The sequence below is a fragment of the Vipera ursinii genome (assembly GCF_947247035.1).
Source record: "Vipera ursinii genome assembly, chromosome: 3".
In the NCBI taxonomy this organism is placed as follows: Eukaryota; Metazoa; Chordata; class Lepidosauria; order Squamata; family Viperidae; genus Vipera; species Vipera ursinii.
The window spans coordinates 58,551,286-58,612,233 of record NC_139516.1 but is presented as its reverse complement, the minus strand read 5'-3'; the positions used below and the strand labels follow the sequence as shown (position 1 = coordinate 58,612,233).

Below are 60,948 nucleotides of genomic sequence, written 5' to 3'. Positions count from 1 at the left end.
GCCCAGCCCGGCTTTCCCTGAACCGGTTTTAAACCTTTCCAACTACGAAAGCCCGGGCAAATTTGAGCATGCGCATACTTTTCCTGCTTTCCCTCCCCCCCCACCCATTCCTTGATTGAAAAGCTTCTAAGGGGCCGGGGCAATTGCTCATAGCTCCGCCTTTATTAAGAGCGTGTTGGCCTGTGGCTGTAGGAGCCGGTTGTGAGTAGGAAGGGATGCGCTTTGGCAACCGCAGAGGTGGAAGAAGCGGCTGAGAACCGGAGGAGCGGGCGTAAAACTATCGGAGGCAGGAGCGCTGCCAGGGCTGTTGGTGGTGGTGGTGGGAATCTTGTCTGGGACTGGAAGATGTCGAGGGGTTCGAGTACCGGGTGGGCTTTTGGAGTGGGAAATGGCCATGGTTCCTCCAGTAATACAGAGGGTTGGTTGAGCAAGTTTGGGGTGTGGTGGGGCAAGGAGGAAAGAGAAAATGGGGTGAGGCATTTATTTGCAAGCTTCCCTCGACTCCTGTGTTCTCAGGAGGTCAGGGTCTTGTGGGTCCATTGTGATTTGTGTGCATGTGTGTGAGATGAAAGAAAGGAGATGTGAGAACCTAGTTGCAATATTATCGCCCAGTCTACATTGGGGTTTGTAAGGGCACTATTTTTTATATTCAGGCACTGTTTTTTTTAATCTGGGATATGTGTTTTTAAAGACAGAATTTTTTCTCATGGTGCCTGAACTTGGATATATTTACAAATAATTTGGCCAAGGACCTTTTAGGAATCATTTTACAACAGTATATGGGAATTGGTTGTGTTAATGTATTGCAATAAAAACAACAAAAGCATGGCATCTTCAAAAACTAAACACATTTATTATACTGTAAATATCTGTATTTGGATAGTCTTCTCAATACAAATTTCACTCCTGGTGATGAAATGACTGCATATGTGAACATCACTTGGCCAAAATCTGGAAGTGGTTTGTTGTTGCCTCTTGCATTTGTTTTTTTTTTAACATTTCCCAATCTAGTCTATAAAGTAGATTTTCCCATCAGTTTACTAACCAGGTTTGATCATGCTTTCTTTTTTTTGTTGGAGCTGAAGTCAGTCCCAATCTGCTAGGTGGTTGACTGGACGCTTTAGATGGGGGAGTATTTAGATGGAAATTCTGGGGACCTCATACTTCACCTGTGTTACACTGATGCTGTATGAGCTGTTTTAGTTTCCAGTTACTTTCTGGGTGCAATTCAAGATACTGGTTATCACTAGTAAAGTTACTACCTGCTGAGGACCTGGTTAAAGAACAGGACTGCTTCTCACTGAGAGAACTTATCTTTTTAACAAGGTTAGATAGGTGGATGCTTCAGGTCCCTTCCCTTCAATGTGGTCATCTCATGGGACCTTGGAGGCATGCCTTCTATGTAGCTGGCTCTGACTCTTTGGAATGTGTTCCTACTGAGATCTGCACCTAGGATCCCCAATCTTGTTAGCCTTCCCGAAGGCTGTGGAGACTAGGATGTTCCCTGAAGCTCTGGGCTAGGATGGGGATGAGCCAATGACTATGGAATATGGGTTTTCATGGCGCCATGGAAGGAAGGATACAAAGCATTTTTATGTTTTAATGATTTTGTTGTGAGCCACCTATTTCATATGTCTCATAAATACATTTTAATTGTATATTATACTACAACTCTCAAGGGGCCATCCTTGGGCAAAATATTATTTCAGTGGAATAATATTCCAATGGAAGTAAGCTGAATTAAATTTATTATGAAAGTAATTCCTATTTTTAGCTGATTAACCTGTAGGGTGATAAGAAACGTGCTTCTCTAATATTTTTACCATGTTACAGATACCAGTTAAATCCAATTTATCATATTTTACATTTTCATAGAGTACTTTTCTACAAACATGAAGTATTCTTGGGGAGTTTATTTACTTTGATGGTTATGGCAAAGTGAATAGTAACAGGAAAGATCAGAGAAAAATAAAATGAAAAAGATGCTCACAACGCATATATATATATATATATATATATATATATATATGTATGTATGTATGTATGTATATATATAATGTGTGTGTGTATATATATATATATATATATATATAAAACACACACACACACACACATACATACAACAAATGACAGTTTGGTGAATGGCCACTTTTATTGGCAATTATTATTTGCATCTTTTTCATTTTATTTCCTTCTCTTTAACTATTCACTTTCCCACATGAAGTACTCTTCAAAGAGTACTTCATGTTTGTAGAAGAGTAAGCTTACTCTATGAAAATATAAAATATGATAAATTGGATTTAACAGGTATCTATAACATGGTAAAAATATTGGAGAAGCAGTTTGGTAATAAATTAGCTTCTTGCAACACACATTTGCACATATCCATGTATTTTGTGCTATAAGCCTATTAGTTATCTAAACAGAATAAAATGAATTGTTTTTGTTTCTTTTAATTTTAAAGGCACCGTGCTGGAGCATTCATTTTTGAGAAGGCCTTATTTTGGGGAAGGCATTTTTATTAGCTATTAAAGATGGTATCTAAATAATATTAAAAGGATAATAAAGAATGAAGAAACTGTAGATGAATGAACAAAGGATTTAAAAATTTCATGGAGGTTTGTTGTTGTTAGTTGCGAAGTCGTGTCCGACCCATCGCGACCCTATGGACAACGTTCTTCCAGGCCTTCCTGTCCTCTACCATCTTCTGGAGTCCATTTAAGCTCACGCCTACTGCTTCAGTGACTCCATCCAGCCACCTCATTCTCTGTCGTCCCCTTCTTCTATTGCCCTCAGTCTTTCCCAGCATTAGGCTCTTCTCCAGTGAGTCCTTCCTTCTCATTAGGTGGCCAAAGTATTTGAGTTTTAGCTTCAGTATCTGGCCTTCTAAAGAGCAGTCAGGGTTGATCTCCTCTAGGACTGACCAGTTTGATCGCCTTGCAGTCCAAGAGACTCGCAGGAGTCTTCTCCAGCACCAGAGTTCAAAGGCCTCAATTCTTTGGCGCTCAGCCTTTTTTATGGTCCAACTTTCACTGCCATACATTGTAACTGGGAAGACCATAGCCTTGACTATGCGCACTTTTGTTGACAGGGTGATGTCTCTGCTTTTTAGTGTGTTGTCTAGATTTGCCATGGCTTTCCTCACCAGGAGCAAGCGTCTTTGAATTTCTTGGCTACAGTCCCCATCTGCAGTGATTTTGGAGACCAGGAAAATAAAATCTGTCACTACCTCCATTTCTTCCCCATCTATTTGCCAGGAATTGAGAGGGCCGGATGCCATGATCTTGGTTTTCTTGATATTTAACCCAACTTTTGCACTCTCCTTCTTCACTCGCAACAAGAGACTCTTCAGTTCCTCTTCACTTTCTGCCATTAGAGTGGTATCATCTGCATATCTTAGGTTGTTGATATTTCTTCTGGCAATCTTAATTCCAACTTTTGATTCATCTAGCCCTGCCTTTCTCATGATGTGCTCTGCATATAAGTTAAATAGGCAAGGTGACAGTATACAGCCTTGCTGGACTCCTTTCCCAATTTTGAACCAATCAGTGGTTCCATGTCCAGTTCTCACTGTTGCTTCTTGGCCCGCATATAGGTTTCTCAAGAGACAAATAAGATGGTCTGGTACACCCCATCTCTTTAAGAACTTGCTACAGTTTGTTATGATCCTCACAATCAAAGGCTTTAGCATAGTCAATGAAGCAGAAGTAGATGTTTTTCTGGAACTTCCTAGCTTTCTCCATGATCCAACGTATGTTGGCAATTTGATCTCTAGTTCCTCTGCCTCTTCGAAATCCTGCCTGTACTTCTGGTAGTTCTCGATGCACATACTGCTGGAGTCTAGCTTGTAGGATTTTAAGCATAACTTTACTAGCATGAGAAATGAGTGCAATGGTGTGGTAGTTTGAACATTCTTTGACACCGCCTTTCTTTGGAATTGGAATGTAAACTGATCTTTTCCAATCCTGTGGCCACTGTTGAGTTTTCCAAATTTGCTGGCAAATTGAGTGTAGCACTTTTACTGCATCGTCTTTTAAGATTTTGAATAGCTCAGCTGGAATACTGTCACCTCCACTAGCTTTGTTGTTGCTCAGCTTTTCTAAGGCTCACTTCACTTCACATTCTAGGACAGGGATGTCAAACTCAATTTCATTGAGGGCCACATTAGCATTGCGGTTGCCCTCAGGGGGCCGGGCGGGCGTGGCCAGGGTGGGTGTGGCCTACTGGGTTGGCGTGGCTCCTGTGCGTATGGCCTACTGGGTGGGCGTGGCCAGCTCTACATCGTTCGCATCAAGAGTGCCTATGGGGGCCTGGGCAGGAGTGGGACAGATCTGAGGGTCTCTGGCAGAAGGAGGGTCTCTGGGCCAGGGTCAAGGCAGCGGGGGCCGTTCCCTCACTTTCCAGGATGGCTTCGCGGGCCACATGAAACCACTTCGCGGGCCTGATTTGGCCCCCGGGCCTTGTGTTTGACATGTCTGTTCTAGGATGTCTGGCTCGAGGTCAGTGACTACCTCATCGTGGTTATCAGGGATGTTAAGCTCATTCTTGTATAGTTCTTCTGTGTAATTTTGCCACCTCTTCTTAATCTCTTCTGCCTCTGTAAGGTCCCTGCCATTTTGGTCCTTTATCATGCTCATTTTTGCATGAAACGTTCCCTTCATCTCTCCAATTTTCTTGAAAAGATCTCTGGTCCTCCCTATTCTATTGTTTTCTTCTACTTCTTTGCACTGCTCATTTAAGAAGGCATTCTTATCTCTTCTAGCTATTCTCTGGAATTCTGCATTCAATTGGGCGTATCTTTCTTTTTCTCCCTTGCCTTTCGCTTTCCTCCTTTCCTCAGCTATTTGCAAAGCTTCCTCAGACAGCTATTTTGCTTTCTTGCATTTCTTTTTCTTTGGGATGGTTTTGGTTGCTACCTGTTGTACAATGTTACGAACCTCTGTCCATAGTTCTTCAGGCACTCTGTCTATCAGATCTAATTCCTTAAATCTATTTGTCACCTCTACCGTATATTCAACAGGGATATGATTTAATTCATACCTGAGTGGCCTAGTGCTTTTCCCTACTTTCTTCAGTTTAAGCCTAAACTTTGCAATGAGAAGCTCATGGTCTGAGCCACAGTCAGCTCCTGGTCTTGTTTTTACTGACTATATAGAGCTTCTCCATCTTTGGCTGCAGAGCACATAGTCAATCTGATTTCTGTGTTGACCGTCTGGTGATGTCCATGTGTAGAGCCTTCTTTTGGGTTGTTGGAAAAGAGTGTTTGCTATGACCATCGTATTCTCTTGACAAAATTCTATCAGCCTGTGCCCTGCTTCATTTTGTACTCCAAGGCCAAACTTGCCTGTTATTCCGCTTATCTTTTGGCTTCCTACTTTAGCATTCCAATCCCCCATGATGATAAGGACATCATTTTTTGGTGTTAGTTCTATAAGGTGCTGTAGGGCTTCATAGAACCGGTCAATTTCATCCTCTTCAGCACTGGTGGTTGGGGCATAGACTTGGACTACTGTGATATTGAATGGTTTGCCTTGGATTCAAACTGAGATCATTCTGTCATTTTGAGGATTGTATCCCAGTATTGCTTTCCCTACTCTTTTATTGACTATGAAGGCTACTCCATTTCTTCTGAGGGATTCTTGCCCGCAGTAGTATACCTGATGGTCATCTGAATTAAATTCACCCATTCCTGTCCATTTTATTTTGCTGATACCTAAGATGTCGATGTTCATTCTTGTCATGTCTTGTTTGGCCACATCCAGCTTTCCTTGATTCATGGAGCTTACATTCCAGGTTCCTATGGAGAAAAAATCTTTACAGCATCGGACTTTCCTTTCACCACCAGACACATCCACAGCTGAGCTTCCTTTCGGCTTTGGCCCAGTCGCTTCATTCTTTCTGGCGCTACTAGTACTAGCCCTCTGCTCTTCCCCAGTAGCATATTGGACACCTTCCGACCTGAGGGGCTCATCTTCCAGTGTCATATCGTTTTGCCTTTTGGTACTGTCCATAGGGTTTTCATGGCAAAGATACTGGAGTGGTTTGCCATTTCCTTCTCCAGTGGATCACGTTTTGTCAGAACACTCTGCTATGACCTTTCCGTCTTGGGTGGCCCTGTACGGCATAGCTCATAGCTTCATTGAATTACGCAAGCCCCTTCGCCATGACAAGGCAGTAATCCATGAAGGGGTCATGGAGGTTAGGACATCATTAATTAAACATAAATAATTGCATATATTGCTTTAAAAGGCTAAAAATCACTATTAAGCTCTAAGTTAATGAATATCAAGAACTGATATAAATCATGTAAAATTTTGTATTGGCTATGTCTTCCAGTAATGGAATAAAATTATCTTCAATTTTCTTTATGGTATCTTGCAAATCTTGTGGTTTCCATCTAAGGAGATATAGCATTCTGAGAATTTCAGCTATATTAAGAGTTCTCTAAAGGTTGGGGCTAATTCTGACGTTTTCATTGTTTCCAGATGTCTACTTTGATGAGGCCCAATAATAGTTCGGACCTGAAGAGCTTCCCTAGTCCCATTACGGTAAAATGCAAATAACATCCAGTTGTTTGTGTTAGAACGATTTAGGTTTGCTTGGATGTTTTGATGTTTCCCTGTTCCATGTTATTTTTTAAAAAAAGTTATAGTGAAGCTTTGGGGAAAAAAGTCTGGTAAATATTCTTTCTTTCTATTCTTAGAGATGAGTTCTCCAGAGACTACTACAGTTGGAACGAAGGTTCATGATACATAGAAATAGAAATCCTAATCAAAACTGTTTCACTCTCTTCAGAGAGTGAGGGAGACAGACAGACACACACAGATTACACATACAGGGAGAGAAGTCTATTAAGTTACATACAGTATCTAGAAAGAGATCCCCTCCCTCCTGAGGGCATTTTTTTGTATTCCTGAACTACCACTACAGTGAATATTCCTTAAGTCTTGCCAACAAAATGTTGCACTTAATTTAAACATCAAAGGAGGAGGAAGACTTGTCATATTATCATATTATATTTTGTATACTTTGTAAGTAAAAGGCAGTCAATAAATACTGTAAATCAGCATGCTTATATTCTTAAATTGTTCTTAATAGTCTATCTAGATTTGGGATTGCTTTAGCTAGTAAAAATATAATCTTCAAGGTTAACCATGCTTTGGAAAACTGTTTTCAAATCTTTATTTCATTGTTTTTCTTTGAGCGGTGTACCCTCAGTCAAGCTTTGTATGTCTCATTTATCAGACTATTTGTTATCCTTCCAGCTGCTTCATGTCTGGTTTTTAAGTGTGACCAGAACTGAACGTACTATTCCAGCAGAGATTTTTCCACTGCAAAATAAAGTGAGAGAAGCAATTCCTATGTCATGCTTGCCTAATGCCTAAGTATTATAATGTACCTTGGCTTTAAATGTGTTTGGACATCATGAAGTCTATAAACCTCTGGAAACTCAGTAATATATAACTGAAGTTTTTATCAACTTCTGCCATCTTTTAGATGACACTGCACCTTATCCCTTCAATAAATTTCATAACTGCTAAAATTCTCAAGCAGGTTTAATGAACTTCATCTCATGATACAAATATTAAGATAGAGTAACATAGATAATGCCTTGGCGATAGATAGCAGAGGCCTAACTTTTTCTGTTCAACAGTTGTTTCTGGAATCAATGTTGTGTGCTTTTTGGAGTAGGTACAGGTATCCCATATATCAGGGGTCTTCAAACTTGGCCCTTTTATGACTTGTGGACTTCACCTCCCAGAATTCCTCAGCCAGTGTGCCTGGCTGAGGAATTCTGGGAGTTGAAGTCCACAAGTCATAAAAGGGCCAAGTTTGAAGACCCCTGCCATATATGATGGGAATTCTCAGAGTTGTAGGGGGGACTTACAAAGCAGGCAGATTTAGCCTGAATAAATGGTTTTCCCATGTCGGAATTATTTTGATAAAACTTAATAAACACAAGATTTGATTATTTTAAATAGAATGACATGGCCAGGTTCTAAAAAAGACTGGGTGGAAAATGGGCAAATATAAAATCTGGCAATGGGCTTACAACTGAAACATTAAAAAAAGAAACCGAAGGCTTGATTTTGGCTGTTCAAGAGCAAGCTATTCAAACTAATACAATCAGGGCCAGAATTGGAAAAAAATCACTGTATGATCATTTGAATCTGGCCATTTGTGCCAGGGCTAGCTAAAATTGGCTACTGAGATTTCACATTTTTGTATATATAAAAATGTAAAAAATACACGCAGTTGAATCTGGTGGCTTACAATTGTTAAGCCACATTCAGGAATAGAAATGAATGCTGCTATTACTTTGAACAAAGTTAAAGAAAAATGTACATGATAGTACCTGGAGGGGAACCAAAAAGAAGAAATGGCATCAGTCAACCTCATCAAAAGCCTGGGTGAGGAGCCAGGTATTTAAAATTCTTTGGAATAGCAGTGGATAGGGAGCCATTTGAGTTTTGTGGGGATCCCCATTCCAGAGGGCAGGTGCTGCTACAGAGAAGACACACTTCCAGAGTCCTGACACACAGCATTGTTTATTTGATGGAACTCAGAGCATTCCAGATCTGTTAGATCAGACATGTCAAACACAAGGCCCGGGGGCCAGATCCGGCCCACGAAGTGGTTTCATGTGGCCCGCAAAGCCATCCTGGCAACAGTGAGGGAACGGCCCCCACTGCCTTGGCCCTGGCCCAGAGACCCTCAGATCTGTCCCACTCCTGCCCAGGCCCGCATAGGCACCCTTGATGCGAACGATGTAGAGCTGGCCATGCCTACTCAGTAGACCATACACACTCTAGCCACGCCCACCCAGTAGGCCACGCCCACCCAGCCCTTTGAGGGCAACCGCAATGCTGATGCGGCCCTCAATGAAATTGAGTGTGACACCCCTGTGTTAGATCAAACTGACTGGGCAGATACTATGGGACACAGGTAGTGCCTCAGGTGACCATGCCCTATGCCATGTCAGGTTTTATAGGTGATGGACCAGCATCTTGAATCATGCTCAGAAGTTGAAGTCTTTGTGTTTATAGAATAGGAACGTATAGGTCAGGGGTAGGCAACCTTGGCTCTTTTATGACTTGTGGACTTCAACTCCCAGAATTCCTGAGTCAGCCATGCTGGCTCAGGAATTCTGGGAGTTGAAGTCCACAAGTCATAAAAGAGCCAAGGTTGCCTACCCCTGGTATAGGTTATGCTACCTCAGTAATGTATAATATATATTTTGACAATGTGTATTTGATAGATACTGAGTGTATGTTTGATCGATATTGAGCAATTCAAAGATCAAGTAATGTAAGGTAGAAGTTTAATTTAAAATATTTTGGCTCTCTTCTGGAATTTGTGAACTCTTGAAGTATGACTATTATAGTTTCAAATTGTTGCCACCAACATAGATTCATGGGATAACTAATATAAATTGTGTTGTTACTGAGTATGGCTAACAACATTAGGGAGATATCTACCCTTTAGGAATATATAACATGAAATAGAGAAGAACTGAACAGGGAGGGAATAGAAACTTTGTTGTGGGTCGACTACATGTGCATATACAGTAATTCTGCAACAACAAACAAGTCATAATGTTTTGTATAGATTAATAAAGAATAGATTGCCATCTGTTGTATACCATCTTATGGGCCACAGTGAGCACAGAGAGAATTAATTGGGAGAATTAAATAGAGACTTTTTTGTTTACTTTCAGTCACAAAGTAATCCTTCATCCAGTTCATTTATGAATGAAACGTGTTGCCAGGCTCCACCAGCCTTCTATTCAGTGAAACCCATCCAGCATAAATCAGGTATCTGCTTTGAATATTAAACCACTGAGCTGAGATCTATTTCTGGGTGCATCTTGCCCTTGAAGTGTTCAATAGAGCGCTATTGATGTGTAGTCCTTGTTTCTGTCTGAGCTTGGTTGTTTGCTTTTGGATGTTTCATTATCCAATTGGGTACAAATTTGCACACTCAGTGCAAACGAGTGTGGGGTTTGCTCCCTGTTTATATAGTAGCTTGCTCTATCAGTGTTGGTAGATGTTGGAAAACGTGGAAACTTATTATATAAAAGTCTTTTTGTTTCTGATGGAATGCATTGATATAATTATGCTTAAAAGTAGTTTACTCAGAGGCATAAACATAGTGAAGACACAGGAAGCAGCGGTTCTCTGCCACCTGCACCTTGCCTAATATTTTCAAGAATACCAATTTCGCAAAGTGTACAGTGCTGCAGAAGTCTAGATAACTATTATGTGGCAGTAAAGGGAACCAAATGTTTTCTCTCCTTTGCTACAAACTAGCGGTCAGGGTCTGTAAAAATGCAAGTAGAAAAATAGGGACCACTACGGTGGGAAGGTAACAGCGTTCCGTGCGCCTTTGGCATCTAGTCATGCTGGCCACATGACCACGGAGACGTCCTCGGACAAGCGCTGGCTCTTCGGCTTTGAAACGGAGATGAGCACCGGCCCCTAGAGTCGGAAATGACTAGCACGCATGTGCGGGGGAACCTTTACCTTTACCTTTAAGAGGAAGGGAAGACAATGGGCAAGAAAAATAAATGTGTTCATCGCCAGTGCAATATTGGAAGCATTATGGTTTGCTGCTGGGAACAGGTCAGAGTTGTGGACAGTTGTCCATACAATTTCTTAAGAGTCAGCCCCAATGCAATCCAGATGAGGCTCCACTAATGCCCTTGAGTTTCCTTAGAAATTTTGTGAAGATGAATGCCGATTGCTCCTAGTCTCATTTAATATAATTTTAAAGCAAACCTACTACAAGATAACTTAGACGGGAATAATTACATTGCAGTAAAACAATTGATTGCCATCTTACACATTAAAAAAAATTGGCAAGGTCATTCTGGTACATTCCAGCAGAAACTATCTTAGGAAATTACAGGTCACACAAGGATATGTCTTGCATGTCTGATTGAAACCACAGGCAGAATAAATAGCAAAAGTAACACTTGTTTTATGGCTGAGCACAACTTGGACATAGCAGTGAGTTAAGCTTTTTTTCTGGTGTGAAAGAAAAGTGTTTAACCTTTGATGTGTCAGATGGGAAAAACTGATTGAAATAGTCTCTACACTTGCTGGCCCAGTATAGATATTGTAGAGAAGAAATATATTTCTTGGACGACGATTGGCCAGAACTTAATAAAACAGTAACTTCCTGAGTGGGACAAACTATTAACTTGGTATGGGAAGTTATTGCTCTTTTTAATTCATTTAATAAATAAATAATTATTTAACAATACATTTGCTAAAAAACTTCTTTCTTTTCTGCAAATAAACCTCAATACACTAGTACACCTTTCCCTTTCATTCAGGTTGAATCCAGTAACTTTAAAATGGAGACAGGCCTTCAGAATACAAAAAAATCCATTCAAATGAACATTCAGCAAAAATTACATTTCACCTTGAGGGATGAAAGTCTCACACTACTGTACCATTAACTTAAAAAGTTCAGAATCAAGTGGCGACAAAAATCCCCAGACACTTTTCCTGCTATCCTTTTGGACTTTCATAAGATTTTTATTCCCTATATAAAGTACTATTTCTGCTGAATGGATTTTTGCATTCCAAATATCTTTTGGGCTCCTGCTGATTTTTCATATTATAATTCATGCAATCTCTTTTATATAGCTCCATTGCCTGGAGTTGATAAAACCTGGTACAAAGCCAATTCTCTCCCTCCTCCCTCCACCCCCGGCATTATCTCTTTATTATTTTACATTGTCTGAAAAAAATGGTCCTGTTCTTGGCTTTAACAATTGAAATGGTGAAAAATAATGGTAAAGAACTATTCCAAATGGGCCTACGATGTGCTGTGTGGGTACCCCATGTTTTGTAATTGATGCACTGAACACTTTGGGGGATGGTTTTGTTTCCATAGTTTAATGCTGCTAAGCAGCACAAGTACATTTGTTTCCTATTGTTATTTTGCTGTGCTGCTCTGCTTGAAAATAGTGTTACCTTCTTGTTAGCTGTGTTTACATTGGGAGAGGCAATAAATTCTAGATTAAAAAAAGAATGTTCGAAATGTAAGTGGATGAAATCGTATTATTCTCACATATTTGCTGTAAAAAAAAACACAAGTGGTCTGCTCTACTTTTTCTGCTATATAGAGATAATCAACAGCCAGCCTCTTCCCATACCAGACAATGGCAAAAGGAGAAAAAAAAAGAAAACAAGAGCCACAGATCATTTCCCTGCAAGGTTTGAAGGTTGGATTTATAACTGCTTGGATTTTGTTTGGGTGTAGTTTTGATCTTGTGTAGATTTGTTTCCTTGTCATCAATCCTCTGTGTCAGGGGTCTTCAAACTTGGCCCTTTTATGACTTGTGGACTTCAACTCTCAGAATTCCTTAGCCAGCCACATAAAAGGGCCAAGTTTGAAGACCCCTGCTCTATGGGTAGTCTTAGTTTAGGAATACGGTAAGAGTGTTGCATTTTGATTTGGAGTGGAGACGGTGTTCCTCAATCGCAGCAACTTTTAAGATGCATGGATTTCACTTCCCCGAATTGAAAGCCAGTCAGCATGGCTTGCTAGGGAATTCAAGGCTACACATCTTAAAGTTGGAAACACTGGGTTAAAAGAACAACTTTTTACATTTTTCTACTTGTTGTGTATTGTCCTTGTTTTGCTTTGCTGTAGAAACAGGGGTGTCGGAACTTGCAATGTCATGTGACATGTCGTGAGGTTTTTTTTTCCATTGCCGGCAATGGGGTGGGCGTGGTTTTGCCATGACGCATCCGGCCTGCGGCCCGGCAGTTTGACACCCCTGCTGTAGAAGAACAAAATACAGGTGCTCCCTGTTTAACAACAGCTCTATGTAGCAAGCATCTGAAACTAGTGAGGGTTGAAAAATTAAGTTTATGACCGGTTCTTGAACTTACCACAATTGCAGGTTATATTATCACCATTCAGGTGCTTTGCAACCAGCACACATTTATGACCATTGCAATATCCAGTGGTCACATGATTTTCATTTGTGAACTTCACATCCAGCTTTCAACAAGCAGAGTGAATGGAGAAGCTGGCAGTAAAAATGCAAGTCATGCGTTCTCTCAGTGACCACAGGTGATTCCTTTCATGATCCTGGCTGAACTGATGTTGTAAGTCCTTTGTGGTCACGTGATGTTTCACTTAACAACCAGGTCACTTAGTGACAAGAGTTGCTGGTCCCACTGGTGATCATTAAGTGAGGATTACCTATAGTTGAAATTCACATTGTATGATTTCATATTTCATTGCTATTATTCCAAGATAATTGAAAAGAAAGAACCATTAGCAATTAAAATCTACAAGATAAAACAGAGAGGATCCCAACCTTTCAGAAGTGATGTTTTCCACGTGAAAAACTTTTCTCCCATGTTGTCATTTTTAATTTCTTGATGAATTTTTTCTTGTTTATTAGCAAATGTGTTTTTATTTTATAATCGGCACTAAATTTACTGAATTATCCACTGTTAATTCCTTCTATATTTGGGAGTATTATTACTATTACTATTTGGCAGATTTGTACAAGCTCACTGCAGAGATGCTGGGTGAGGGCTCCTATGCCAAGGTTCAGGGAGCACTTAGCTTGCAGACTGGAAAGGAATATGCAGTTAAGGTGAGGAAAGCACCACAATTTTCCTTTTGATTAAAATCATTGTTGTTTAAAAATGTGATTTCCTCTATGAAAGCTTCCTACAAGAAGCCAGTTATTAACTACACTAACAACTAGCACAGAGGTGGGACTATGGCCTCTTTATGACTTGTGGACTTCAACTCCCAGAATTCCTGACCTAGGAATAGGAATTCTGGGAGTTGAAGTCCACAAGTTATTAAAGGGCCATAGTTCCCCACCTGGTACTAGCTCTGTTTGTTTGTTTTTCTTCAATGTATTAAAATTAAAAGACCATGCTCCTGCATTTTCTGCTCCTGCAACAGGAATTTCCCTCACTTTACTTCCCAATGCTTCATGAAGGCTCCTGAAAGATCATCTGGAGGGCGTAGGGTTGATTGGATCTGTACAATGGTGCAAGAAGTGACTGTGATGTGTCAGTAAAGCCCAGTCTTGGCAGGCAGACAGAATTGGATATAATGCAGTAATTATTCTGCAAGAATGTTTTTCATTAAAAAAAAACACTTTTCATTTTTGCAACAGATAATTGAAAAAAATGCTGGACATAGTCGGAGTCGGGTATTTCGAGAGGTAGAAACCTTGTATCAGTGTCAGGGCAATAAGTAAGTATTACAGTATTAATAAAACCTCTTATGTTAAAAATTTCACAAAATAAGATTTGCAGCAGTTGTTTGTTCTTGGTATATGCAAAGAAAGCAGAGCTCAAATAACATCGCTGGGCAAATTATATGGATAAAGCACAAAGGATAGACTTGAAATAGCTGCTTCCACCAAAACTGTTCAACTCCTTTTGGCTCCTACTTAGTTATTTAATAATGCATGCCTGGGAATGAGAGAGAGTACAAAACAAGTGAATTATTTTTCATGCTTATTAAAGATATTGATTAATTTTAGAAACATATTCATACTGCTGATTTTAGCATTAGACCAATGTGATTATTTTTTTGTTTATCGGAAACATCAGAATATTTCAAATAACACTTTTGGGCATACTTGTGCCTTTTGATGTATTAAGAAAATAAGACTTAGCATGATCATTTGTGCCTTGTTTTTAAGGAACATTTTGGAATTAATAGAGTTTTTTGAAGATAATGTAAGGTACTACCTTGTGTTTGAAAAACTGCGAGGAGGTAAGTGTGTATTCCCCTTCCTTTGTCTCTGCCCCCCCCAACTTTGTGATAACATTGATCCTGCATTATTTATTTATTTATTTATTTATTTTAATTCCATTTATATCCCGCCCTTCTCCGAAGACTCAAGGCGACTTACAAGCTTAGCAGTAGCCTTCATTCTATGTATATGCCTGCTTATTAGGGCTTTCACACACATACACCCAAGCGGCATTATTAATAATTCGAACTTTTCACGGAAATATGTAGTTTTATCTTACATAATGCTTGGATTTTCATTCATAGCCTCTTTTAAAGATTATTATTGTACTCATGTGTGAAGCTGAAATATTATCCAGATAATATTGGGGTGGTTCTTAAAAAAACAAATTGAAGTCGCTCAGAAGAATTACCTTATAGTAAAGGGTAGAAGACTTGTGGTTTTTTTAGTTTGGAGAACTGGTCACAGACTTAGAAAATATGAAGTTAGGAAACAGATTATGTGTTCTTGCAGTGACAAAGTATCATATATAATATCACAGTAAAAAATATGTACCGTATTTATCGGCGTATAACACGCACCGGCGTATAACACGCACCTCATTTTAAAAAGGAAATTTCAGGAAAAAACCTTAAATTATATCGGCGTATAACACACACACATCATTTGCCCCCTATTTTCAGGAAGAAAAAGTGCGTGTTATACGCCGATAAATACGGTATATCTACATGGTATTCAAAATTAGTCTTTGATGGGGGGGAGTTCAGAAAATGTGAACACTCTTGATTAAACTTTTCATTCCCGATTAAAATAGTTAATCTTGTATAAACAACTTTGGGGCAAGTGTCACACTTGTTTCTGAAGAAAACAAACCAGTCTGCATGGTCTCTAACCTGTTGAGCTGTGATGTGGGGGCTGTAAAATCAATTTCTCTTCAGTAATTACCTTTGCTGCTATTTTTTTGTTGAGACAGGAACCTGGGCGATTTAGTTGTCCCTTATATGTCTATACTTATTATCAGTGCTTTTTTTGTAAAAGAAAAAGGTGCCGGAACTCACACGTCATACAACCCACCTTGCCTATCCTACAAGGTTCCATCCAAAAAAGGTGCCGGAACTCCGTTCCAGGCGTTCTATGAGAAAAAAAGCCCTGCTTATTATAGAGTTTGGTGTCTAAATGTATTACTGCCTTTAAAAAAAAAAGCATCTGCCTGCCTTCTTTCCTCTGTAGGCTCTATCCTGACTCATATACAGAAGCAAAAACACTTTAATGAGAGGGAGGCCAGCCAGGTGGTGAGAGACATTGCCTGCGCTTTGGATTTCTTGCACACAAAAGGTAAAAACATAGACGTTCCCATTGCCGATCTTGTCAGCCATCAGCTAGGCAAGGTTTGCTTGTATACATAAAAGATCAACATGAAATTAAGTATATCTCTGTGTTTAACCATTTTGGATGCCTTTTTCTAGCATAAATAGCATAAGGGTTTTGACACTGTGGTTGCTGTCTTTTGAGGTACAGTGGATGAACATAGTCCCTATTGAGCTATTGCACAGGAACGATGATTCAATATAAATGACACTTATAGGGGATTTGGAGAAGATGAATAATGCTCATATTACTTTGTGCTTAAAGGTGGCTCACATGCCTTGTAAGCAGATACAGGGAGTGCAGAATTATTAGGCAAGTTGTATTTTTGAGGATTAATTTTATTATTGAACAACAACCATGTTCTCAATGAACCCAAAAAACTCATTAATATCAAAGCTGAATATTTTTGGAAGTAGTTTTTAGTTTGTTTTTAGTTATAGCTATTTTAGGGGGATATCTGTGTGTGCAGGTGACTATTACTGTGCATAATTATTAGGCAACTTAACAAAAAACAAATATATACCCATTTCAATTATTTATTTTTACCAGTGAAACCAATATAACACCTCAACATTCACAAATATACATTTCTGACATTCAAAAACATAACAAAAACAAAACAGTGACCAATATAGCCACCTTTCTTTGCAAGGACACTCAAAAGCCTGCCATCCATGGATTCTGTCAGTGTTTTGATCTGTTCACCATCAACATTGCGTGCAGCAGCAACCACAGCCTCCCAGACACTGTTCAGAGAGGTGTACTGTTTTCCCTCCTTGTAAATCTCACATTTGATGATGGACCACAGGTTCTCAATGGGGTTCAGATCAGGTGAACAAGGAGGCCATGTCATTAGATTTCCTTCTTTTATACCCTTTCTTGCCAGCCACGCTGTGGAGTACTTGGACGCGTGTGATGGAGCATTGTCCTGCATGAAAATCATGTTTTTCTTGAAGGATGCAGACTTCTTCCTGTACCACTGCTTGAAGAAGGTGTCTTCCAGAAACTGGCAGTAGGACTGGGAGTTGAGCTTGACTCCATCCTCAACCCAAAAAGGCCCCACAAGCTCATCTTTGATGATACCAGCCCAAACCAGTACTCCACCTCCACCTTGCTGGCGTCTGAGTCGGACTGGAGCTCTCTGCCCTTTACCAATCCAGCCACGGGCCCATCCATCTGGCCCATCAAGACTCACTCTCATTTCATCAGTCCATAAAACCTTAGAAAAATCAGTCTTGAGATATTTCTTGGCCCAGTCTTGACGTTTCAGCTTGTGTGTCTTGTTCAGTGGTGGTCGTCTTTCAGCCTTTCTTACCTTGGCCATGTCTCTGAGTATTGCACACCTTGTGCTTTTGGGCACTCCAGTGATGTTGCAGCTCTGAAATATGGCCAAACTGGTGGCAAGTGGCATCTTGGCAGCTGCACGCTTGACTTTTCTCAGTTCATGGGCAGTTATTTTGCGCCTTGGTTTCTCCACACGCTTCTTGCGACCCTGTTGACTATTTTGAATGAAACGCTTGATTGTTCGATGATCACGCTTCAGAAGCTTTGCAATTTTAAGAGTGCTGCATCCCTCTGCAAGATATCTCACTATTTTTTACTTTTCTGAGCCTGTCAAGTCCTTCTTTTGACCCATTTTGCCAAAGGAAAGGAAGTTGCCTAATAATTATGCACACCTGATACACGGTGTTGATGTCATTAGACCACACCCCTTCTCATTACAGAGATGCACATCACCTAATATGCTTAATTGGTAGTAGGCTTTCGAGCCTATACAGCTTGGAGTAAGACAACATGCATAAAGAGGATGATGTGGTCAAAATACTCATTTGCCTAATAATTCTGCACTCCCTGTATGTTGGAGGAAGCTGGGCAACAGATCTGGGTTATGAAGCAGCATGGATTATTATTATTATTTTTAAAAAATACAGAATTACGTATGCAACCCAACCTGGTTACCATAAGGTTGTAAAGATTTTAAAGTTTCCAGTTTCCAATCCATTATTGAGAATGGTACAGTAGTGCCATGCTGTTCATTAATAATAACAATTTAAAGTCAATATAACGAGGATAAGTAAAAGCAATGAGAATAAAGAAAGACAGAATGAAATGAGAATTGCGAAGAAAAGATTATGGTAGAGTTTTTCAAATAGCTAAGACTGTCACTCAGAAAGTCAACACCTTCACCAGGATATGGAACAATGGATTCAAGGTTTTGGAAGGTAGAAATACAGCTGAATATTAGAAGCAAACTTCATAAGTATAGGAGCGATTTGAAACTTGATCCAGTTATGAAGGGAAGTCGTGATTCTCCTCCGCTAGCTGTATTTACATGCAAGCTAGACAGCCATCGGTTGGGGAGTCATTAATTGTATAAATGGACATTTCTAATGACACAATCTAAGTAATGTAAGCTTTGCATTAACATTAATGCAGAGAAACTTAATGGTACAGGTGATAAATTCAAAATTTAAAAAGAAGTTTTTAAATCCACAGATTCTTTCATGTAATTTGTGGCCAGTAAAAAACAACCCCTGTATAATTAAATTTGAAGTGAGTAAAAGGTTCTGCCTCCCCACACATCTATAATATCGGCATGAAGATGACAGTGCAGTTGCGGGAGCACTGAAAATACAATGTAATTACAAAATATTTTGAAGCCAGCCTGCCTTTCCATTATCACAGCTTTTTCTTCCCAACACCAAAAGTAAACACCAGTGGCCTAAGCCTATGTAGTTCATCCACAGTAATCTTATATGAGATTCTTTGTCTCTAAATGAATCAGTGTGCCCGAGTTCGCTTTACTAACATAGGCTGCTATTTCTGTGCAGAAATGTTAACAGTTGCACAGTGTAATGCAATCACCCCATTGCCTTCTGGTTAGAAGCAGGGCACTGTTTTGTTTCCCAGTTGAACAAATAGTTTGGTCAACATTCTGAAAAAAGAACACTGTCCTTCTGAAGATCTACCCATCCTTATACATTTCCAGTTCCCTTGGAAACTTAGATTCATAGGTTTTCTTCTCACAGATGTGAATACTGAATGTGTGGGTGGAAATGCAAGGCAAGCACTGACTTTAGAAGTTATGCCATTGCTCCTCAGGACTATTTAAAATTCTGGTTTAGCTGTGAAGGAGCCAGCGATTGCAGGTATCCATGTATTGACGAACACGAAGTGTTTATAAAGGAAACATATTTTGTTGTTTGTTCTTTAAAAAGGGTACCAGTATTACAAGTCTACACACATCTCTTATCAAGAGCTATAAAAAAAATAGTCCATTAGCCAGTACCTTTCATTTTGTATGTTAGAAATGCTTCTTAAATGCCTGGATTGTACTATATAATTTGTGGGAGTTCCAGATTCATGTGAAGAGCTAAAGCTTTTTTATTATTATTATTATTATTATTATTATTATTATTATTATTATTATTATTATTATTATTATTATTATTAATAATAATAATAATAATAATAATAATAATAATAATAATAATAATATAAAGTTGGAAGGGACCTTGGAGGTCATCTAGTCCAACCCCCTGCTCAGGCAGGAAACCCTATACCATTTCAGGCAAATGGCTGTCCAGTCTCTTCTTAAAAACCTCCAGTGTTGGAGCATTCACCACCTCTGGAGGCAGGTTGTTCCACTGGTTAATTGTTCTAACTGTCAGGAAGTTTCTCCTTAGTTCTAGGTTGCTTCTCTCCTTGACTAGTTTCCATCTGTTGCTTCTTGTCCTGCTTTCAGGTGCTTTGGAGAATAGCTTGACTCCCTCTTCTTTGTGGTAGCCCTTGAGATATTGGAACAGTGCTATCATGTCACCCCTCACCCTTCTCTTCATTAAACTACACATGCCCAATTCCAGCAACCGTTCCCTATATGTTTTAGCCTCCATCCCCCTAATCATCTTGGTTGCTCTTCTCTGTACCCTTTCTAGAGTCTCGACATCTTTTTTACATCGTAATGCCATTATTCTAATGCATATTATTTCTCCTGTACAATTATTTGGAAAATGTCCAGGAATATTTCACAAAGTTTGAATGTAACTTTAAGATATGATTTAAGTGCAATGGAATTAGTAGCTGCTGCAAACACCAAAAAACAAATATTTTCTCTATTTTTGGCATTGTTGCTTTGGACATGACTCATTGTCTTTCTGCATTACTTCTTAGGTATTGCACATCGAGATCTAAAGCCTGAAAATATACTCTGTGAATCTCCCAATAAGGTGCACCAATGCTTTGTAATTCTATCTGTTTACTTTTCATTAGGCTTGATTTATTTCCTTAATGATTTGACTTATATGTGTTTTTCCTTCTTCCTCCATTTCAGGTATCACCTGTAAAAATTTGTGACTTTGATCTTGGAAGTGGGGTGAAACTCAATAGTGCATGCACTCCAATCTCCACTCCTGAACTGACTACTCCGGTACGTAGGCTCCTGTATTTTGATGTGAGAACATAGGGCAACAATTCTATATGTTGTGCTGCAGAGTTTAGTTGTAACTAAAATCTAACCTAGCTGGATTTTAGTTGAATTGCAAAGAGTGAAATATCAAGCATGTCAATATTGCAATTTTTTGTTTGGGATTATAGATAATTTTCAGAGTAAAATGCAAGTTTGCAAATAACTCTAATAAAAAAGTATAAGCTACATTTCTCAAGGTTGAAAATTATAAGAAAATAGCTCCCAATAAGATCATGGAAATCTTGACATTAGTCTTCATGTGGGTATTGTTCGGCTTCATACATAAAATTTTTGGAAATAGTTTTTTTATGCTTTCTTGCTATAGCAGTATCCTCAAGCAGGTAGATTTAAATAGTCTTAGTATAATAAGTTCTCAAAATTTTGCTGTGCTTTTAGAAAATATTGATTTAAAAAAGCAGACTGTGTTTGTTCTGAAAGACATGATGGGCCCATCAAAGTGTCTTTATTTGTGCTAAATATTATATATATTCATTTGATAAGCAGATACTTGAGAGTAAAATATGGAATACTTGTAGATCTGATACAGGAGGCCCCGTTTGGATGATGGACAGATTGAAGCTGAAATAAATGTGGCGGAAGCTGGATAAGCATTCAGTTTTATGTAGTTCAATGTCAAGAAAATGTTGTTCCAAAATATTCCTTGAATGGACGCAAAGTTTGACAGAAAACAGAATTGTTGTGGGCAATTCCATCCAGTAAGGGGCAGCATAAGAAAATGAGTGGAATCAACCAGGAAGCAGGAAATCTAAAGGTTGCTGAAAATGATAGTATGCAAAAGTAGAATTACATATATATCAAATCCCTGTGAATGTACACAAGAGAGTGCAAATAAACAAGAAAAATTATAAACGAACTGGTTTATTTTCCTACGTCATATTCATCCTCTTGTAGCCAACAAGAATTGCATCTAATTGCCATATAATAGGACTGATTGAACAGTCCTTTTGCATTGTATTTCAGATATTTTTAACATTGAAACTACAGTATTTGTGTCATTAATGACAGTAAACCTATTAACAGACTCATATTAACATGCCAAATTCCAAAGGTATGGCTTACACATGCTCAATAAAACCATTTTCCAGGGTAGGTAAGGAAATTACTAGAAAATTAAGAAGAAAGAACATGATCAGTTATTTTCAAAAACAAAATATAACATAATCAAGTATACTGGGTATCTCAATCTCTGAATAATAAGATGCAGATTGGAAGGATTCAGATTTTGCTTTTACTTGTTTTCCTTCTTGTTATTATTTAGATCAGTATTTTTCAATCTCAGCACCTTTAAGATGGATGAACTTGATCTTAAAGCCATTGAAGTTGAGAAACACTGATTTAGATGGTTGCAGGATAAGGAATCCTGGGCATAAGATCCCTGGAATGTATTTCACTGTACATGTTTCTCCAGAACTCCTAACTCATGACCAAACTTTAAAGGTTCAAGAAAGATTATACATTGGGAATGATGAGTGAATATGAAACAGTACTAGAATAGGTCACTTCACATTGGACAAGACATTTCAAAGAGAATTGCAAGAATTTTAAACTATGTATTTAAAAGAGTTTATATGCATTGCTTGACCAATCCCATCCCAGAACTTGACTTGCCGAGGTTTTGGGTGATAACGGGTATGTTTGCATTTAATTAAAATCTGCAGGGTTAAATTGTGTCACCCAGCCAACTGTTTGTTACTACGCAAAAAGCATTTTAAAATTGTGTATATATTCAAATGCTCTATACCAAGACACCTACAAATTAACATTCTCCATTTCATTTTTGCTTCCTCATAATTCTTGCTGTTGCCCAGCAACTGTACCATAGTTTATTGCCAGGATTGTGGGAGGCAGACCAGCAATCTTATGCTTATTTCCATAAAGTGTGAAATGCTACCCTCACTTAAAAAAAAGTCTTTGGCTTTAAAAATGTTCAGTTTGTATTGTATTACAAATATGAATTAGATTTACGCTACAGCATGCCTGGGTCTGGAAATCTGTTATTTGCCAGGGTTAGACTGAATGAGTTGCATAGACTAAATTTACAGAGATAACTGCTTTATATCTATGAGAAAATAGATGAATAATAACTTGTATATAACTGATTAGATCAGGGGTGTCCAGCCTTGGAATCTTGGCTGGGGAATTCTGGGGGTTGAAATCTACAGGTCCTAATGTTGCCAAGATTGGCCACCTCTGGCTTAGATCATCCTCTCCTTCCTCCAAGCTTCTGGGCTTTTTCAGCATCTGCCAGTATCCGGCTACTAAACTGACACTGATTTAAAAGCAGCAGGATTTCCTGCATTGGGTTTAATACTCTGCCAGCTTTGTGTAGAAAGAATAGTCACTCCAAATAGCTAGGAGATGTTGCTAATCATATAATTTGGAATACAGGTAGTCCTCAACTTATGATCCACAATTGAATCCAACATTTATGTTGCTAAGTGAGACATTTGTTAAGTGAGTCTTGCCCCATTTTACGACCTTTTTGCCACAGTTGTTAAGTGAATCACTGCAGTCCTTAAATTAGTAACACAGTTGTTAAGTGTGTCGACTGCTTCACCAGTCACCTTGCTTGTCAGAAGGTTGCAAAAGATGGTCATGTGACCCCGGACACTGCAACGGTCATAAATATGAAACAGTTGCCAAGCATCTGAATTTTGATCATGTGACCATGGGGATGCTGCAATGTTTGTAAAATGTGAAAAACGGTCAAGTCACTTTTTTCAATGCTGTGAATGGTCACTAAATGAACTGTTGTAAGTTGAGGACTCCCTACGGTGCATTGGCTTTAACAATGCGTACTGCATTGCAGGGTTTTGGGTGGATCTGCCTTTTCAAAAAGAGTTATATATTAACGGCACAGGTAGCCACCCTCTCCCTTAATGACCAAAATTGGGACCGGCAGCTCCACTGCAAAGCACTATTGTCACTAAGCAGAAAATCATATGATCACATCAGGCTTATGGAATCACTTCCTATCCAATCATTAAATGAGTCACTGTGGTCATTAAGTGAGATACCGTGTGACCACCACTTGTAGAATTACTTCCATTAACTCCTCTTGTTGGAAGCAGGCTGTGAAACGTGTGAAGGGCACTCGCATGACCATGGGATGCTGTGACAGTAGTCAATGCTGGTGATGACCTATAAAGCCCTAAATGGCATGGGTCTGGATTACCTTAGGGAGCACCTGCTGCCAGTGTCAACTTCCCATCGTCCTGTGCGCTCCCACAAGGAAGGCCTCCTCAGGGTCCCGCCGGTCAAGGAGTGCCGGCGGGTGATTCCCAGGGGGAGAGCATTCTCGGTGGGCGCGCCTGCCCTATGGAATCAGCTGCCGGTGGAACTCCGGATCGCCCCCGACCTTCGTTCGTTTCGCCAGGACCTAAAAACCTGGCTATTTGAGCTGGCCGGCCTGGACTGAGGGGTTTTTAAGGTTTTAAATTCAATTTTAAAGTGTTGGGGCTATTAATTTAATTGTATTTTAATCTGTATATTGTATTTTTTTAATTTGCCCTGTTAACCGCCCTGAGTCCTTTGGGAAAAGGGCAGTATATAAATTGAATAAAATAAATAAATAAATAAATAAAATGCGAGACATGGTTACAAAGCTGTTTATTTACACGGTTTGAACAGTCACTAAATGAGGCAGTCATTAAGCAAGGACTTCCTATATTGTGAATGCTTCCTTTCTGCAACTTTCTGAGATGAGTTCTATCTCTTGCTAGTGTGGGTCTGCAGAGTACATGGCACCAGAGGTGGTCGAGGTCTTCACAGAAGAAGCCACATTCTATGACAAGCGATGCGATCTGTGGAGCCTAGGTGTGATTTTGTATATCATGCTAAGTGGCTACCCTCCATTTGTGGGTAATTGTGGTACAGACTGTGGCTGGGACAGGGGAGAAGTCTGCAAAGTTTGCCAGGTAATCAGTATACTTTTGACATGTAATAATGTAGCACACAGGTGGGAAACCATGCCCCCTTTATGACTTATGGGCTTCAACTCCCAGAATTCCTGACTCAGGAATTCTGGGAGTTGAAGTCCACAAGTCATAAAAGGGCCATGGTTTTCCCCACCCCTGATGTAGCAGATTTAATTGAGCTTCTTTAAAACTATTTGGATATCTTCTGAGACATCTATGGACTTGAAGAATGAAGGGAATTAAAGCTATTTTCGAAACTCAGTTTGAATTTATAAGGTCGTAATGAATGTTTAGGTTTTACGTTCAGATTATGTTCTCCATACTACATTTCCTAGGATTCCCAGTTTGGCTTCTGGTGCATGTAGAGGCGGAATAATATTTTTTTTAAACTGTAACCCATTCAAAAATATTTGTAAATATATTTAAAAACAATATTCTGAAAAACAGTGAAATGCAATTTTCCATAAAACCGAAGGAATTTTAAGTGCAAAGATATGGCAAATTTTTTTCCAAACTTTCATCTGCATAGCTGGGAGGCGGTGGTGGGGAGCTCTAAAGAGGTTTTAAGTAAGTAACATTATTTTGTGGACTGGGAAAAAATTGAAATTTTAATTCTGAACTCTCAGCCTCTGAGCAAAACCCAAATATACTTTTTCCCCACAGAGTAAGCTTTTTGAGAGTATCCAGGAAGGCAAGTATGAGTTTCCTGACAAGGATTGGTCCAGCATCTCCGGTGAAGCCAAAGATCTTATCTCAAAACTCTTGGTTCGTGATGCCAAACTGAGGCTTGGTGCTGCCCAGGTTCTAGAACATTCCTGGGTACAAGGCGTAAGTGGTGCCCCGTATTTCTATATGCCATTTATGCATGTGAACCAAATCTTACAAAATAACATAATTGGAATACAGCTGTCATCAAAACCATAACTATGGTGGGGGAAAAGAACTTGGTTAAAAATGTGAAAACAATCATGCTGTCTTATACCACACGAGTCCAAATCCCTACTGGCAAACTTACAAACTATCTCCCAGTACAGAGTCACTCAACTTCTCTTATTCTAGCTAAGTAAAACAGATGGATCTGCAATTGGTTTCCTCTATCTACAAATATTCTTTATTACTGAGTACTTAAAAGTTTTCCTTTGAATAGCAAAGGGTTGTTTGGTACAGGAAAAATCAATTTCTATTAATATAAATGTATTGTTCTTTAACGAACGCTTCTTTGGACATTGTAATTGCCAATATCTACTCAGTCAACATAATATCTCACTGTTAACATGTGAAGAGTGTTCAAAGTAATGAACTGTGAAGATTGCGTATCCTTTGATTAGTAAAGATTTTCTCCAGGGTTGCTTCGCTTACACTGCAACTTTTTTGTTTGTTTGCTTTCAGCATGCTTCTGAAAGAGGATTGCCTACACCCCAAGTTCTTCAAAGGTAAGCTTTTCTGGAAATTTGTCATAATGAATTGAAAAAGTGATTAGAACTGTTTCCAACCTTAGTGACATTAAGATGTGTGGACCTCAACTCCCAGAATTCCCCATCCTGCTATGTTGTTGTTAGCTGTGAAGTCGTGTCCGACCCATCGCGACCCTATGGACAACATTCCTCCAGGCCTTCCTGTCCTCTACCATCTTCTGAAGTCCATTTAAGCTCACGCCTACTGCTTCAATGACTCCATCCAGCCACCTCATTCTCTGTCGTCCCCTTCTTCTCTTGCCCTCAATCTTTCCCAGCATTAGGCTCTTGCCCTCAATCTTTCCCAGCATTAGGCTCTTCTCCAGTGAGTCCTTCCTTCTCATTAGGTGGCCAAAGTATTTGAGTTTTAGCTTCAGGATCTGGCCTTCTAAAGAGCAGTCAGGGTTGATCTCCTCTAGGACTGACCGGTTTGATCGCCTTGCAGTCCAAGGGACTCGCAGGAGTCTTCTCCAGCACCACAGTTCAAAGGCCTCAATTCTTTGGCGCTCAGCCTTTTTTATGGTCCAACTTTCATTGCCATACATTGCAACTGGGAAGACCATAGCCTTGACTATATGCACTTTTGTTGACAGGGTGATGTCTCTGCTTTTTAGTGTGCTGTCTAGCAAGGAGCAAGCATCTTTGAATTTCTTGGCTACAGTCCCTATCTGCAGTGATCTTGGAGCCCAGGAAAATAAAATCTGTCACTACCTCCATTTCTTCCCCATCTATTTGCCAGGAATTGAGAGGGCCGGATGCCATGATCTTGGTTTTCTTAATGTTAAGTTTCAACCCAAGTTTTGCACTCTCCTTCTTCATCCGCAACAAGAGGCTCTTTGGTTACTCTTCACTTTCTGCCATTAGAGTGGTATCATCTGCATATCTTAGGTTGTTGATATTTCTTCCAGCAATCTTAATTCCAGCTTTTGATTCATCTAGCCCTGCCTTTCTCAAGATGTGCTCTGCAGATAAGTTAAATAGAAACTTCTACTGTATTGAAGTTCAAACTTCTATTGTATGGTAACGTCCTGCTATACTGCTTGGGGAATTCTGAGAATTGAAATCCACAAGTCTTCAAGTTGCCGAGGTTCAGAATTGCTGCAATGGACCCATCTTCTAAACCAGGTTGAGAAACCCTGGCTTAGAAGATGGATCCATTGCAACCAGAGGAATTTCGGGAGAAAGGAGTGGGTTGTGTCAATTGGTAAAACTTTCCCAGAAAACATTGTTTCTTGTGTCTGAAGAGCTACTAATGGTTCCCATCACTTCTTGTTTGGAGATGAATCACGAAACTAACTTGGTTATAAGGAAGATAACGAAGAGGCAACTTGTGTTTTTCTGATGGGCTTCGCAATTAGATTGTTAGTTCCTCTGGTCTAAACTAATTTTCTTTTCTCAATTTTCCCGCAGGAACAGCAGCACAAAAGAGTTGACTCTTTTTGCTGCTGAAGCCATTGCTCTGAACCGCCAACTCTCCCAGCATGAAAATCAACTCAGTGAAGAACAGGAAAGTCTCACACAGGCCATGTGCTCCATGAAGCTTTCTCCTCCCTCTAAATCCCGCCTTGCTAAGCGTAGAGCCATGGCTCAGGCTACCAAATCCACTGACTTCCAGGCAGCTCCTCAGGCAGCTCTTTAATGTACATTTTATGTTTGTTAATTCAAGATTAGCTTTGGTTATAACTGTGGTAAGGCACTTCATCACTGATCAGTATATTAGTGCCCTCTTTGCAACCAAGAAACTTTAGAACCTCGGAGGAGAATGATGGATTTTTTTTTAATGGATAAATGCTTTGAATTCTGTGAAGTTCTTAGATGAAATTGCTGCTCTGTTGCAGTATAACAAACCACTTAGGCAATATTTGCACACTGTCCTCCAAAACCAGAGGATACAACTCTATTGCCAAGCCTTGTGACTAATAGAACGCTGAATTTAAAGGGCATTGAGGGAGCTTTCAGTAATTTTACAACTCCAAGTCCCTACTTGCAGTCACAAAAAAATTGTAATAGGTTTCTTTTAGAGAAACTTCATGGTTCTGCCTTTATTTTTTTAGCTTGCTTTGTCTATTAACAGTTTGAAGGACATGAATAATAATTCATTACTGTTGGGGTTGCTTCTAGTGTTACCCTTTGTAATATTACAGGGACGTCTATTTAACAATGAAGGTTATTTAATCTGGAGTTTCCTTCTTTCCTTTCTTCCTTTCATCAGAAAAGGTACATTACTTGAAAGCGCAGTGATAATATGAAGCATTTTTTTAGAAACTGTCTACAATAAAAAAAAAGTCGTGACAGACCTTTGAAATGAAGAGCTAGTAAAGAATGGTCTCCTTGCTATACTTTGGCAGAGAAGGAAGCATGAACTTCCATTTTGCTATCTTTAAAACAAGGAATTAGTGCATTTTTTGAAACAAAAAACACTACCTTGATTTGTTCCCATACTGTCTGCACAGAACTAAGCAGCGGGATTTGGTGCCTGTCCATCATCCTTGGTCTTTTGAGCCATCATTTGAATCGTTATTCTGCATCTGCTATTGGAGACCATTGCAGTTAAAATAATTACAGCTTCTGTTCAGTAGAAGAAGTGGCTGAAACACACACCCATGGGGGCCTTTCCCTTTTCTGGTCCCCTTGAATGCTTGAGAAAAAGAGGAGCACTTAATTGACAATTGTGAAATATTTAAGTATGTGCCATTTTGATAAATTTTCTTTTCTCTGTAGCCAAGCAGCTAGCTCAGGGATCTTCAAACTTAGCAACTTTAAGACTTGTGGACTTCAACTCCCAGAATTCCTCAGCCAGCCAGGGCTGGCTGAGGAATTCTGGGAGTTGAAGTCCACAAGTCTTAAAGTTACCAAGTTTGAAGACCCCTGAGCTAGATCCATAGAGCTTGGTAAATCAGCATAGACCTGGAGTAGATTTTGTTATTGAGACATATATTCCACAGTCTATCCTATATAAGGAAATAAAGGTGAAAGTGGAGAAAGGGATTTTTATAGCCAGATAAATATTTTTCCATTATCAGTTGCAAATAATCGCTCACCCGTTAATGTTAGGCCTCTCATACACATTCAGAGGGAGAGAGCAGTGCAGAAACACATACATATACAGTAGACACCAATTAAGCAGTCTTATATCTTGAACTTTGGAGGACTTAGTTCATGTAATGTTGGATGGCAGTACAAGTTAGGGCCACAAAGTTAGCTTTTTATTTTAAACTATAGTGTACTATTGTGGTTAAGTTCTCTTGTGAATATCCATGATCACGATAGTCATTTTAAACTTCCATTTAGGAACTGAACATCTTACAAATCCTTGGAAAGCTATTAATCTCATGGAAATTCATTAAGAAAGCAAAATTTGGTAATTTAGGCCAGTGCATTATATAAAGCAGGAATTATCTAATATTTGAAGATCAGTATTAATATCGAAGGAGTAGGAATACAAATCCAACAACTTTAGAAGGATACTGAGATTTTCCAAAATCTGCCTGTCAAATAACTTCACATTCTGCCTTTAAATATATTTTTTATATTTTATACACTTTTAAATTAGTGAGTAGTGATGATAAAAACATGTAGAATGGGTGCTGCACTTAAGGTTTTTATATATTGTACATTTAATAATGTTGGTTTTTAAGTACTGTTAAATTACTGTTACACTTGTAATGTACTCCAGGGTTAACTGTGAAAGCATTGGATAAACTCAGGAAATACTATTTCCATATGACGCATCATTGCAGTGTAATGAAAATTAAATTTGTCTAATTTCTAAATTAGTTTGCTTCCTTATTGATCTGCATAGTAAAAGCACCCTCTTTCACAATCTGGAATTCAAAGATTGTGTTGTACAGCACTCTGCATCATGTCAGAGAAAATTTTTCCCCAATTCTGGCTAATGATTTATGCAGAGTTGTTTCTAATACTAAGATTGAAAGATCTTTGTGAGTGTGTGTGAGGGTATGTGTTGTGTGCGTGCGTGTGTGAGAGAGAGAGAATGAGAGAAACTTGGCTAAGGGGTTTTGGTTTTTTTTGGATAGTGCTAATTCTATATTATATGGCACATTCACATCACATTTTGATAAAAACACAAGGGATAAAATTAAATACGGAATGTAAAACCTAAAAATTATAAATGTCTAGATACAGTTTTTAAATTCTATATCAAAGTATGCCATTTTGGAAAAAGAAACAAAACTACCGTATTTTCCGGCGTATAAGGCGACCCAGCGTATAAGATGACCCCCTACTTTTCATGTTAAATTATAGGGTTTGGGCTAATAACTCAATATTTCACTTCCTGGCACACAATCTGCATATTAACAACTCGTTTAGCGTTAGTACCCTTTTTTTATAAGTGCCACAATGTTGCTAAAATAAAAGAGGTAAACTTCGTGACCCTCCCAGCCCGTGCATAAAACAGAAATGAAAAGGCTTAAGCCTTTCCGTTCCCAAATACCAAGGTTTCCCCCGAGTTTTGCACGGTTAAACAAACGGCATTGGGTATTAATGTTTCTCCATGGAGCACAAAATTCGCCCGAATTAAGGAAAGTGGGGAGCTAAAGAATCGGGCTACAGGGAATAACTCTGGCACGACAGGCAACCCTGGGAAACACGAGGACTGTAGCGGCACGCTCAGTTTGCACAATGTGATCCAGAAAGCGCCCAGAGGTTACTTCTAACTGCAGAACGTCTCCACATCCTGCCCGCCTTGCCTTTTAAACCCCACCCCCTTTTCCCCTGTAACGTTTCTCTGCTCCGCCTGCCCTGTGATTTGCCCAGCTTTGCTCCTTCCCCGCCAAATGGGCGCCTCGCCTTCTTTTCTCTGAGCTCTCTCGCCTGGTGTGCTGCTGCTCTCAGTTCCGGGCAAGGGGCACCAAGTGGCTGCAGACAAGAGGCGCTCCATCTCTTTCCCCCCACCCTCCCACCGCCCAAAACCCGAAGATTGATTGGCAGACTCACCACGCTGAAAAGAGCACCGCGCGCGCTGGAGACAATAAGAACACACAAATCCTTTTCCAAACCCAGCTCTTCTCCTTCCTAAACTTATACCTTCCATTTTTCCTATTCAGATTCAGAAATTCACATTTCTCCTGATTATGTCTTTTCAAAAACTGAGGACAGTGATAAATCACGGTGGCAATTGGTGAAAACAAGATGGCCACTAGCATTTATAACACTTAAACACAGTTCACTTTTAAAATATAGGTAGTCCTTGTTTAGTGACTGGCTTGGAGAGCAGCCATTCAGTTACAGTGGTGATGAAATTGTAACTTGGCAACCAGCATTTATGACTTTCACAGCATCTGTCTCAACCATATATTCACCATTACAGTCAATCAGTACAATATTACATAATCCTATGCGTGACCATTCACCCCCCCCCACCCCCTATTGACTAAATTGAGCTATCTTGAACTGCTTTTCCCCAGAGCACAGCATGTCCCTTAAAAAAATGCTGTCTACATGTTAATATGTTCAGGTGTGTGACCTTAATTAGTTGATTAGAATCTGCCAGAAACTGACAAGATCCTAATCAGTTTCACACTAAAGGCTTTTCTTTGCCTCCTAAGGTATTAGTGGCTTGAGGCAAACAGCTGGAGTTAGCATATTCCTTACTATGTGTATTTCCCAGTGTGTTCCTGATTACTTCCTAGTAACCCCTTCCTTTCCAATGAATGTAAATACAAGCATTAATTCCCATCTTGCTAATTTTCCCAGTGCTGGGCTGAGAATTCCAAAGGATGCAGAATGGGGTAAAAGTTCTGTAAGATTTGCCCTTTTACCTGATTTCCCTTTGACTTGAGTGCTGGAAAACCTTCCCTACTGTTTGGGCTCACCTGGCTTCTTGAGGTCATATCTGACAATGTAAAGTGAAGATAAACTGAAGTAAAATTGTACATCCAGTTGTGGTCACATGGTTTTTCACTTAGTGACAGCCTTGCTTAATGACCAGGTTGCTGGGCCCAACTGCAATTGCTAAACAAGGACTACATGTACATATCCTGAGCTAATTAACAAGTTTTCAGATATATAACAATAGTACTAATATACTAATATTAATAATACTAATATACTTCAAAGCTAATAATTGGTTAGCAACACCAAATGAACATTTCCTGGTGTCTTGATAAATTCAAAACATTGAATATTTGAGAATACAAACAGCTTTAGATAATACTTCTATATTAGTATATTACTAGCCATATGAAGTAATGTTCTAAATCCTGAGATGCACCTCCATCAGCAAGGTAAATATAACTATTAGACATTATCTAACATGTCCAATAGATGTGAAATGCTTTTTTGCTACACTAAACTCCTTTTAAATCAATTTAATATAGTTTCAAGTGACCTACCACTGATTTACCAAGACAAGACATTTTGTTCATTATTACAGAAATCTCATAAATATTATCAATTTCATCAACTTATTTCAACTTCAAATAGCATTACAGGGTGGGAAGCCACAGTTAATACCTCCAAAATTACTAAGTATTGTAGAATTTGGGAAACAGCAATAGTATCTGTGGGAAAAAATAAGCAGAATGGTAGATATTTAAACTCAGTAAACTGCCAGTTACCTCTCTGAGGCAAATAAAACTTTTTATTCCATAAAAGTTTAGAACTAGAGTCTTCTGAAATGCACTGTTCAAAATAATAATGTTAAGAATGATCTAGTACAGGGGTAGGCAACCTTGGCTCTTTTATGACTCGTGGACTTCAACTCCCAGAATTCCTGAGCCAGCCATGTTGAGGAGAAATGGAGAGGTTTCCATACTGGCTCAGGAATTCTGGGAGTTGAAGTCCACGAGTCATAAAAGAGCCAAGGTTGCCTACCCCTAATCTAGTTGATCCCAAACCAGGCTTAGATGTTTTTAAATTTGGGTTATCCCTTAATAATGTAGGTAAATAAATCAAGACCATATCTACAAACCATTATTTTTTATATACAGGTAGTATATAAAAGTCCTCGATTTACAGGTAATTGAGGACTACCTGTATGTTGTGATCATTCAAACTCACAACGGCACTGAAAAAAGTGACTTATTACCATTTTTCACGCATGTCTGTTGCAGCATTTCCATGGTCATGTGATTTACATTCAGATGCCTTGCAACTGACTCATATTTATGATGGTTGTAATGTCCCAGAGCCATGTGATTATCTTTTGCAACCTTCTGGCAAGCAAAGTCAATGGGGAAGCCAGATTCACTTAACAATTGTGTTACACACAACTGCAGTGATTCACTTAACAAATGTGACAAGAAAAGTTGTAAAATGGGGCAAATTTCACTTAACAAATGTTTCACTTAACAACATAAATTTTGGGTTCAATTGTGATCGTAAGTTGAGGACTACCTGTATGTTGTGCAGAATGAAATGCAAATATAAAATAGTTCCCTACAAAATCTGGGATCTCAATCCAAGTAGAACTGAATTCTGATATTCATATTTCCATATATATAATCGGAGCTAAGATAAATGACCCAGTGATAAACTTGAATGCATAGAAAGATAGTTCCATAGAATATACTGTAATTTTTTATATATAATGTCATTGAATAAACATTTGAAATGCAAAGATGATTTAAGAAGTGGTTGACCATTTTTTATTGTGTGTGTGTGTGTGTGTGCATGCAGAAGTCCTTTACTGGCCACCTCTGTGAAGATATGACCTGGAAAGTTAACACAACCCAGGTGGCTAGAAAGGCCCAACAGAGGCTTCACTTTCTTAGGATCTTGAGGAAGAACAGGGTAGAACAACAGCTAATGACCCTCTTTTACCGGTCTATCATAGAGAGCGTCCTCTCGTATGGTATTGTGGTTTGGAATGCTGGTCTGACAGCCGCGGATAGGAAAGTATTACGGAGGGTAGTGAGCACAGCACAAGACATTGTGGGCTGTTCCCTGACACCACTGGATGACATCGCCAGGGCTCGCTGCCTTGGAAGAGTGAGGAAGATTCTCAGGGATGACTCACACCCTGGATGGTATCTCTTTACTCTCCTACCATCCGGTAGGAGATATAGGAATATAGCCAGCCGTACCAACAGGCTGAAAAATAGCTTTTATCCATGGGCTGTTAGGCTTTTAAATGGGACATAATCTTATGCAGAATTGACTTGGGAGGCCGGTGTGTGGTGTAATTGGTTCACATAGTGTGGTGGGATGGAGGGTTTGTTGTCACTGTGTGTTGGGGGGAGAGAGCACGGGGGAAGGCTCAGCTAATCTCAATGTACACATGTTGTACTTTGACAATAAAAGTTTATTATTTTATTATTATAAATCATCCTTTCTGAGGCTGTCATTAATTCAAACCATCATTAAATGAATGGTCATAAGTATAAGGCATACCTGTAAAAACTATGAAAATCCAAAATAAATGAAAACTCACCTGCAAAACATCCAAGAAACTACTCCAAAGGCCTTCTCAACATCTTTAGGTGTTATACTTTATTTTGATTTCAAGCAAGAACATTGGTTAAAAATGTGATATCCTTGGATGTTTGAAAGCCCTACCAAAATCTATACTGAATGCATAATAAACAGTTAAAATCTTAACATCCATATTTATAAAGAAACAGATATATAGAGTATGTAATAGCATGCTTGCCCAATATAAGAATAGCCGTTTACCTTATCAAAACTACAATATATTTATTTTATGGAAAAAAACTTAACCATATCCTTCTACTAAAATAAAAGAAAAAACTTCAGCGTAATTTGATACTGAACTATTGGAAAACCATTAGAGTCAGGATTCTTCTCTGATTTTATAGATTTAATTATAATGACAAAACTTTGAAGCATAAGAGGTACAATAAAATTAATAATTTTGTATGATAAATAAGATAGATGCATTCTCTGTAAAAAAAATCCATACTCTTTAATTACATTATACAGTTGAGGCTAACACAGAGAATATTAAAATAAATGATAGAATAGATTAAAATGCAAACAATTGTTGATACAGATTCCCTTTTCTACCCCAAATAGCTGGTACTGTATTGTGTTTCTTAGTTTGCTTATGCATTTGTTCCAGGGAGTCTATGGTTAAATTCAGGAGCACCAAAATGACAATAAATATTAAAGGCCGGCAATCATTTCAACATTCAGCTTAGGAAGTCTACTAATTAAAACAAAATTAGAACTTCAAAAAAATAATTTCAAAAATGGAATGAATTGCTTATAGAAAAAGATAGCTTTCAAACATTAGTTTTTCCTTTCATCATGTCTAGCTAATATTAGACCAAGAAGGTGAAAAAGCCAACCTGGCTTGTTGCTTTCTTTTGATCCTGTTCACCCAATGAACCGTTTACCACTGAGGTGAAGTGAGGTTTGTTCACCATTGAGGTGAGTGAGGGAAGCCACTAAGTTTTGTGATACAAAATTTCTGCAGTGTTCCCGAATGGCTACTTTTATCTTTAGATGTCCTTAGATGGATAATTCATCCTTTAGTATAAATCAACCTCTGAGGGAACTCTTTTTGGTTCATGATACTAGTGTGAAAAGAATCCATTTTAGATCTGTGCTGGCATTATGTTTTCAAGGCATCTAATTATGTGAATGATATGTAAAAAAGGAAGTGTCTTTGAGGTTTGGGAAAAGAATCCTTCCTATTTAATTCATAGGGCTTATGTTTATCTTGTGGACCATTCCCCTGATAAGGCATAAGCATCTAGTTTGGTTTCTTTAGGAACAGGCTACCATGGCAACCAAAGGTTTGACAATTCCAAAGAAGCATATGATGGTGCCCACTTGAAAAGCTTCCCTTTTATGCCTTGCTTTATCACTTTTTTTTTACTAGTTGTTACCAACATGCTATTGAAGAGATTGGATGATTATTTTTCTTCAAGCGAAAGGTCCAGACTTGGAAACTTTCAAGCTTATTTTCTCTTGAAAGGCTTTGTCAGGAGAGAATGGGAAAAGCCAAATAAAAACACGTTCACAATTCACTTGAGCTGAATGGCATTGTGTCAATACGTTGCCTTGTGCAGAGAATACAATTTAACTGAGGAGCATGGTGTGTATATGTGTGTGTGTGTGTGGGGGGGTGCAGTGAGAAAAGGAGAGTGAATAGAACTTCCGGATTCCTTTTTTTTTTTCCAGCTAAGTTTGCTTTATTTTTTACATAGTCAATTTCATCTCACAATATGAAATACGGACTGTGGAATATATTGAACTGACATGTGTTAAATAGAATTTCAGACAAAACTTATTTAATAAAATGTCCACCCAGTAAACACCTCATTTGATCTCATGAGTATTAGTATACCATCGGGTACATAAAGGTAGTCTTCGAATTAAGATCACAATTGAGCCAAACACTTTTGTTTTGAATGTTAATGAATTTTGCCCCATTTTACAACATTTCTTGCCACAGTTGTTAAGTTAGTAACACAGTTGTTAAACGAATCTGGCTTTGCCATTGATTTTTGCCTTTCAAAAGTTTCCAAAAGGTGACCACATGACCCCAGGACACTGCAACCATCATAAATATGAGTCAGTTGCCAAGCATCTAAATTTGGATCATGTGACCATAGGGATGTTACAGTGGCTGTAAGTGTGAAAAATGATCATAAGTCATTTTTTTCAGTGCCGTTGTAACTTTGAATGGTCACTAAATGAACTGTTGTAAATCGAGGACTACTTGTATTTGGAACTGGCCTACTGCAGAAGCAATCATAGCACATTATGGTATGTGCAACATACTTTCATTTCTCTTTCAAAGACTGAAAGATCACCCATACAGGAGAAAAAATTGGGCCCATAGCCTTTTTCAATCTGCATGTGTCTCTGTGTGTACATATGTGAACATGGAGCAACATAAAGGTCTTCATAAAAATAGTGAAAATCTTGCCAAGAAATTGTGGAGACTTGTCCAGGCAAGTGCTGAGAATTGAATATGATTGAATGGAAAGAAAAAAAATATTACAATTCTTCTGTAGCAACAAAAGATTAAGTCACATATAGAGTCCCAAAACTGATCAATCCTGGAGGACATACCTGAATTCTGGTAAGATTCAAGGAGAAGCAGATGAAAGTTATGCTCGCCACCTGGGAATTTCACCCAAAAGGGATGGATGAAAATAATCTGGGTTTCTCTGTAATGAGGTTAAAAAGAAACACGTGGCTCAAAGACCCTTCTCTGTGAGGGCATGTGTTGATATAAGAGAATCTATTTGAAGCCTCTCAGCAAAACAGTCAAGGATAATTCATGCTATTTAACCAAAGTAAAGATATACTGAAGCTTTGAAACAGTAGTAGAAGAAAGGTAGAAAGCTGGTACATACTGATTTGAAAAAAAACCTCACATTATGTATTAACGAACCAGCCTTAGACCAATTTGGAAAATCAATATCTCAGATCCATTGCTTTAGAAAATTTCTGGCACTTTCAAAGCTTCCTGTGTAAGGGCTCTCTGATGAGAGTCCTAGGGAGTGAAGCTTGCCAAAAGCTTTCTTTTTAATCATCTTGACTTAAAATACTCTAGAGCAGACATGTCAAACACAAGGCCCAGGGGCCGAATCCGGCCCGCAAAGTGGTTTCATGTGGCCCGCAAAGCCATCCTGAAAACAGTGAGGGAACGGCCCCCACTGCCTTGGCCCTGGCCCAGAGACCCTCCTTCTGCCAGAGACCCTCAGATCTGTCCCACTCTTGCCCAGGCCCCCATAGACACCCTTGATGCGAATGATGTAGAGCTGGCCATGCCCACCCAGTAGGCCATACGCACTCTAGCCACGCCCACCCAGTAGGCCACACCCACCCTGGCCATACCCACCCGGCCCCTTGAGGGCAACCACAATGCTGATGCTGGCCTCAATGAAATTGAGTTTGACACCCCTGCTCTAGAGGAAGTAGTGGGGCTAAATCACACTGATGTTACCTAGTTGGGGAATGAAACATCTGCAAGCAAATAACCAAGAATTCCACAAACAAGAGAGCTGCATGCCTATTATCTTTTGTTCAGATAAGCCCATTCCAAATGGCAAGAGGATAGATTGGTACAGAGTAGAAATAATGGAACATTATCTAAAGGGAATCTATGAATAACAAAATAGACATCTTTGAGAAATAAACTGGCTCCCCTCTTTCCTTCAAAACTCTGAAAACCTTCTTCTGGTTTTCTCTTTTTAGGAGCAAATATACTTCTAATGTAGGCCTGGGTATCCCTCCCAAACACCACAAAGAGTTTTCTTCAAATTTTACAGTTTCAGCTTTAAATCAAAGTAATAGTTTCTTCAAGCGAGGATTCTGAGTATATATTTCTATATGGAATTCTGTCCCCAGGACTTTTCTGTTAATTACTTCAATACATCTTCTTTCTTTCATCCCATCAATTTCATTGCTGTTGATGTTTCTTTTTATCTGCTGTCCTTCCTTCCTTCCTTCCTTCCTTCCTTCCTTCCTTCCTTCCTTCCTTCCTTCCTTCCTTCCTTCCTTCCTTCCTTCCTTCCTTCCTTTCTTTCTTCTTTCCATAACCAGAGAGTAAGAATATATTTCTATGTACTTGATTCAAATAATCTTGCCTGACTTATTGTTATGTAACAAGAATGGCAGGAGTACTGCTTTAGAGTCACGGCAACCTATTTTTAGATGTTGTTGCTTGAAGACCTATTATATGACTTCATTAAAGACTTGATTAAAGAAAGAGTCTGTTCTGCAGGAGCTTAGTTTATTATATGAATTACTGTCCTATGCCTTAATAACCATGCATTATGAAAAACAACTGCATTCAGCCTTTCTGTTTATGATTACCAATAATCTAACCACTCTTTACTCAGCAGGTAAAACTTGTACTCAGATTGCATATTTTCTTCTAAGCCTGACATTCATTAGCATATTAACAGAAATCACTAAAATTTTCTGCAAATTTTTGAAACTTTTTCTTTCATATCAACTTTTTTCCCCTGAAAAGCCAGCTTTTAACATCAGACAAATATAATACGGCTACTCCTTTGCACCCTAATCCACCCACCTTATGTGTTTACTGAGCATTGGTTTGAGAACTGTTTATGTCTTAGACTTGGGAAGCAGGCAATAGCAAGGTACATTTGAAAAACCTAGCCAAGAAAACTGCAGGGACTGTCCATGCAGTTGCCAAGAGTCAAAAAAAAAGATTTGAAGACATAACAATAAAATGAAAAATAAGGTTGAGAAATTAATTGTTACGGTTTCCAAGAGTTTGTATTTTCAAGATTTTGTATTTGTATTAAAGATACTATCCTAAAATTTCTGCCAATGGGGGGGGGATGTATCAAAATAAGGTCTCTGAGGCTAACTACATATATTGATTTCCAATGACAGAGGAAGATGAAAAGTTATTGTAATCACTCATTCTTGCCCTTAATCTGTGGGTCAATGCTTAATTGAGGATCTGCAGGACAGACATCAAAGAACACCAAAAGAGACAGTAGGACAGCAACAAATCTTGAAAAAAGGTTTGTTCAGAAATCACACCCACCTGCTTACAGGCTCAGGTGCATATGACCAAACAGCCAGGATTCCAGTCTTGTTGGCTCCTGACATTTGAGCCAAACTGGTGAGGGGAAGTTAGAGCTTCTCAAACATACATTACAAAGGAAAATTTCCAATTTCTTCAAAAAATGGAGTTGATCTGTGAAGAATGAATGCAATCACCTGGATCAAGTTAAATTTTAAGTGTATTTTAGCCTCCTTTTCTTGGGTTACTTGATTTTCTTTCCCGCTTCTCCATTATCCATACTTTCTGTATCGGCATCTCAATTAATGTATTGCTTTCTTGGGAGGGAGATTCTTAAAGCATTTATGTCTTCTTGGTGGCTAAATACCCAATTTCACTAATGTTCAGAAAGACGGAGAGAGTATTGGCTTGGGGGTGTAAAAATCCATTCCAGACAAGACAGTATGTGCATAAAGAACACAAAGCAAAACAAGGAAATATTGACCATCTGCCTATATTTGTACTCCTGTATGAGTTCAGCAGAGTCCATAGGGCCTGAATAAATTGGTGTTAGAATGGAATGACTTCAAGTTAAAAAAAATAAAAATCTCCTCCTTGAATGCAATAGAGGTTAGGAAAGAAGAACATGCTACAACAGAGATTAGAAGAGAACATTAGAAAAGAACATGTTTAGAAAAGAAGAGCTTTCCAACAGGAGCCTTGAGTCCAGAAGGGACCCCAGATTACATACCAGATCAGTCTAAGGCAGACATGTCAAACACAAGGCCAGATCAGGCCCGCGAAGTGGTTTCATGTGGCCCGTGAAGCCATCCTGGAAACAGTGAGGGAACAGCCCCCACTGCCTTGGCCCTGGCCCAGAGACCCTCCTTCTGCCAGAGACCCTCAGATCTGTCCCATTCCTGCCCAGGCCCCCATAGGCACCCCTGATGCGAACAATGTAGAGCTGGCCATGCCCACCCAGTAGGCCATACACACTCTAACCACACCCACCCAGTAGGCCACACCCACCCAGGCCATACCCACCCGGCCCCCTGAGGGCAACCGCAATGCTGATGCAGCCCTCAATGAAATTGAGTTTGACACCCCTGGTCTAAGGAATGGCCACCTCACACAGAACTAACGTACCAATAAGGCTACCATATCTGGATGATGAAAAGTTGGGTGACCACTTGGCAGTAGCAAAGAGATTCAGAAAAGGCAGTATATTTGTTGCGATTTATTGGTTATCTGAATTTTTGCAATCTGGATAGCGTAGCAGTAATAGATCCATCAAAGTGGGTGCTATTTTATAGCTAAGTTAAAATAGATTCTATCCAAAATGTATTTGGGATCAGAAGTTAAACAGGGTTGACCCTGATTGGCATTTGGGTGGCATTCTCAAGGAAATGCGCAACCTGAAAGTCAGTTGAAAAAAAACACCCTTTTAGAAGCAGTGGCAAACTACTTTTCATTTCAGCTAAGAAACTTACATGGACATAGCCAGGAAGTCAGCAGGAGGCGAGCTCTTTTTGGAGAAGAGTTGACCTTTTAGTTTTTTAAAAGGTAATATTTTGTTAAACAATTGCAGTATTGTGATTTATTGCAATACTTGTTTATATTATTCATAGCAATACTTGTTCTGCCTGAAGCAACAAAATGTCTCCAAATGATCCTGGGTGTTTCTTTCAAAGCATACTATTTTTATATTGATTCTTCAATACAGAGGACATTTTATTTTATAAAAAAATATTGTACTGTTTCTCTTACTTGGTTATGAGAAGAGACACCTCTTCAAGTACAACTCAATTCTCTATACACCCTATGGATCCAACACGACAATTATAGCTGTATGTAAATGAACTTGAGCTTTCTAGAGGGAAATCTTTTAAACTGCGTTCTTAATATGAAGACAAAAGCTAACAAAGCTTCAGCCCTTCCTGACTTCTCATCCCAGTAGATTGTAGTCTCAATAATGAGTTTCTGACCACACCATTTTCCACCCATTAGACTGAGAATTGTGTCTGGAATATAAAATCTTTAAATGAGAATGATCAATATCGTGAACTAGGTGTCATAACTTCATAAAATAGATTTGGATGTTCATTGCAATAAGTGTAGCTTAGTTAAAAACATAAGGAAATGGCAAAATTGAAGATCAATTATCTGTAAATAAGATTTCAAACACTCAATTTTACTTCACTTGATGTACTACTAATTTGAAAGATAGGGGTTGCAAAACTCTGAACAACCACTGGGTGGCAGTATGTTAGATTGCTAAGAATGTCTCTTTATTGACATCTGGTGAATATCTGTACATCTAGCTTTTTTAAAGTACAATGCAGCATTATATTCTCCCAATTATTTACTCTTGCTTCAGGAGAGAAAGCTAGCAAAGATACTTGGAATAGCTATGCAATATTTGTCTCTAATATATCATAAGATCATAAGTAGCTAAAATTCAGGTTACATTAGAACACAATCTGAATTTCCAAATAGGGTTATTTAATGTTTGGACTGAAGGAATGAGGGGATGTCCTGTTTATTGTCTCTTGGCTTGCACAAGAGTTCAGAGACAGTTGTTCACCTTTAGAAGTCTGTTTCCCAATTTTGAATTTTGAATCTGAAATTTTGCACTCCAAGCATGTTGGGGTTTTAATGGGGATTTTTAATGGGGATTTTTATATTGTATATTGTTACCGACTGTTTTAACTGGGCTATTATTTAATTCTTTTTTAATTTTTGTATCTCGTATTTTTTATGTATGCCCTGTTCACCGCCCTGAGTCCTTCGGGAGAAGGGCGGTATACAAATACAATAAAACATAAGCATAAACATAAACATTGACCCTAGGTAAAATTTTAATGAAGCAGATAAAAATATCCTGTTAAATTATTTTTGTGTTCAGCCCTGCCAATGAATCTGCAAAATCTTGTTAGCTGCATCACTGGGACATTCATGAACGAGAAGCAAAAAAAAGCTTCTTTCAACATATAAAAAACAAGAAAAAAGTTAAGGAAATGATTGGTCCATTAGTGGGGGAAAGTGGCAAGAAGATGACAAGCAACAGGGAGAAAGCAGAATTATTTAACTCATTTTTTGCATCTGTCTTTACACAAAGGGAAAAAACAGTCCAACCTACCAAAACCAGTGCCATAAAAAACAGAATAGAAACGCAAGTTAAGGTAGGCAAGAAAATAGTAAGTGAGCACCTGTCCAGCCTATATGAGTTCAAATCATATGGCCTGGGTCCGGGTTATTTGAGGGAACACCTGCTGCCGGCATCAAACGCCCTTCGCCCAGTGCGCTCCCACAGGGAGGGTCTGCTCAGGGTTCCGCCAGTGAGAGATTGCCGGCGGGTGACACCCAGGGATAGGGCCTTCTCAGTGGGAGCGCCTGCCCTCTGGAACCAGCTGCCGGTGGAGCTGAGGACTGCCCCCGACCTCTGATCATTCCGCCGGGGCCTGAAGACCTGGCTCTTTGAGCTCTCGGGCCCAGGCTGAGGAGAAAATTTTAACTGGGGTTTTTAAGTGTACAGGGTGAATTTAATATTTTTTAACTGGTTTTTAACTTTTGTATGTTTTGATTTTTAATTCCCTGTAAACTGCCCTGAGTCCTCAGGGAAAGGGCGGTATACAAATGTAATAAAATAAATAAATAAATAAAATAAATCACCAGGACCAGATAGATTACACCCCAAAGTTCTCAAGGAACTGGCAGACGTGATCTCAGAACCACTGAACTATATTTTTCAAAGATCCTGGAGCCCTGGGGAACTACCAGAGGACTGGAAGAGAGCTGACGTAGTTCCCATCTTCAAAAAAGGGGAAAAAATAGATCCAAGAAACTAGAGACCTATCAGCCTGACCTCAATACCTGGGAAGATTCTGGAAAACATAATCAAACAACAAATCAGCGAACACCTTGATTCAAACAAAGTTATCACTAAAAGTAAACATGGGTTTGTCAAAAACAGATCATGCCAGACAAATCTTATTGCATTCTTTGACCAAGTGACAAAATTAGTGGACCAGAGGAATGCTGTAGATATAATTTAGTTGGACTTCAGTAAGGCATTTGACAAAGTAGAAAACAACCTACTACTTGATAAGATAGAAAAATGTGGGTTAGATAGCATCACCACCAGATGGATTCGTAGCTGGCTGACAGGCCGTACTCAGCGTGTGATCCTCAATGGAACTGCATCTACATGAAAGGAAGTGTGTAGTGGGGTGCCCCAGGGCTCTGTTCTGGGCCCAGTGCTCTTCAACATCTTCATCAACGATTTGGATGAGGGGATAGATGGGGAACTCATCAAATTTGCAGATGACACCAAGCTGGCAGGAATAGCCAATACTCCAGAAGATAGGCTTAAGATACAGGGGGATCTGGACAGACTTGAACACTGGGCGCTATCTAACAAAATGAAATTCAATGGTGAAAAAAGTAAGGTTCTACATTTAGGCAGGAAAAATCAAATACACAGGTATAGTATAGGTGGTACCTTGCTCAATAGTAGTAACTGTTAGAGGGATCTCAGAGTCCTAGTAGACAATCACTTCAATATGAGCCAGCAGTGTGCTGCAGCTGCCAAAAAAGCCAACACAGTGCTAGGCTGCATTAACAGAGGGATAGAATCAAGATCACATGAAGTACTAATACAACTTTACAATACCTTGGTAAGGCCACACCTGGAATACTGCATCCAGTTTTGGTCACCACGATGTAAAAAAGATGTCAAGACTCTAGAAAGAGTACAGAGAAGAGCAACAAACATGATTGGGGGACTGGAGGCTAAAACATATAGGGAACGGTTGCTGGAATTGGGTATGTGTAGTTTAACGAAGAGAAGGGTGAGGGGTGACATGATAGCAGTGTTCCAATATCTCAGGGGCAACCACAAAGAAGAGGGAGTCAAGCTATTCTCCAAAGCACCTGAAAGCAGGACAAGAAGCAATGGATGGAAACTAGTCAGGGAGAGAAGCAACCTAGAACTAAGGAAAAACTTCCTGACATTTAGAACAATTAACCAGTGGAACAACCTGCCTCCAGAAGTGGTGAATGCTCCAACACTGGAAGTTTTTAAGAAGAGACTGGCCAGCCATTTGCCTGAAATGATATAGGGTTTCCTGCCTGAGCAGGGGGTTGGACTAGATGACCTCTAAGGTCCCTTCCAACTTATTATTATTATTAAGACTGAAAAGAGAGCTTATTTCCCAGCTCCAAATTCTGCAGAATTCTGTTATTACAACCCCACTCTAGTATAACATTGGATACTTGGCAAAAAATCCCAAAACGTCTGAAGAAAGAAAAGGACTGTTTAAGTCACCATTCCAGAGAATAGTTGAAAAACTGTAATTTGGATTACCTTTTAGAAGATACTGTATGTTATGTATTGGGCTCAAATGTAATACCACGTGGGTAGCTGGAGCAGCTAACGGCTCTCCAGCAACCCAGACTAGAAGTCTCCAGTGCTGCTATTGGCTGTCCCTAGGCGCAATGGTTGCTTCAAACCTGTTGGTTGCCACCTAGGGGCTAGACTATAAATTGCAGCTAGTTACAGCTCAGTTCTCAGTTCACATTCTGCAAGCAATAAACCAGGGGTGTCAAACTCAATTTCATTGAGGGCCGAATCAGCATTGCGGTTTCCCTCAGGGGGCTGAGTGGTTATGGCCAGGGTGGGTGTGGCCTTCTGGGTGGGCGTGGCCAGAGTGGGTGTGGCCTACTGGGTGGGCGTGGCCAACTCTACATCGTTTGCATCAAGGGTGCCTATGGGGGCCTGGGCAGGAGTGGGAGAGATCTGAGGGTCTCTGGCAGAAGGAGGGTCTCTGGGCCAGGGCCAAGGCAATGGGGGCCATTCCCTCATTGTTTCCAGGATGGCTTCGCGGGCCACATGAAACCACTTCGCGGGCCGTATCCGGCCCCCGGGCCTTGTGTTTGACATGTCTGCAATAAACCATGAGTTTGCCTGAACTCACTTGTCTCACCTTCTTTCTTGCGCCAAAGAACCTGCTACACAACACTGTAAAATGAGAGCAGTCTGTGCATAGGTAAGGCTTAGATTTCTTAAAAATGACAGTAGTAATAATCTAGGGTTGGAGTTCTTAAAATGGAGACATCAAAATGAACACAAATGAAAATTGTCGCGCCCCGCAGGCTCAACGCCCACCGGCACCACGGGCACAACACTCACCAGCACCTGCTCCCACAATCGATCCCAGCACTCCAGTCCTCGGCGGGGCCCAGGCCGTGGCAGAATGTCACTGGCTGCGGCAGCGACGGCGGCTTGCTGAAGACCGCGCACCTCCACACGTGCACGCCGAGCTGGCTGGGGCCTCAGTGATGCGCGCGCGCGATGTGTGGCCTGACCCTGCCCTGCCGGCTACGGTGGCCTCGCAGGGTCCTGGGCCCGGCCTCGTCCTGCCGGCTACGGTGGACTTGCAGGGCCATGGGCCCAAGACAGCTGCAGGCCCGGCTCTCGCGACGTTGGCAGACAGGACACATCAGCCTGGGGCCCAGGAGCTGGTGAAACGGGGACGCGAAGCCGGGGGTTTGCTGGTCCTGCGAAGGGGGGGTGAGCAGCTGGGGGGAGCAGCGTTTAAAGCATCGGGTAGGAAAGTGCCAGTGCCGGGGACGGGTGTGGGGGTGGCGTCTGGCAGCGACGGGGAGGGCGTACGCGAGGGAACTCACCTGGGGGATGGAGGGGGCCGGGTGTCGGGACGCATCACAAAGGAAGGTGTTTGGGAGGAACGGCCGTTAAGTAAGGGATGGGCGGATATGGGTGCGGTTGGGTGGGCCGTGGGCGTGTACATGCAACGTGTATTTAACAGCGTTGGATGCGGGTAGCAGCCAATGCTGGCTTTGTTCCTTTTGGAGTTTAGTTGCTTTTGCACAATAAACCGTTCCTGAAGAACTCAGCATTCGTCTTGGTTGCTTGATTTTCTGCTCTCCGGACGAGGCTTGAGAAAAATAATACGATGAAACTTTGAGAAAGGCAGATTTATTCTAACAATGTAATACTAAAAAAAATCTTCATAACTTCGTAACCTTTCTGGATTCACCTCATAGTCTGGGAAATCCTGATCTATAGCCTTTGTTGTGGTGGCAAAGCCACCTCCTGCATCATGGCATTGTATGCACCTATGGCGAAGTCTGTTTTACAACACCACTGCTTGCATTATTTGGAAAACAATAGATACCTATGGAGCCAAGCAGGTAGAGAAAGAAATAAGAAGGAAACAGCCAATCTCACCAACCTCCCATTTCCATCTCTTCCCAGCTTAGAGAAGCACAGTGTCATGAATGAGATGATATGAAAGCTTTCCCGTCCACCATCCTTGACTTTCACTCTTACACTGATAAATAGCTTGGCGATCTATCTAGACCAGGGCTTTTCAACCAGTGGTACGGGTACCACCTGTGGTACATTGGCACCTGGCCCTGATCTAGACCACAGATGTCCAACCTTTTGGCTTGTCTGGGCTGCATTGAGTGAAGAGGAATTGTCTTGGATATATATAAAATATATAATATATAAAATATATAATATAGTTAATGTATATAAGCAGGGCTTTTTTTGTCATAGAATGCCCAGAACGGAGTTCCGGCACCTTTTTTGGATGGAACCTTGTAAGGTAGGCAAGGCGGGTTGTATGATGTCTGTGAGTTCCGGCACCTTTTTTTTTTTTTTACAAAAAAAGCGCTGTATATAAATAACATAAGATCAAAAGTTTACAATCTTGTGGCTCCAAATTTGGCCCGTGTGCTATAGGTTGGACACACCTAATCCAGATTGTGGAAAATCTGGAATATTTCTTTCATTGTTATTAGGTTAAATCGAGCTATAAATTGGACAATATGAATTTCCCTGCTTGGATAGCCCATGCATTTGCCCACTGCATGCTAAGCTTTTGTTTCATACCTAATGAGAGCACTTTATTACATTACATTACATTGTTGCAGAATGTTTAACATGCCCCTACAATTATGATATCATTTAATTGTATGCTTTAAAAAATAAATGAAAAATTTTAAAGCCTACATTTAATCAATCTTTGATTATTTGCTCTGTATAATTACTGTGTTTTAAATTTAAAAAGTTCCTTACTATTTTACAGGCAATGACCCTGAATTATGCCTTGGTGATAATCTTCAAATTAAGAAAAAAAAGTTGTGTGGGAGTATAATTGACTTGCACCCACTCTTATTCTCTTGGGGAGAATAAGGATATTGCAGTAATAATCCCCAATGTCCTGACTGAGAACTGATTCTGCTCTTTTCTCTGCTCTTTGTTTGTATTTCCTGCCCGAAATGCAATAATACATACCTCATTCTAACAAGTGGATCTGTAACTTTGATCCTCGGAGAGGTGTTTTTGGAAAAGAGGAACTAAAATGGGTCAAGTGAGAGAGCTGTTTCTTTTATTTATTGTATTATTTGAGTCTGCAAACTAAATTAAAATTTGATTAGATGTGTTGCCACAGCAACATAGACCCCCCCACATCATGTGGTACACTGAGAAAACATAGCCATCTAATCCACTATCGTCTGTTTTTAATAAAAGATAAGCAAATGCTTCAAAACAATGCAAGTAGGAAAAGTTTTATTACTTTAAACCCTAAGATGCAATACTTAGAGAATATGGCTCTAGTGGGACGACAGGGTGAAATCTATCTCCACAAAGCATCTGTAATTTTTAAAGATAAGACTTGTCTTTTTAATTTAGCTGTTTCCTCTAAATTTGTTGTTTAATTCAGGGCTTTTCAACCTTTTCACCCATTGTACCACTTTTAGGATATGGCAACATCCAAGTACCACCAGTCACCTAGCAAGGTGTCAAAAACTTGATGACCAAAAAAAAAAGGAAAAATGTGATGAAGTACAGATAGTCCTTGACTTACAACAGTTTGCTTAGTGACTGTCCAAAGTTATAATGGCACTGAAAAAAGTCCCCCCCTAGCCACAGCCGAGCAAGACACCTGCCTGCCTGCCCAGTGGCACTCTTCCTCCTGTCCGAGGTTTTCATTGTTGTGAGCATTTCTCTTGAGGATTGGCAGCAGGGGTGGGGTCGGGGTATGTTTGGTTTTTATTCCTCCCGTCTGCTGGGTGGTTGCAGCAGGTTTTGGTCCCTTCACATGACCCTGGGACACTGTGACCATCATAAATATGAATCAGTTGCCAAGCATCTGAATGTAAATCACAAGACCCTGGAGATGCTGCAACATTCCAGCTGATCGATGCTTCTTCTGGGCTCAGCAGAAGCACCAGGATCAGCGCTGAGCTCCAGCTGGATCTTGGCGCTGATTCTGGCGCTTTCACTGAACCCTGACAGTCCTGCAGCTCCAGCCATCTCTCACTCAGGCTTGTACGGTGCTGCCACCAGTTCAGCTCATTCCCCTCCCCTGCTACCACTTTTCTAAGATGGTCGCATACCACCTGCCAGGTGCCAATGTACCACAAGTGGTACCCGTACCACTGGTTGAAAAGCCCTGGTTTAATTTAACCAGCATTTTCACTTATTTGCAGAACTTTATTTCCTTAATAGCTCTTATGTTTGCATGCTTCTTAGGTGTTTTAATAACAATTTTGATTGCTTTCAGCCATCTTGCCTCATCTGTTTATTATTTTCCAGTAAACCTCTAACAAGAAGCTCTGTTTACTTTCCACCTCTCTTCTCTGTCTTAGTAGTCATGGGAAGACCTTCAGAACGATGGCTTGATTTCTAAGTCAGCTTAGATAGCATGCTCTCCTCCTCTTCTTTCTCCCCCCATACTTTTATCTTTATTCATCTACTTTGTTTACAGACACCTATGCATTTAAGAACTTGCCATTGTTTTTCCACTGTATCTTTTAACATTGGTCTATCTCTCTGGATTCTTCTTCCCTACAATTCATCATTGTCTTTTGTCTGGATTCTTTAGAACTTTGAGTACCTCCCTTGATCTCAGCCACTTCTCCATTCCTCAACCACCATCCTTTCTCTGGCTCTTCAACTAACCTGAGACTTCTTTCCTCTCCTTTGGGGGCCCAGCTTCCTTCTGCGTCATCTCAGATTGCAGTTGCTGGTAATCTGTTAGTAACTGTTCATTATGGGAGGTGGAGAAAAGAGTCCTTTGGAGTAGGCTTCTGAAATAGTCTTTACCAGCTTGCATCTTCTCTATTCAGTCTGTCTTCCCTTTTATACTTTGGAGAGGGAGATAATATTAGTGCAGGAGAACAAGCTTCGAACTGCCCCTACCTGATTAATTTACTTCCTTGGATAGTTTATGTTGAGCATTACTGTGATTTCTAGGTTTGGACTGTTTATGCCCCAAAGAGTCTGTTTTTGCTGTCAATCCCTGTCCCTGAATGTTCAAGGGACTGGGGACAATTCTCTACATCTTGGAGAGTGTTTGCTTTTCGTTACTTGCTAAATCATCTATTTGTTTACAAGGTTTTCTGTCACTTATATATGTCTACTTTCCCAGTGAAAACATTACTTTCAAACTGGAATACCTTGAACTAGCTTCATGCTAACAAGAGCAGGCTGGCTACAAGATGGAGACTTTGTTGTGGGAACATATCTTTGGCAAAAGATAAGTTAGCCATCTTTTAAGATATGGAAAAGAAGCTGAGTGCTGAAAGAAACAAAATTGCCAAATATACTTGTTTAGAGTCTGAAAATATTCTAAATCAATACATAAATGCTTGAATAAAAGTTTTTTTCCTCTGGTAATTTCTTACACTTTTCTCTTTCACAGTCAGACTGTGTTCATGATTAGCTTGCTAAGACTTTAATAATATGGTCTATCTACATATTCATTATTTTATTTCAGTTATTTGAATACTCCTCTTTTAAATGGGTGCTAGATTTTTGTGAGCTACTTTGGGAATCTTCATTGAGAGGTGGAAAAGGGTGATAAAATATTAGTTATACATAAATGCATCCATGCTGAGAAAGAAGAAATGCATCTCACCAATTCAGACCTGGGTCAAGGTTTTTCACTGTCTGCAGGAGAGCAGGAAATGGCTAATCATCATCATAATAGAGTACTGTATCTCAGGCAAGTCAAATCATTTTAGCACCTTGTATAGAAAATGTTGGATGTGCTTTTTCCTCTATTGACGGAACAAAAACATTGTGGGTTTTCACTGAAAGAAAAACCCACATTTCTTACCTCTTAGTTCCTGTAGGATCTTATTTACCTTCACTCCTGGATGAATCTTCCTTTTTGCCTGGTCTACTGTTCTCTAGATGTAGATGTTAATTTGCTCATTGAATTTTCAATCCTTGTCCCCATGTTTTGTCATGAAGGATTGGTCAGTAGGGCTGAAGGGAGAAAGCTCTGCTTCCCTCTTGATTCTTTCACTGACTTTACTCTTACCAGCATATTTATTTATTGATCCTAGCCATATGTGGAGGGAGCTATGATGTCTGGGATTAAAACTTATGTCAAGTGGGGTTAGGAAGTACTACCATCGGCCATAAAGTTTCAGTGAAGCATGTCCTACAAATTGACAACCAAGGTGCTAATTAATAGCAGAACCATGCAGACAAATAAGCTCAGCTCAGTAGGGATAGCACGCAATCACAATTTTAATTCTCAGTTGCTTGTTTGTTACATCTGTAGGAATAAGTTAAAAAGAGAAAGGGAGAATCATATTATAGTACTAATTCTATCAATCACCGGTTTATTCTCATGGCGCTAATAGCAGTTACAAAGAACACTGAGTTCTGTAATAAATGGCCTGTCTTAATGAACAAAATGGAAAAGTGTTAAATGTTTTAAAAGGATTTTTTCTTCTTCTGAAATTTCATGGTATGCCACTCTTAAGGGGATAACTAAAACATTAAGAGGGTATGTAATTTCTGTTGTACAAACAGGATTGGATCTGGGGAAGGTTTCACATACTGAAGCTCCACTGAAATAAATAGGTCTTAAATCAATTGTAAGAAACAATATAATTATATTCACAACAAAAATTAATCAAAATACAATCGCTTATCTAGTAAAGTGCTAGTGTGACTGTTGAACAGAAAATAGACTTCTCTGAATTCTCTAGAAGTTGTACAGTTTGTATAGTAGGTTTGCATTGTTCTGAGTGCTCAGTTGAGCAAGATAGCACATATCACACACTACCAACAAATTCCCATGTTATCTCAGAGCATTGTTATCATTTTGCAGAATTCTTTCCTGATGCATTGTGCTACAAATGTTTGGCAGGATGCTGGGAAACTATTATTTTGTTTTTAATTATTTGCTCCAGGTAAGCAATTTGTCATCTCAATTAGCTATTGCATAAGGGAACGAAATTAAGACATGGTCCCTTCAGGTTGCTAGGTTTTCAAAAATTATGCAATTCTGATTTGCCTTATGAAAAGAAATTGAAAGCTGAGGCTGAGTGCTCAATGCTTTCAAAGGAGGCAAATTTTCTTTATGCTTTCTGAGCTTGACTGTTTAATTGTAGATATTTTATTGTCTATCTAGGTAGCACTAACAATGCTTAGTTGAACCCTGAATTTCAAATATTGTTTTCAAATATTGAACTTCTCTTTATTCAGACTGGGAGAGAGGTGCTTACGCTATATGTGAACTTTCAATAAAACCTTTTAAAAATATCCTTGGTTTAAAATAGAAGCTGCTCGCTATAATTATGAAAAGTATTGGGGGCAAGCAGTTGTCGATTTATATCTGCATTTTGGGGTTGGAAGTACATCAGCATAGCCTTTTTTGACATAGGAAAGCACTTGATGATCATGGATGAGCCCTGCTAGTCTTCTGCCTGTTTGTCCTACATAGTTACTGTTATATATATAATTATATTATATAATTATAAAAATAATTCTTTTAAGCCCCTTAAATTATAACCTGAGGTACATTTATGTAAGTATGATTTTGCTATTGAAATCTTTGGTATGTAAAAAATGCCAGAAAATATTGAGGATAGGGAAGATTTCTTCTGCATTTCAACTAATGTTATTATATTCAGAGATGCATAGGTAATATGCATAATTCAATTTTGATAAATACCTGCACAATTGTTTCTGTATTTACTACAATTGATCAGAGCCAGGCATCATTATATGAGACTTCTCCAACAAAGAGGAACGTAATTGCTCTTATCAATCTCCGCTCTTGAAAGGTAATCAATTTGGAGATTTTTGTCCATGATGGAGACCTCTGGAAAATTAGCAGTTTCTCACCCATGTTTCTTTTCCTTGCATACAGAGCCAATATAAAATTGCAATGATTGAAAGAGGCTTAAATGTCCATTCTCACTATTGGAATGTCTATAATTTGGAATGCCTGTTGCCCCATGTAGAGTGGATAAGGGATGTAGAAAGACCCAAGCTGAAAACACTTTCTGACATCTCATTTCCTGCATGTTCAGTGTTGAAAAAATATGGCCTTTGGTATTGCAAACAAACAGTTGTTTACTTTAATATAACATATTATGGTTTTCTTCATAACCACCGCCATCTGTCAACAGTGAATTGCTTTTTCAGGAGCCTATATTCTTTCTTTTTGAGTTCTGCCTGTAATATGACATTTTATTAGTATTTTGGATCAACCTGCCATTGTAGATAGATGGATAGATAGATAGATAGATAGATAGATAGATAGATAGATAGATAGATAGATAGATAGAACGTCTGTCATTTTTTTACTATGGGCACAATGGCACACATTAAAAATGAATTTTAGTTGCTTGCACTCAAAGTGTACACATACACATGTGATTGCTTCTTATACTTTTCTTGCATTTATTTTGACCTTTGGTCCAAATGTTTTCAGCTCTTTTCTTAGCAGCCAACACAAATAGATTGTGTATGTATTTTACGTAGTATTTATTTCCAGTGTTCGACTATCATCAAATTATTAAACTAATTAAATATCAAATGTTGGTTATGATGGACAGTAGTTCAGTGGTAATGCTTTTAATGTAATTAACATTTTATGTATAGTGTAGAAAGGTTTTGAATATCACTTATTACAAAGTGACATTTTAGGTCAAGAAGGAAGTTGGATTAAGTGACGTCTTGCCTATCTGAGCCAAACTCCTTCAACACAAAGAAAAATTAGTATCTGTGTAAGTCAAGGAGATGCCTGACTGGCTAGATGCAGACTTTGCTTGAACAGAATGTTTAATAAAATAAAAACACAAATGGAGGTACTTTTAAAAACTGTGTGTTAAAATGGTTAAAGTTACCTAGATAGACATAGTTCCAAGATAAATAATATGGATGGCTGCATGCAGAACATCACCCACAATTTCCCACTATCTGATGCCCTCTATGTTGGAGTACAATTTCTATAACCTTTAGCACAAGATATTAGATTTTAGAAAGCAAAACTGGAATAATTATCGCAGTAGTTATATTAGAAGATTTTTCTCTGTATTTTTGTGGGACGTTGCAAGCATTTCGTTTCCTGTCCCTCTAAGAAAGTAGTGAGACTTAGAATCCTATGTTGGGTGTGTGTGTGTGTGTGTGTGTGTGTGTGTGTGTGTGTGGTTTTTTTGCAACCCTTCCTAGGTGTTATACTTTGAAGTGGAACTTCAATGAAACATCAAGGCAACTAGCTAGTGTTGGTTCCTCCCCAGAGTGCTTTTCCCAAAAGGGGCTTTATCTTAATTTTACAGGTTATCTTGCTCTCTACATTATGCAGAAAGTGAAACTCCCAGGACATAAAATATTCAACACTATTTGAGCAATGAGTGTTAGGAAACAGCAATGAATCCGTAAATTCTTTGGTGGCGGAATCAAAGAGCCCTCTTGGGTAGCATTGTGGTCTTTATTAATACCATCTAGCAAAATGCTTTAAAGGGAAAAAAGGCCGCTGTCTGTAGCATGGCTGAAAATCAAACTGCACTGAAATCAGCTTTATTAGACACACCCTCTCAAACCAGCTGTCTTCCCTCTTAATTGGATTGCTCAAGATAGACAGAATTGATGGCAGTGACCCTGAATGATTTAAACTTACCCAGACCCATCAGAAGGCTATATATTTATGTGGTTGTGTGGCTGAGTCATCTGCCATAACTCTCAGCAATCTGCAGCCACCATCTCCAAGTAGTCTTCTCTCTACTGAAAAAATGCCCAGGCTTTGCTTTTTAAGGTTAATGTCCAGAAGCAATTTGGCACTACAGCTGTGTATCATGTACCAGACTAAGCCTGAGTAGGCCCTTGTTTAGATTGGAGTTTGAGTTGTGCAAACCTATCCACTGTAGCTTGTAAATCATGGTTTATGGTTTAATACAATGCATGTACTCAGCTACTGTGACTTCAACAGATTATAATCAAAACATCATGAATTAGTGTGAGGTATGAATCCAGTTGCAGTTCTTACTTTTTCCTAACTGATAGCTCATGAAAATAGGCGTGATGAAGAATGTGCAAACTTTCTGTTTACTTAAAAATATATAGGTAAAGGTAAAGGTTCCCCCGCACATGCGTGCTAGTCGTTTCCGACTCTAGGGGCCGGTGCTCATCTCCGTTACAAAGCCGAAGAGCCAGCGCTTGTCCGAGGACGTCTCCGTGGTCATGTGGCCGGCATGACTAGACGCCAAAGGCACACGGAACGCTGTTACCTTCCCACCGTAGTGGTCCCTATTTTTCTACTTGCATTTTTACATGCTTTCAAACTGCTAGGTTGGCAGAAGCTGGGACGAGTAACAGGTGCTCACTCTGTTACGTGGCACTCGGGATTCGACCCGCCAAACTGCCAATCTTCTGATCGACAAGCTCAGTGTCCTAACCCACTGAGCCACTGCGTCCCTATTAAAAATATATAGACCATCACTAATAGATGGCTAACTACCAGATTCTTGCTAACTTCTGAGATTGTCAGTTTTATTGCTAAATATTTAGTACACGTAGTCCTTGACTTATAACCATTTGTTTAGTGACCATTTGAAGTTACAACAGCATGAAAAAGTGACAATTTTTCCCTATGGTCATATAATCAAAATTCAAATGCTTGGCAACTGGTTCATATTTATGACAGTTGCACTGTCCCAGGGTCATGCGATCCCTTTTTCAACCTTCTGACAAGCAAAGTCATTGGTGAAGCCATTTTCATTGAACTGTGTTACCAACTTAACAACTGCAGTGATTCACTTAGTAACTGTGGCAAGAAAGGCCATAACATGGGGCAAAAGTCACTTAACAACAGAAATTTTAGACTCAATTGTGGATGTAAATCAAAAACTACCTGTATTATGGTGTGTGTGTGTTTGCAATTTTTGATCATTGGTTCTAGTTCTATTTTTTTTCCCTTTCTGTGCCTGCCTTGGAGATTTCAGCTCTGCTGCAACATGATTATTTTATTTATTTATTTATTTATTTATTTTTGGGACTTATATGCCGCCCTATCTCCCGAAGTACTCAGGGCGGCTTACAACAATAAAAACAACAATACAAAAATTAAAAAAGAATTAAATAACAGCCCCAAAATAAATTAACTACAGTTAAAAATTAAAACATATTTAAAAACCCATCATCAATCCAGGTCAGCCTGATGGAAGAGAAAAGTTTTGAGGTCGCGGCGAAAGGACCGGAGGTCCGGGGCCATCCGAAGCTCAAGGGGAAGTTGGTTCCAAAGGGCTGGTGCTCCCACAGAGAAGGCCCTCCCCCTGGGGGTCGCCTGCCGACATTGTCTGGCCGACGGCACCCTGAGAAGGCCCTCTCTGTGTGAGCGCACTGGGCGATGGGAAGTCGTCCCCGGTAGTAGACGGTTCTGCAAGTATCCTGGGCCTAAGCCATGTAGGGCTTTAAAGGTAAGTACCAGCACCTTAAATCTCGCCCGGAAGACAACTGGTAACCAATGCAGCTCACGCAGGAGGGGTGTAATATGGGAGTATCGGGATGCTCCCATCACTACCCACGCGGCCGCATTCTGCACCAGCTGAAGCCTCCGGGTGGTCTTCAAGGGCAGCCCCATGTAGAGAGCATTGCAGTAATCTATCCGAGAGGTAACGAGTGCATGGGTGACCATACGTAGGGCATCTCGGTCCAGATAGGGGCACAACTGGCGCACCAGGCGAACCTGGGCAAATGCCCCCCTGGCCATGACTCCAATATGATCTTCAAAACTGAGTCGTGAGTCCAGGAGGACGCCTAAATTTTAGGTTTTACTGTTTACATATTAGTAATAGAGACTTTGTTGAGAGAAGAATGGGGGAGGATGGTGAAAGCTATGCCATGAACAGCATCACTTCACTCCTCTTAATATCTAACTGCAATTGTGGAATGCAAACATAGAAACCATAATGACCACATGAAGACATTAAACATGGGCAAAAATATCCTAATATAATCTATAACCTGCCCTCTAAGTTATGGACTTGGTATAGTATATACATGTTTTGTATGTATCCTTCAAATTTACAATATTCATTTTTCAGTGTATAACGAGAGGCGAAAGTAGCTTCTGAGTTTTAGGGAAACCTTTTATGTGAGTTGCCAAAATCCCAATGACTCCAACTCTCTGTGTCTCTTTGTTGCCATCTAATAACTCTCTGGATCTTTGCAATCCAGAAGTGGTTATTTTCTCCTGTCTCAAGGCAATCAAGAAATTTGGAGAACTCTGCTTCCAAGACAGGTGCTGCTGAGTTGATGAGTGATTTGGGAGTGACAGCAAGGAGCAGGTGATAACAGAAGATTCCTTCCTTCCTTCCTTCCTTCCTTCCTTCCTTCCTTCCTTCCTTCCTTCCTTCCTTCCTTCCTTCCTTCCTTCCTTCCTTCCTCTTGAGCTATCCTATTAGTGCTGCAAAAATAGGTAAGCATGAGAAACAGAAAGAAAGCGATGTATAATATTTTTGATAACAGCATAGACAAAATGCAATGTTCCCTCTAGCTTCACCATTTCCATATAATCAGGTGCCCAAGGACTAGTTTATTGAGGCAGAGCCTGGTGTCCAAGTTAAGAAGCTTCTCCACCACCGCCACGTCTTCCAAACTTTTAACAGACTTCTTTAACTCCTTTAGTTTATGTATTTATTTATCTGAGACCATGCATTCATTTGAAAACACTCCACTCAATCTCCACCAAATTAATTGCTATTTAATCATTGGCTTTTTATTTTGCTTGTTTTTCATAATCAAAAGCTACACGCTGCTTCTGGAGTAGGCAGAAAACTGCCATCTGTGTTTTAATTGAACTTATTGTATTCTGTGCTTTTCTGAAATGATAACTTGAGTTGCAACATCCCAAATAATTAAAATTTCTTATCTGATCTTATTAGTTCATCTTGTATATCCCACTCCTATGCAGATTCTCCAGGAAAAAAAAAGCCTTACTATGTGCAAGAATAGATTCATTTGTCAACTTAGTCTGATTATACAAATCAAGCTAGGGTAGAGACACCACTGCTGTCTTAAAATCTGTGAACTATTTTGCAATTCTGCAATAACTATCTACAGACCTGCCATATCTACCAGTTTATCTCTTGGCTGACTCACAACAGGTGCAGTCAGAAAGTAGAAAATAGTTTGGCAATTGACTTTCCCTTTAATATTTCTGAACAAAGAACATTCTTTTCTTCACTTGAGAGAAAATAGTTAGAAGGAAACATATAGAGCAGTGTTTTTCAAGCTAGGCAAGTTTAAGATGGGTGGGCTTTGACTCCCAGAATTCCCCAGCTAGCAAATGTAAATTATTGTTATCGGTTGCAGTTTCAATTCAACAAGAGCCCTTATTTGATGGTATGCATCTGAGCATAGGTAGAATGCTGAAAGAATACTGGATGATTAAGTAGTAGTAGTAGTTGTTGTTAGCTGCGAAGTCGTGTCTGACCCATCACGACCCTATAGATAACGTTCCTCCAGGCCTTCCTGTCCTCTACCATCTTCTGGAGTCCATTTAAGCTCACGCCTACTGCTTCAGTGACTCCATCCAGCCACCTCATTCTCTGTCGTCCCCTTCTTCTATTGCCCTCAATCTTTCCCAGCATTAGGCTCTTCTCCTGTGAGTCCTTCCTTCTCATCAGGTGGCCAAAGTTTTAGCTTCAGGATCTGGCCTTCTAAAGAGCAGTCAGGGTTGATCTCCTCTAGGACTGACCGGTTTGATCGCCTTGCAGTCCAAGAGACTCGCAGGAGTCTTCTCCAGCACCACAGTTCAAAGGCCTCAATTCTTTGGCGCTCAGCCTTTTTTATGGTCCAACTTTCACTGCCATACATTGCAACTGGGAAGACCATAGCCTTGACTATACGCACTTTTGTTGACAGGGTGATGTCTCTGCTTTTTAGTGTGTTGTCTAGATTTGCCATGGCTTTCCTCACCAGGAGCAAGAGTCTTTGAATTTCTTGGCTACAGTCCCCATCTGCAGTGATTTTGGAGACCAGGAAAATAAAATCTGTCACTACCTCCATTTCTTCCCCATCTATTTGCCAGGAATTGAGAGGGCCGGATGCCATGATCTTGGTTTTCTTGATGTTTAACCCAACTTTTGCACTCTCCTTCTTCACTCGCAACAAGAGACTCTTCAGTTCCTCTTCACTTTCTGCCATTAGAGAGGTATCATCTGCATATCTTAGGTTGTTGATATTTCTTCCAGCAATCTTAATTCCAACTTTTGATTCATCTAGCCCTGCCTTTCTCATGATGTGCTCTGCATATAAGTTAAATAGGCAGGGCGACAGTATAGAGCCTTGCCGGACTCCTTTCCCAATTTTGAACCAATCAGTGGTTCCGTGTCCAGTTCTCACTGTTGCTTCTTGGCCCACATATAGGTTTCTCAAGAGACAAATAAGATGGTCTGGTACTCCCATCTCTTTAAGAACTTGCCACAGTTTGTTTTGATCCACACAATCAAAGGCTTTAGCATAGTCAATGAAGCAGAAGTAGATGTTTTTCTGGAACTCTCTAGCTTTCTCCATGATCCAACGTATGTTGGCAATTTGATCTCTAGTTCCTCTGCCTCTTTGAAATCCTGCCTGTACTTCTGGTAGTTCTCGGTCCACATACTGCTGAAGTCTAGCTTGTAGGATTTTAAGCATAACTTTTCTAGTATGAGAAATGAGTGCAATGGTGCAGTAGTTTGAACATTCTTTGGCACTGCCTTTCTTTGGAATTGGAATGTAAACTGATCTTTTCCAATCCTGTGGCCACTGTTGAGTTTTCCAAATTTGCTTGCAAATTGAGTGTAGCACTTTTACTGCATCGTCTTTTAAGATTTTGAATAGCTCAGCTGGAATACTGTCACCTCCACTAGCTTTGTTGTTGCTCAGCTTTTCTAAGGCCCACTTCACTTCACATTCTAGGATGTCTGGCTCGAGGTCAGTAACCACCTCATTGTGATTATCAGGGACATTAAGCTCATTCTTGTATAGTTCTTCTGTGTAATTTTGCCACCTCTTCTTAATCTCTTCTGCCTCTGTTAGGTCCCTGCCGTTTTGGTCCTTTATCATGCCCATTTTTGCATGGAACGTTCCCTTCATCTCTCCAATTTTCTTGAAAAGATCTCTGGTCCTCCCTATTCTATTGTTTTCTTCTATTTCTTTGCACTCTTCATTTAAGAAGGCATTCTTATCTTTTCTAGCTATTCTCTGGAATTCTGCATTCAATTGGGCGTATCTTTCTTTTTCTCCCTTGCCTTTTGCTTCCCTCCTTTCCTCAGCTATTTGCAAAGCTTCCTCAGACAGCCATTTTGCTTTCTTGCATTTCTTTTTCTTTGGATAGTTTGGTTGCTACCCGTTGTACAATGTTGTGAACCTCTGTCCGTAGTTCTTCAGGCACTCTGTCTATCATGTCTAATTCCTTAAATCTATTTGTCACCTCTACTGTATATTCAACAGGGATATGATTTAATTCATACCTGAGTGGCCTAGTGCTTTTCCCTACTTTCTTTAGTTTAAGCCTAAACTTTGCAATGAGAAGCTCATGGTCTGAGCCACAGTCAGCTCCTGGTCTTGTTTTTACTGACTGTATAGAACTTCTCCATCTTTGGCTGCAGAGCACATAGTAAATCTGATTTCTGTGTTGACCGTCTGGTGATGTCCATGTGTAGAGCCGTCTCTTGAGTTGTTGGGAAAGAGTGTTTGCTATTACCATCGTATTCTCTTGACAAAATTCTATCAGCCTGTTCCCTGCATCATTTTGTACTCCAAGGTCAAACTTGTCTGTTTTTCTGGTTATCTTTTGGCTTCCTACTTTAGCGTTCCAATCTCCCATGATGATAAGGACATCATTTTTGGGTGTTAGTTCTATAAGGTGCTATAGGGCTTCATAGAACCGGTCAATTTCATCCTCTTCAGCACCGGTGGTTGGGGCATAGACTTGGACTGCTGTGATATTGAATGGTTTGCCTTGGATTCGAACTGAGATCATTCTGTCATTTTGAGTATTGTATCCCAGTATTGCTTTTCCTACTCTTTTATTGACTATGAAGGCTACTCCATTTCTTCTGAGGGATTCTTGCCCGCAGTAGTATACCTGATGGTCATCTGAATTAAATTCACTCATTCCTGTCCATTTTAGTTCGCTGATACCTAAGATGTTGATGTTCAGTCTTGTCATCTCTTGTTTGACCAGGTCCAGCTTTCCTTGATTTATGGATCTTACATTCCAGGT

The 60,948-nt window shown here is 39.7% G+C and overlaps 1 protein-coding gene across 3 annotated transcripts; it reads left to right on the top strand.

The window, feature by feature from the left end:
- The first annotated feature begins 224 nt into the window (after nt 1–224).
- MKNK1 (MAPK interacting serine/threonine kinase 1) lies at nt 225–29,738 on the top strand. 3 transcript variants are annotated; one of them, XM_083359621.1, is made up of 14 exons: nt 225–316; nt 6,486–6,548; nt 9,719–9,815; nt 12,137–12,235; nt 13,530–13,627; nt 14,165–14,244; nt 14,699–14,772; nt 15,983–16,087; nt 20,291–20,346; nt 20,451–20,546; nt 24,329–24,523; nt 25,187–25,351; nt 25,913–25,956; nt 27,388–29,738. In XM_083359621.1, the coding sequence occupies exons 2-14, from the start codon at nt 6,486–6,488 to the stop codon at nt 27,614–27,616; spliced, it is 1,401 nt and encodes a 466-aa protein (XP_083215747.1). In that variant the 5' UTR covers nt 225–316; the 3' UTR covers nt 27,617–29,738. The 3 variants fall into 3 exon arrangements, with proteins under 3 accessions (XP_083215747.1, XP_083215748.1, XP_083215749.1); XM_083359622.1 differs by lacking the exons at nt 225–316; nt 6,486–6,548 and having other exon boundaries at nt 9,728–9,815; nt 12,137–12,227; XM_083359623.1 differs by lacking the exons at nt 225–316; nt 6,486–6,548; nt 9,719–9,815 and having other exon boundaries at nt 12,046–12,227.
- Nucleotides 29,739–60,948: the final 31,210 nt, after the last annotated feature.

Excerpts from the sequence above, each read along its gene's own strand:
- MKNK1 (XM_083359621.1), top strand. The coding sequence starts at position 6,486 with ATGTCTACTTTGATGAGGCCCAATAATAGTTCGGACCTGAAGAGCTTC. Across the intron at positions 12,236-13,529 it reads TTTCCCTGCAAGGTTTGAAG|ATTTGTACAAGCTCACTGCA; the intron begins GTTGGATTTATA and ends ACTATTTGGCAG. Across the intron at positions 25,957-27,387 it reads ACACCCCAAGTTCTTCAAAG|GAACAGCAGCACAAAAGAGT; the intron begins GTAAGCTTTTCT and ends ATTTTCCCGCAG.